The sequence below is a fragment of the Kryptolebias marmoratus genome, linkage group LG9 (assembly GCF_001649575.2).
Source record: "Kryptolebias marmoratus isolate JLee-2015 linkage group LG9, ASM164957v2, whole genome shotgun sequence".
Taxonomy (NCBI): Eukaryota; Metazoa; Chordata; class Actinopteri; order Cyprinodontiformes; family Rivulidae; genus Kryptolebias; species Kryptolebias marmoratus.
The window spans coordinates 23,655,849-23,725,587 of NC_051438.1; the positions used below are offsets into that span (position 1 = coordinate 23,655,849).

At 39.9% G+C, this 69,739-nt stretch overlaps 5 protein-coding genes and 2 long non-coding RNA genes across 10 annotated transcripts in view; 4 read left to right on the forward strand and 3 right to left on the reverse strand.

The window, feature by feature from the left end:
- Positions 1 to 4,699: 4,699 nt before the first annotated feature.
- Positions 4,700 to 10,367, forward strand: grxcr1a (glutaredoxin and cysteine rich domain containing 1 a). Its single transcript, XM_017408214.3, has 4 exons — positions 4,700 to 5,238; positions 7,246 to 7,485; positions 7,560 to 7,625; positions 9,344 to 10,367. Exons 1-4 carry the CDS (start codon positions 4,840 to 4,842, stop codon positions 9,521 to 9,523), a joined length of 885 nt encoding a protein of 294 aa, XP_017263703.1. The 5' UTR covers positions 4,700 to 4,839; the 3' UTR covers positions 9,524 to 10,367.
- Positions 10,368 to 12,800: 2,433 nt separating this feature from the next.
- slc30a9 (solute carrier family 30 member 9) lies at positions 12,801 to 21,693 on the reverse strand. Its single transcript, XM_017408031.3, has 18 exons — positions 21,555 to 21,693; positions 21,017 to 21,151; positions 20,724 to 20,912; positions 20,286 to 20,333; positions 20,078 to 20,177; positions 19,715 to 19,807; positions 19,505 to 19,587; positions 18,733 to 18,791; positions 18,223 to 18,290; positions 17,364 to 17,522; positions 16,971 to 17,106; positions 16,852 to 16,891; positions 16,696 to 16,767; positions 16,051 to 16,158; positions 15,726 to 15,891; positions 15,302 to 15,431; positions 14,180 to 14,293; positions 12,801 to 14,040 (listed from the first exon to the last, which is right to left on the reverse strand). Exons 2-18 carry the CDS (start codon positions 21,123 to 21,125, stop codon positions 13,996 to 13,998), a joined length of 1,719 nt encoding a protein of 572 aa, XP_017263520.1. The 5' UTR covers positions 21,126 to 21,151; positions 21,555 to 21,693; the 3' UTR covers positions 12,801 to 13,995.
- A 643-nt stretch (positions 21,694 to 22,336) lies between these two features.
- On the reverse strand, positions 22,337 to 27,718 carry gsr (glutathione reductase). 3 transcript variants are annotated; one of them, XM_025004177.2, is made up of 13 exons: positions 27,702 to 27,718; positions 26,944 to 27,115; positions 26,049 to 26,075; positions 25,859 to 25,947; positions 25,452 to 25,521; positions 25,168 to 25,315; positions 25,014 to 25,068; positions 24,837 to 24,936; positions 24,506 to 24,757; positions 24,082 to 24,193; positions 23,691 to 23,822; positions 23,443 to 23,576; positions 22,337 to 23,306 (listed from the first exon to the last, which is right to left on the reverse strand). In XM_025004177.2, the coding sequence occupies exons 2-13, from the start codon at positions 27,082 to 27,084 to the stop codon at positions 23,157 to 23,159; spliced, it is 1,410 nt and encodes a 469-aa protein (XP_024859945.1). In that variant the 5' UTR covers positions 27,085 to 27,115; positions 27,702 to 27,718; the 3' UTR covers positions 22,337 to 23,156. The 3 variants fall into 3 exon arrangements, with proteins under 3 accessions (XP_024859945.1, XP_017263497.1, XP_017263496.1); XM_017408008.3 differs by lacking the exon at positions 27,702 to 27,718 and adding an exon at positions 27,439 to 27,579; XM_017408007.3 differs by lacking the exon at positions 27,702 to 27,718 and having other exon boundaries at positions 26,944 to 27,350.
- A 105-nt stretch (positions 27,719 to 27,823) lies between these two features.
- LOC108231439 lies at positions 27,824 to 33,271 on the forward strand. The gene is made up of 2 exons (XM_017408513.3): positions 27,824 to 28,402; positions 28,607 to 33,271. The coding sequence occupies exon 2, from the start codon at positions 28,771 to 28,773 to the stop codon at positions 31,243 to 31,245; it is 2,475 nt and encodes an 824-aa protein (XP_017264002.1). The 5' UTR covers positions 27,824 to 28,402; positions 28,607 to 28,770; the 3' UTR covers positions 31,246 to 33,271.
- Positions 33,272 to 34,036: 765 nt separating this feature from the next.
- Positions 34,037 to 46,031, reverse strand: LOC108231271 (cytokine-dependent hematopoietic cell linker). 2 transcript variants are annotated; one of them, XM_017408201.3, is made up of 16 exons: positions 45,391 to 46,031; positions 39,708 to 39,852; positions 38,823 to 38,875; positions 38,680 to 38,728; positions 37,241 to 37,291; positions 37,113 to 37,147; positions 37,009 to 37,019; positions 36,845 to 36,925; positions 36,610 to 36,634; positions 35,627 to 35,651; positions 35,462 to 35,546; positions 35,354 to 35,370; positions 35,178 to 35,281; positions 35,028 to 35,105; positions 34,583 to 34,738; positions 34,037 to 34,506 (listed from the first exon to the last, which is right to left on the reverse strand). In XM_017408201.3, exons 2-16 carry the CDS (start codon positions 39,805 to 39,807, stop codon positions 34,354 to 34,356), a joined length of 1,023 nt encoding a protein of 340 aa, XP_017263690.1. In that variant the 5' UTR covers positions 39,808 to 39,852; positions 45,391 to 46,031; the 3' UTR covers positions 34,037 to 34,353. The 2 variants fall into 2 exon arrangements, with proteins under 2 accessions (XP_017263690.1, XP_017263691.1); XM_017408202.3 differs by lacking the exon at positions 45,391 to 46,031 and adding an exon at positions 40,663 to 41,964.
- LOC119617329 lies at positions 36,852 to 49,605 on the forward strand. The gene is made up of 3 exons (XR_005233564.1): positions 36,852 to 36,949; positions 46,916 to 46,967; positions 49,488 to 49,605. It is a non-coding gene; the product is annotated as an uncharacterized LOC119617329 (long non-coding RNA).
- A 17,129-nt stretch (positions 49,606 to 66,734) lies between these two features.
- The window catches only part of LOC119617353, an 18,768-nt gene continuing 15,763 nt past the window's right edge, over positions 66,735 to 69,739 (forward strand). Inside the window, exon 1 of the long non-coding RNA XR_005233593.1 lies at positions 66,735 to 67,008. This is a non-coding gene — a long non-coding RNA (uncharacterized LOC119617353). The remainder of the gene's footprint in view (positions 67,009 to 69,739) is intronic.

A 69,739-nucleotide genomic window follows, 5' to 3' on the forward strand; every position in this document is an offset into this window, starting at 1 on the left:
TTTAAAAATGGATTTTATTGATTAAATTATTCACTGAATGTGAACCTACAACTGATTACCTTTTGGAGTAAATCCATTTCAAGATGGCTGCCGCAGCTAATCGACATTAACTAACACAAAATATGGCTAAAACTGTCAATTTCACAGCTATTGAGCTGCAATTTGGTGTGGTAGTAGCTGAGAGTCATTCACACCACCTACTCCCAGTGTGATATGTCACTTGAGATGGCTGTAACTCTATCCCTTCACATTGATTGAACCATAAAAATCAGCATATGGTGTGCATTTCTTAGTAGAAAGCTAGGCCTTTAATTTAAATCTGAAGTCACTGAGGTTTGTTTGTGCAAAGCTGAAATGATTAGTTCTTTTATGTGCTGTGATTCTTCAAAGCTAAGTAAAAACAGCTTAACAACCAACCACAGGGTTGTGATTCTGTATTGTTTGCCTGAGTTTATCAAACCTGTAGCTTAAAACTCCTTCTGGTTCAGTTTGCAGATTTTTCACTTGGATAACTGTTGTAGATTCAGTTCAGGAATCATTGCTCTCTAAGGACTGATCAGTGTGAGACGTTGGATGCAGCTCCATCTTTCATTTCTCGCCTGCAGCTCCTGAGGGAGTGGCTGTGACATTTAGCAGTAATTGAATTGCATTCTGCCCTCTTGTGGATGTTGATCTGTTGTCAGGGGAGGGCTGCTCATAAACACATAAGTGACTGCAGATCCATTAGACCACACCCTCACCACAACACTCAATACATGCACCTCATCCAGTCAAAACTGCACAAAGATGCAGGTTCTTCTAAAAATATCTTTAATACTTCTTTCCATGAAACATTTTTGTAACTGCAAAAAAATAAAATAAAATACTGCAGCAAGTTCTTGAAAGCTCAAAATTAAAACCATTTATCATTTGATTTTTGCCTCTCTTTTACAGCTGAGCCCAGCAGTGGAATTAAAAAGCTTTGCAGTATTAAGCCATGCAAACTGCTTTTTAAATACCATTTGAGGTGGCAGTCGAGGCCACATTCTCACCACTCATGAGCAGGGCTGCCAGATGAGCTCTTCAGGTTGCTTTAAATGCATTAAAGTGAGATAAAATGGCTGCCTGACTAAACATGGCAGGAGTGCATTTCATTAAACTCTGGATGAGAATGTCCCCTTTCTGTCTCCAGGAGGCCAAACGAGACAAAAGCTTGTCTCAGAATCTAACATGTTTCATCTGTGTTCACGCTGAAGTCCTTTTAGTCAAAGAAATCTGCAGAAATTGTTTTCACTGCAGTTGGATTTTCAGATGCAGAGAGGTTGGGCGGGGATTAAACTGCTCTTTAATTATATGTGAAAAAAGTAATTAAAATGTAAATTATACGTAAAGACCGTGACTGATTTATTTAAGTTCTAAAAGCGGTGTATTAAACTGGAAAATGAAATAAGTGACACTGACAACCTAATTTAAAATGCAGGAACTCAATTCCACATGAAGATTTAAACAGTGCTATATACTGTAAAATTATGACAAATATTAGAATAGTAATACATTTATATGTTCATTTCCCTCTCATCTACTTGAATGTACGAGCCCATTTCAAAAAAAAGCTTGGACAATGTGTAAAATGTAGATAAAAACAGAATATTTTGATTTCTAAACCTCATAAACTCATATTTTATTCCTACTGGAACATAGGAAAACCTCAAATGTTTAAACTTAGAAACTGCACCATATTTTAGAAGAAAAAAGTTTTATTTCATAGCAGCAACACGTCTCAAAAGGTTGTGACAGGACCATGTGTCCCACTCTGAAGCGTCCTCTCTTCTGTAGCAACAATCTGTGAACATTTAGGAACAGAGGAGAGCAGCTGCTGGAGGTTTTTTGGGGGAATATTGTCCCATTTTTGTCTGATGTAGGATTCTGGCTGTTCAACAGTCCTGCGTCTTTGCTGGATTTTTCCTTCAATGATGCATCAAATGTTTTGACTTGGTGAAAGGTCTGGACTGCAGGCAGGTCAGTTCAGCACCCGGACTCTTCTACACTGAAGGTCTGCTGTTGTAATGGATGCAGTTGGGGTTTACCATTGTCTTGCAGAAATATGCTGACAATGATATTGATTGCCTGGATTGGAGCACATGTTGTTTTAAAACGTGTATACTTGATAGTGCCTTCCCAGATGTGTAAGCTGCCTATGCAATATACGCTAATGCACCCCCATACCATCAGAGAGGCAGGCTTTTGAACTGTGGGCTGATAACAGACTGGATGGTCCCTCTCCTCTTTAGTACAGAGGATGTGACATCTGTGGTTTACCAGAAGAATTTTAAATTTTGATTTATCTGACCACAGACCAGTTTTCTGTTTTGCCTCAGTCCATTTTAAATGAGCTTTTACTCAAAGAAGATGACAAGGTGTCTGGATGGTGTTTACATCTGGCTTGATAGAGCTTTAACCAGCAACTGTGGATGGCACAGTGAAATGTTTTTATATACAATGATTTGTAGAAGTGTTCCTGAGAACACATAACAAAATTTGTATTTTGTTTGTCCTTTTCTGTAGTTTGTTCGTCCGCTTTGACCACTACAATGTGAAACACGCACACATAACGTCCATTATTCAGAGAAACTCTAGTCCGGAGGTGACATTTCCCCTCAGCTGCAGCGGTTTGTCTGCAGGAGGTGTTACTGTGGTCTGTTAGCTCGACCACAGTCAGCTCGCTCTCATTAATCATATTTAAAAGCGACAACATGTTCATATTTCAGTCTATATTTAAAGGTGTGCTAAGCAGAATATTTCCTGAAGGAAGAAATCATGAAGACTGATGCTAAAGTAAAACCTCTCAGTCATGGTTTCCAGCCCACTGAAAATGTGGGTGGGTGCTCTCATCTGCAGAGACACATCTATCTGCTTTAATGTTCAGAACATTTCGGGGCTAGCTGAGGTTCTGTAGGCACCCGTGTACTGAGGGATGATACAAGTGTAGTGATCAGGTCAGGGTCTGGTCTATTTGTGTTTTCTTTGCAGATATCTCTTCTGATGAAAAATGTACAAAAAGTACCAAAGCTTAATAAACTACAGCCCGTTTTCTGCCATTTGATCTGAAGTTTTTCGGAGTTGTTTTTGTGACAACATCGCAGGCTTCATGACATGTTGGGCTGTTTGGACCCAAACTGAACAAATAAAGGAGCTGATAACACACAGGTGGCAACAATGAAAGCAGGGCAGACGATCATGAGAAGTAAAACAAAACAATGAAGAAATAGAAAAGTCTTGACAGGGTGCATCAGTGTTTCTGCTGTAGGAGTCAGTCTGGGTCAATTAGGCTCAATATGACCCAGAACCGCAAACCTATATTTTTACCTCAAGATGTCACTAAATCTTCCTCTAATGATAGTTTATTGTGTTTGTGTGTGTGTGTGTCTGCAGCTTTACCTTACAGGCCAGGCAGCAGCCGTTAAAAAGAGATGGGGCCCGTCCTGGCTGGGTGATCTCATGTGATGTCTTCAGGAGCTGCTTCGTCACCTGTTACCTGCCTGAGCCGTCTCTGTAGACACTCCCTTTGTATCACTGTGACACTTTACACTGTCTGATCATTTCTGAGCCCCCTCAGGGAACACCTGCACTCACTCTTTGGCTGTTTGAGGAATATCCCCTTACCTCAGGACAGCCCATCATCCTTCTGCCTGTACAGCATGACATGTAACAAGATGATGATTTATAGGTCGCTTTGTCTCCCTTCGCAGGAATATATGTTGGAGCTTAAAGTTACTTCTTTTTTTAAAATCTCTGCCTGCTTGCTAAAGAAATTTTACTTGAACTCTTAAATTCTAACTTAAAAATTAGACAACGATGTGGAATAGGTCCTGACTATATCACTGATGGGAAAAACATTATGATGTGGCCACAAATTGATAAAATCCTGACTTATAGAAAGAGCTAAAGTGACTGAAAATATATTAAATGTTAAACTTACTGCCCATAGTTGTTTACCTACTCTGACTAGGGCTAGCCTAATGTAGACTAATGTTACTCAAGCTTTCTGTGCTTTCTGTTGGATTCAGCCGAGAGCTTTGTTTACATTAAGTGTGGACCTGCATTTTGGAATTACAAATCAATATATCTGGAAAACTACTGGAGAAAACTTTAAACTGGAACCATTTCATATAGTTAAGGATGGCCTTTTTCACATATGATTTCATAAATTTGCAGCGAGAACCTTTAATCACTTGTAGATGCCAACCCAATGATTACTTTCTGAAAGTTTCATTAAACAAATAGTTTTTTTTAATTGGATAAAACCCGGTCACATACTGACTGTAATCCATTATGTAGAAACCATAAGTGTCTGTGTAAACTTGCCAATTCAGCATTTAAACAGTCAATCATCTGCAGAGTTTTAGATCAGTCTATCCAGAGGAGAGATATTTCAGTCTGAGCCAAAGAGGTGGAAATTTTATTCTGCTGCATGTGGTTAAAAGTGATCTTTTTTTCCTCTCAGGTCATTTATCACAGTTTGTATAGAAGAGGAAATGTTTATTAGTTTGATTAAATTGTATAAAGTCCTTCTGTTAACGTCTTCCGTCAAAGCTTCAGTGAAAACTCTGTAAAGTGTGATGAATAATTCAAAGGATGATATCATTTTACCTGAGATAAGCCTGTTTGGTTGCCATGGTAGAAATGCATGTATTATTTACTGGTTGTGTCAGTGTGACTGGAAGGCAGCTTACAGTCGTTTTTAGATCTCTCTGTACAGTTGGGGATTAAACCTGGTAGTAATCCATGAGAAACCAAACGGAGTGTCTGAGCTGAGTGTTTACCTCCGAATGAGAGGAGGAATGAAGCAGAGGGTCTGCGATGGAGGGGACAGAGCCGACAGCAGGACAGGAGAGGCCACAGAGGCGGGTGAGGTTCCGCGTGGCTTCGGGGAACAGCGGCCGGGTGCTGAAGGAGATGTTCAAGGATGAGGGGCCCTCGGACTCCTTGGATTCAGACTGCACCAGCAGCTCGGACGCAGAGCGGGCCAGCACCCCCTCCACGACGGGAGATATTCACGGACACCTGTTTGGATACCTGGGCTCCGAGCTGGACGACAGCGGGAGCGAGCCCGATGAACTGCTCATGTACGCGGGGGCCACCAAGGACTGGATGTTCACCACCAAGAGGGTCAACATCCTGAGTAAAAACGGGACAGTTAGAGGGGTCAGACACAAAGTCAGCGCAGGTCAGGCGCTCTTTGAAAACCTTCCTAATGCTGTAAGTACCTGAACTCCGGTCTAACCTGTCGCCTTTAATCACTTCATTGGCTGAATGGTTTCAGGACAGTTCCCCGTCTGACAGAAGCTACATGCAGGTGTGGGACGAGAACAAAAGCTCACAACAGAGGTCACGGAACAATTAAAGATTAATGATGCATTTCATTAAGCATTTCAGGAGAAACTCATCAGGTTAATGAATTCAGCACTGCTTTCTAGTGTCCTTGCACTGACTGCGGCCGAAGCAACTGACAGCAAACCTGATGTAAAAAGTCAGAAACAACTGGAAATATATACGATTCCACCGATTTATCAAACTAAAACTCCTCAGCATGTTGAAGGGAGATTATCTGCCTTGTAAAGTGGAGACTAAATGCTTATCAAGGCTGAATGCATCATTCCCAATTCAAAGGAAAAGTCTGTTTCTGTTAATCAAAAGTAATGCATTAAAATTTTAATTTTAAACTATTTGTTTTACATTGCTGAACCTCATTATCGCCTGCTGCTGAAAGGTGGGCAAAAATAAGAGAAAGATATAAAAAGATAAACTCAATACAGTTTTACAAAAATAAAAAAATTAAAATGGGCAAGTTTCAGTGAGAAGGATAGCTGGTCTGTCAGCACTGATCAGAAATCATAAAGTTTTTAACTTTTGAGAGTCCTGCTCCAAACTGCTCATTTAAATGAAAACTGGAAAACAGTTATGGACTGAAAATACATTCTTATCTTTGAAAAAATTTAAAGAAAATCTAGCACTAGTCTTGTAAATTGTAATGGTTTGAAAATGGCCTCTTAACTCTCAAAAGTATTACCCAATGTGAGTTTATTTTAATGTAATCTGGCACAAGTCACAGTAAATTATTTGATGAATCGTTCTTGATGTTTACTGGAAATAAAATCTGGAAACAGTGTTCCTCATCTGAAAATTGTTGTTGAGATTTGACCTTTTGTTTGAAGGTTTGCTGAGGGGTTTAATCAGCTGTAACAAAAAAGTACTTTAAAAAGTATCCAAAACCTGAAATATTTTGGAAAATTCAGCAAATTCATATTAAAGCGTGGCAATGTATTCTTAATTTGCCTCCAAAATACAATCAGTCTTCACAAACAGCCATCAGTTATTACATCTGAATATTTTTTTTGTTTAACTTCGTGACATGTTTTGAATTTAGTTTAAATATCCCAGCCTGATGTTTTAAATTCCCTTTTTTCTTCGTAAATCTGCATTTTATTTGTATCTGTCTCCATCTTATGACTGCCTGAGTGACAACAAAAAAGACAAAACAAACAAAAAAATTAAAATATGCAGCTGCTATCTGCATCTGCATCTATCTATCTATCTATCTATCTATCTATCTATCTATCTATCTATCTATCTATCTATCTATCTATCTATCTATCTATCTATCTATCTATCTATCTATCTATCTATCTATCTATCTATCTATCTATCTATCTATCTATCTATCTATCTATCTATCTATCTATCTATCAGCAACAATAAGAGATGTCACAAGTAGAATATCTGTAAAACTGACTGAATTATAGTCATTTTTGTGATTTTGTTTTAAGTAAAAGCAACATTTTAAACACAGATCTTACAGAATCTGTTAGCACTCAGAATATATGTTGGCCCACGACTAACACACTGAATTTTAGGTTACTATCTGTAAAATTGATGGATTTATAGCTGTTTTGTGTGTGTGTGTTTTGAGGTGAGTTGGCTGGGGCAGCCATCTTGAATCACGGTAGTCAGTTGAAGTGGTAGATCCATTGATCACTGCATGCAAGTTTGAAAAAAAAAAAATACAATCCAGTGGTTCATGAGATATTTTGGTAACAGACACAGGCAAACACATTGGTGTCTGTCTTTGCTTTCAGCAGCAGGTGATAACTGTAGTGGAGGAATCAGTGTGTAATCAACCTGCAGGTTCTGATGACAGTCAGACGCTGACAGACGGTTCATGATTATCCCCAGAGAACAACTCAGTCTCTCTTTTCTTCCTCACAGATGGGGTTATCTGTGGAGTTTGGGCGGATCGTGATCTTCACCACCAGTTTCCGTGTGGTGAGGACGACGTTTGAGCGCTGCGAGCTGGTCAGAAAGATCTTCCAGAACCACAGGGTGAGGTTTGTGGAGAAGAACATCGCCCTGGACAACGAGTACGGGAAGGAGCTGGAGGAGCGGTGCAAACGTGTGGGTGAACCTCCCTCACTGCCAGTCGTCTTCATTGACGGACACTACCTCGGGGTCAGTCCCACTTACTCTGTTCTGCTGAAGTCACATGGCAGTATCTTGGTTCTGACAGCCCACTTGTTCTGCAGGGTGCTGAGAAGATACTTGGCATGAATGAATCAGGAGAGCTGCAAGATCTTCTGACAAAAATTGAGGTTGGTTTAGTTTCTAGTGACCACCTTAAAAATGATGTAATGAGCCAGAGAAAAGACATTTTGGTGAAAAAGCAGAGTGAATGCTGAGTGGTGGATGAGTGCTGATGTTTGCTGAAGAAGCTGAAACTGAGTTGTAAAAGTTAAAAAAGTAGAACACGAGCTGAAACACTAGCTAATAGCACTAGCTCAAAGCAGCAAAAAGTTAAGTAAAAGCTAAAGTTGCAAAATGTTAGTTAAAAATAGCAAAGGACTGGGGAAAAGCTAAAAGTAGCAGAATGGCGGCTAAAAACAACAAGTAGTATGAAAAGTCAAAAATAGCCGCAGTAAACTGAAACAGAACAATGTTTTTGAAGGAACTGAGGAGATATAAATGTATGTATGTATAAATGTATTTCTGTAGGGAACAGGTTTGTAAATAAAGTCAAACATTCTGAAAATGATAAATGTTTCAAAAACAAAAGTCAGAGAACCCAGCTCCTGAATGAGCTGAATGTTTTAATATATAAATGGCTAAAATAGCACAAATTATGCAGTTAGATCGAAGAAAAAAAAAAAACGTACAAAAAACAAAGAAAGAAAAACAACAGTGTTAGTGCTGACTCAGCATTATTAATTTTAGTCAGAACAGATGGATTTCCTGAGCATCAGTTCCAGTCAACCCTCTGGGTTTATCCACACAGATGGTAAATAATTTAAATGTTTTCATTGTTCAGTCTGAGCTTTGTGACTTAATAAAGCACAGAGAGGTTGTTATCATGAAAAATTTAGTGTTTTTATTTGTTCAAAACCATTGAGACGAGCCGTCTGGCTTGTCATGTCATCAGTGAAACCTGAGCAAACTGCACCAATAATCTGCCAGCTGTAATGGAGGTGGTGGAGGAGGTGGAGGTGGAGGTACTGATTCATTTGTTCAGAGCAAACGACTCTGAGGCACAAACTCTGATTGTAAAAAGTGTTTTTGTTCCAAACTGAACTGCAGCAGCATCATTCACAAACAAGCAGTGACCTTTTCTCTTGTTTTGGGTTTATTTGAATTTAAGTCTCCTCCCTAAAAAAACCCATAAAAATAAAAGAAATAAAAATGAAAAATTTAAGACAAATCAGTCTGATGACATTTAAGTCATACATTGTTCCTGTGGGACGTTTAAAAATGTGCAGCTCTGAAAGGTCAGACATTCAGTAATCAGTCCAGGTCGTATGCTCTCAAAATATTTAGAAAATAATTGTGTGACATTTTGGAAAATGCACTCATTTATTTCTGTCATGGATGTTATCAGTTGTTGAAATGTAAAACTAAAGCCAGGGGGAAAAAACTTCTCTAAATAGTTTGGTAACAAGCAGAAAAGTTCAGAGTCTAACATCTGTACAAGTTTTAACCTCTTTTTTTGTTTGTTTAATGGGTTTTTATAAACCAAAAGTAAAAATAAACCCATTTACTGTACATTAATGGGACAAAAATAGCAGCCAGATTGTTCTATTTTGGTTAAATTAACATAAAAGTAACCAACCTGTCAGTCAAGTATGAAAGAGTTGGAACATTCTGTAAAATACAAATATAGAAAAGAGGAAATACCTCAAAGTATTTAGGGGGTTGTAATGACAAAACAGAGATATTTTAGTTCTTAAAAAGCACATCATTTGAATTTGTCCCCAACAAAGTTAAGATGTAGAAAACATTCTTGATTCACACCTAAATGCTAATTTGATCTCGTTCTTAGAGGGTACAGCAGCCCCAGACGTGCCAGACCTGTGGAGGCTTCGCCTTCATCCCGTGCCCGATGTGCCATGGCAGCAAGATGTCTGTGTTTCGGAACTGCTTCACGGATTCCTTCAAAGCCCTCAAATGCACTTCCTGCAATGAAAACGGCCTGCAGCCCTGTGCAAGCTGCAGCCAGTGAGGATGTTAAGTGCCTGGACCGAACATCCTTCCTTCCTCTTCAGGATTACTGGTCCTGAAACCTGACCTGGACTGAAACACAGGCACAGCAGGAACCCTTCTCCATGGCCATTGTAGTAAAGATAATTGGAATTTCCTAATAAAATCTGTGAACTTGTTGATTTGTGCTGTAATATTGATGTTAATGTGTTGTCTTGTCTCACAGATGACGAAGTCTCTCGGTACAGTCTGTCCACAGAAGGGTTGTGAACTAGTTTACCCTCCGGGAAATCTAAGCTTGTAAGTAAGGAGGCTGCCTAATTCACGAGTCTTTCGTCACTAATCCCGTATCAGACCCAGTTTGGGACAACAGACACCCAGGACAAACAGTGAAAGTCAGGGCTCAGTTTTCAGACAGCAGAAAGTCACAAACTGGAACTTTGCTCACAGCGACGCACAAAAATGTATCCAAAAAATACACGATCAACTTATAGTACTATGTATTCAATAGCATTGAAGATACTTAATACCATCAGAAAAGCATCTGATAGGCTCCACAATGTTTCTGCAGCATGTCAAAAGAGCTGTTTTGCTCCAGGTTTAGGATCTGAGTTATCTTTGAACTGACACTTCTGTCTCTGGGACACTCGCTGTGAGAATCTGCAAAACCCTCAACAAAAATATGAGCTGGAAAGTATGAAACTGAAACCAAACCATGGCCAAAATCAGACTTTTATTATTGTTTTACATGCAGTATTCACAATCAGACCATCATCACGTCATTAGGACTGATTTGTATTTCATAACTGTTCAGGAAAACTCAAATACCTTTCTCAGCCCGTTATCATCAAGATTAAAAACATGATTTTTGCAACATAATTTTGATTGATATCTCATATAAAATATGATACATCAGTCAAAATTAAAAGACAGCATCTATTATTATGACATGTATTAAGACATGTTTATGTTAAGTCATGATTATGAAATGATAATTTGAGATAAATCTTTTATTTAAATATTTTTCCTCAATGGATGAATAAAGAATCCATCTGTTATTTTGAGTCGGTTCTTAGTGAAAACTATAAAGTTATGAGAAAGTGAGTTATACAAATCATAATTATGAGATACTTACAGTGGCTTAGCAAGCTAAAATGAGGAGATGGCAGTTTATACTATCTCAGAATTATGACTTAATATTTAATATTTATGACTAAGTATGCTAGCTCATGTTTGTGATTTAGCAGTTGCACTTATAATCTCATACTTATAGAGTGTAATCTCTAAATGATGTCTTAGTTAACTGACTTAGTATCCTATAATTATGATTTAGCATCTCATAATTATGCATCATCTCCAAATTATGACTTGTTGGATTTTATCATAAAGACTTAGCATTTCATAATGGTAACTATCTAGAAGTTATGACTTAGTATCTCATATTTATGACTTAGTACACAAGCTCATGTTTGTGATTTCGCAATTGTACTTATAATCTCATAATTAAAGGGTGCAAATCTCCAAATTATGGCTTAGTTAACTTAGTATCTCATAAATATAACTCAATATCCTACAGATATGATTTGGCACTTCATAATTATGCATCATCTCCAAGTTATGACTTGGCACCTCATGATTAGGACTCAGTAGACTATCTCATATTTATGACCTGACATCTTCACTTACCATCTAATAATGATGAGATACCATCTCAAAATTATGACTTATTGGATTTTATCATGAAGACTTAGCATTTCATGACAATGATCTTGAAGTTATGACCTAGTATCTCATATCTTAGCAAAAAACATATATAGTATGACTTAGAATTTCCAAATATGATATTATGAGATGCTAATATCTCATACTTAGATACAATATTAGTCCTAATTTTGAGATAATATCTCAGAGTGGCAGAAATAATCATCTAAATGAAGGAGTTATTACTTTTTCTCCCAGAGTTAAATATAATTTATCCCAGATTGGGATTTTCTCTGGAGAAACAAAACATTTTAGCTCTCCTGACAGTGGAAACCAAACGACGTGTCCTCGTGCAGCCAACGTTTCCCGCCGTTCCGGTGGTGCTCATCTGGCGGGTGACGTCATGGCCTCCTCGTGGCTCAGTCCCTCGGCTGTCATAGCCCTGTACAATGCTGCTTGAACATGATGAGAGACAAGGCAGCACCGTAAAGAGGCTGAAAGTCGAGAGCAGGGAGGGAGGAAGACTTCACTCATCTTCATCAGAGGAAGCTGCTGCACCCGCGACTCGAGCCACCATCCTCTTCATCATCTTCATCANGGGGGGGGGGGGGACAGAGGAAACAGCCGGTCAGATTTATTAATGACATCGTGTAAAAATAAAAGGTGGTTTTATCTGCTGGCTTTAACAGAACCGGGCTCTGATGGAGGGAGGCGGGCTGAGAGCGCCCCCACCTGGGCGCTGATGGAGATGAGAAGACAAGAGACACAGAGGGAGGAAAAAAAAAAAAACACCAAATGCATCGACAATATGATCCAAATGGTTTATTAAATCTGCGAAGAATGAATGAAAGCAGCAGACACAGATGTGTTTGCATTTCTTTGTAATAAAAAAAGCGATGAGCCACATCAGTCTGACAGGATTGATTGTCTTCTTTTTTTTAAAGAATCAATGTGAATAATAACAATAATCTGCTCGGAGGAGACAGGATGGGCAGTGGCACACACTGACCTGGGAATGGCACGACGAGACATGACACGGATGATGCGCGCAACACCCAAAGACCTGAACACAACATGAACGGCTTTAAAAACCTGCAGAGTGGGGGGCTGGGGACGGTCCGCACTGTGTCCTGCTCTCCAAGCTCGACGAAAATAGAAAAAAAAATTTAAAAAGCAGAAAAAAATTTAGATGGTTTCTGTGGAGTAGTGGAGCGTGGTCCGGCCGCGGAGCTGTGCGTAATGTTTTGAATGGTCGGTCAATGCGCAGACTGGTTGGAAATGACTGTTTTTATTGACGTCAGCGTACAGCCTGGTCCCCCCCCCCCCACACACACACACAACCCATTCCTCCTCTCTCACATCCTCCACAACTGCACCATCTAATGGTTTTACATTTCAGTCAACCATCTGAGCTTCAAACAGGAAACAGCTCTCCAGTTTAAGAAAAAAAAATCTGAAATCATCCCACCTGCAAAAATCTTAACATCCAAAAAAAAAACCCCCACACACCTTGAGTTCACACCTGACAGGTTTACAAAGGTCACACAGTTTACATGACACCTTTAAGTCCATCACACACACAAAATAAAGCGACATGATTTAATAAATTATTCCAAATTTATTCCAAGTCCTTCAGAAGTCGCAACATGAGGTGACATATTTCACTTCATAAAATATATATTTCAATCCTCTGGCCCACCTCCTTGAACCGGAGCTGCAACTGCATGCAGACCCAAAAAAACCAAAAACAAAAAGCACGCTCACTCTGCATGTTTTACACAGAACATTCAGCACTAAACACAGAGATGTTGATAGTTTACCACATGAAGATTTACGTCTGCTGGAGCAGCTCTTTTATTCGTTCGATGAGTTTCGTCATGAAAAACCTGGACTTTATGTTCAGTAGAAAAGGAGAGAGAGACTTCTTCCTCCTCCTCAGGGCTTCGATTTAGGAACAACAGTCATCTGCTGATCAGCTGAAAACCTCCAGACACCCAGAGACCTCAGAGCTGAACAGCAAACTTTACAGCTGTCATAAAGAAAAGTAAAAACAAAAGTCTATAATGTCATTTTTAGCTAAATCTGGTGCTTTAAACCCATATCATCTCCATCAGTCTATTTCTTTAACTTGTTTTCATGAATTATTACAATAAGACGACAAATTATTGTAAATATAAATGTTTTTAATTGCTTCTTTTGTCTATATTAGTTAACTCTTCATCTCTAATATCTAATAAGAAGCTTTAATAACACAATTTAACTTGTGTATTTTTCTGTAATAGTAGTAAAAAATCCACCATCGTTGCAGCCTGGAGCCATCTTTCTTAAGTTTTTAACGTTTACAAAAGCACTAACGTTGTCTAGTCGTTAAATAAATCTTGTTTAAATATGTTTCCTCCGCTCTACTGAAGGAAACCCCATCACTGCGGTTCAAGCAGAACTTTAAAGTAAAGCACAAAGTCTGGGAAATGATCCTGGTCCTCTTCAGATACGAAACCAGACACACAACTGGAGGAATGTGAGCAGAAGCGAAAACACACCGAGGATCCCACACTTCCTCCTGAAATTCAAGGAAACTCGTAACAATCCAGCTGTTTCCCAGAACCAGTCAAACTTCAGTGGATCTCTGGTGGGATCATCTCTCCGTCCCGTTCGGGCGTGTTTTTGTTTCCGGACTAAGACTTGACAAGTTGTTCTGGGTTGTTTGTGGTGGTCAGAGTAAGAGGGAGGGATTGGCCGTCGTTTCTTCTTCTAATGTTCTTCTAGGAGCTGCAGGATGATTCCTCAGAGCTACTACAGAATCTCCAGGTCTACATGACGAACCTCCGGGTTACGTTGCTGCGAAGACAAGAAACAGTCACTAAATCTTACTTCAGGTGTCTTTTAAATACTTTTCTTTTTACCATCTATTCATTACATTCTGCTCAGCAGTAAAAACAAGTTTCTTGGTTTTAAAAAATAAAGACTTTGATCCCACCTTGAGTTCCTTCTCCAAGCGGTCCACCTCGGCTCCCAGCGTATCGATGATGTTCTCCCCGTGTTTCAGCATGAAGTTCTCCAGCTCTTCAGGTGTTCTCACCTGCTGAATTTCCTGCAGACGCAATCAAAACACACACATACTGGACATCAGCCACTTCCAAAACGTATCTTACAAAGGTTTGCAACCCTCTAGATCACGTGTCAAACTGTTCAGATGTCTTCATGCTGGTTTAAATAAAAGACTTGTGGACATGCTGCTGGAGGACTTGATGAATTGGTGAAGAGGTAATTAAACCATTTGAATCAGGTGCGTTGGAGCAGAAAAACCTAAAACTTCCAGGACAGCAGCCCTCGAGGCCTGGAGTCTGACACCCCTGCTCTAGATTTAATGTATCTATGTTGCCTTCGATCTCTTCATGTATTCATTCTGCTCTGGAAACAACAATTATGGTGCCGTTTCCTTCATACAGCAAGATTTCTCCAGACTCTGTCGTCAGCAGACTTAAATTGTTTTTCCAAGGCTAAGATATTGTTTTAAAAACATCTGTAGTGTAGTCAACTTATGACGGTGTGAATAAAAAAGAACAACTAATACATGTACCATATGTGGGCATTTTTAAAAACACGGTTTGCCTCACTCAGTTCTTAAAGAATCAAAATCCATCAGGACAACACCATTTACAAAATAAACACATTTCTTTAAGGCTCAACGATTCAATACATAATCCAGTGAAGGTCAGACCTGAGTCAAAACAGAGGAAACCACCTGGGAAGAGTTATTCCCTTTTTTTTCTGAAGAAATCCATAAAACTTTATTTAAAAAGCTTCTAAAACCAGAACTTTTTATAGCAAAACTTAAAGCTGCTCTCCAAAATAAAAGCAGGTAAAAATCTAAATAAAATGCTTCAGCACAGGCAACTAAAATGTATTATTGTTCACATATTTGACTTCAACATAAGTAGACAGAGTGATGAGATGTTTAAACTGTCTGTGTGTCACAATGACAATAAAAAAAGGAACAGGGTACAGTTTGAATCAAAAGTAAATAAAATAAGAAAAGAAAAAGGATTGTATTTTGAGAATACAGAGATGTACAGTAAATTAAAAAGTAAAAACTTACATTAAGGATTAGGTCAATGTCTTGTTTTTCCAGATAAGACCTCGTCACCACCCGGCCGTCAAAGTCAACCTCAGCCTTGAAGCGAACTTTACTCAGACCCATATCCGTGGCCTTCACATCGTGGATGGCTCTGCTCACAGAAAAATAAAGCCTTGGTACGAAATCTCCCCAAAACATCACTTCTACGCAGGATTTCTGCTGCATGAAGTGTTCAATACGTGACGGAGGAGATAAAGTGAACAAAAACTCTGGATGATTGTTCACAGTTTAACACGGACAGTTTCCTTTTAAAGAACCAAACACGAGGAATACATTTTACTGCTCTCTGTCTCTTAAATCTATTAAGTTAAGGAAATAATCAGCAGATAAAAACCATTATCAAATTGGCTGTCAGGAAGGTTGTTGTGTTTGTCTTCTTGCTGACCTTACAGCTGGATCGTTCTCCAGGAACTCTGTAAGCTTCTGCACACGCTCCGCCTGTATGGAGCGTCCCAGCAGCGCCTCGGTGTTGGTGTAGATCAGGAAGGCTGAGACAGTGCCCAGCAGCGTGCCCACGCCGAGAGAGCCCAGACTGTCATAGTACGGGTTACCTGAAACCACCAACAAACTGTGATGTGGAAGAGCCAGCACTGAAATGAGTCTCACTAACATGAGATGAGATTGTCCTGCTAGAAGTGTGCTCTACCAGGTGTAAGAGAAGTGCAGACAGGGCTGGAAGGACTCAGGAGAACAAACAGATCTTTGTTTACCTGTGAGTGAGGTGAGCCCCATGCAGCCAGCAGCCAAAATGACTCCAAACACGGCAGCAGCATCTTCCAGCAGCACCACGTTGGTGCTGGGGTCTCGACTCTGCATTACTGCACAAAACCATACAGGACATCAAATCAGCTTGTTTTAGGTGACTCTGTTTGCAAACAGTGACGTTAGTATTAGGGATGGGGTTTTTGAATTTGTCAGGTAATTTTCCCTTTTTGTATTAATATTCAACAACATTTATATTTATTCATTTTCACCGGTCCAATGAATCAATGTGGACGCTCTAATCCTTTCAAAATAAAACACAATGACTGTAAGAGGCAGGGACGCTTCGAGCTGTTTCTCTTATTTATTTTCCTTCAGGAGGTGGGAGGCAGTACCACCTCCCTTTTCCAGCACACCGACTGGAAAAGCCTTGTTAGGAAACATCATGGCGTGTTTTTACCAGGTACCAGTGTTAAAAAAATACAAACCAAAAGACATTCCTGATGGTTTCATAGCTAACATAAGGTTTTGTTTTACTACCATGATGGAAGGTGTATTTACTGTGGTATAGAGTCCACGCAGTTTATCACAAACACTTTATTACTTGAACAATATGTTAACACGTCCTTGTGGCAGATTTCAGCTGCACATACCATATTCATAAAACGATATCCCTTGCTGGCGGGCGCTCTTCTTGATCTCATTAATTGCAACTAGTAAGGTGGCTGAGAAGGAAAAACAAAAGGATGTTTCAACTCAAAACGTCAAATCTCAGCTGAAATGTTCAAAGTTTATGATGTGGAACCAACCTCCTTCAGACACCAGCGAGCCCGCCAAAATACAATAAGCCTGGAAGAGTCAAACCTACACGTTGGTATTTTATAATAATATATTCTGATAAAACAACAAGAGCGGTGCAAACACTTACCCACAGCAAAGACTCAATGGGCTCCGGGTGCAGCAATCCCATAATACCGTGATACCAGGAGAGACCTGCTCCCATCATAAAAATACCTACTCCACTGATCAGAGAGGCGATGTAGCGCATATTGGTAAAACCATAACTGAGAAGAGCAAGAGTCAACATTCAGGTTAATCATATTTACATGTACGCACTCTGTGTGGTCCTAAACATTTATATTTAAAGGGAAAAAGTAGGGTAACTATCACAAACCTCCCAAAGGTTTTTATTTAACCATAATTATTCTGCATCAACAGGTTTACGTTTGCAAATCTGCGTGGTAACTGGTTTAAGTTCATTATTTCCGCCTTTTGGTGACCGGGTGGGCCTAAAAGCAGCACAGCCGGGCGTGGTGCTTACGGGTGAATGGCGTCCGGGTTGCGAACAGACTGGCTGATTCCCAGCGCGAGCAGGGCCTGGTTGCAGGTGTCAGCCAGGGAGTGGATGGCCTCTGAGAACATGCTGGCTGATCCAGTGTAGACCCAAGCCAGAAGCTTGAAGAAGAAATTCAACCCATTGCTGAAGACGAGAAGAAAACACACAACGGAATCAAGAGCTGGAAACTGAAAGTGATGCTTCAAACCAGTTTTACACTCTGATGAAAGGTTTGCTGAACTTGTTGAATCCTGTGAGTTCGTGTGTTCATGTGACTCCACACGTCCTCTAACACAATCACCCTAATCTAACGGCCAACATGTGACACCGAGTTCCCATTCCCCACCCACCGCATTCCTTTTAAAAACTCGAGTGTCTCTGAGGTGGTGTCAAACCGAGTGCAGGGAAAAACCTTTAGAGAATCTGACAAAGAACAGCGCATTGGTAACGTCTTCAGACAACTTTCCTTTTGTTATATTTAAGTTTGTTGTTAAACTGAATATTTTTGTACAGATTTATCTACATACGGTTTTGTGCAGCAACAAAAACAGCTGGAAAACATCAGTAACCAGCTGTTCTTCTCTTTAGAGATGATCTGCTGTTTTTCCTTTGTTCAGTAAATCTACTTTGGGACAAGTTTACTGGAGTCAAACTGTAGGAAGGTCAGAGTGAACGCTTATACAAGTAGGGCATGATTTCTGACATCCTTACGGACACTTAAACGTGAGACCTTACTGTGAACAGACACTTTTAGTTCCTGTGTGTCTAATTATGAGACAAATTCATGGTAAAAACCACACAAACTGTAGAAACGAGGGAGTTCGAGAAGAGTGGGAAAACTTACATGCAAATGGCAACCATGACCACCTTCCCTGGACCCTGAAGAAATGTTGTTCTCTTGCCTGATCGTGGCTTCATGAAACAAAAATATTATAATCAGTAAATAAGGCACCACTTATCAGCAGATAAACACAGCTTGTCAGTCATTTTGGTGGATAATGGTTTCACAGTAGTTACATCGATTTAGACATTTCATACTGTTTATATTTAAAGTTTCTGCCCTGCTTTCACTAATAATGCTCTCTGGATGGATGTTCTGGCAAAACAAGCCAGCAGAGTACAGAATATACCATGACATACCAGACAGGTGAAGTACAGTCCTGCCACTAAAATAACAGCATCGTACAGTAAAGAGAGGGGACCGCATGAATGTAATTGTCATACAGTTGCTGTGACCCCTGTAACGGAGACAAAGGTCACACAAACACAACCAGCTGCGGTGATGGAAATGTTTTTCTTCACATGAGGCAGAGAATAAGTCGGGTTATCACAGAGCAGCGGCAGACCTTCTCACCTTAGTGTTTCCCCAAAAGTCTTTGTATTCTTTCAACAGCTGCTGGTTCCGAAAAATATCTGCCAGTCAGAAGACAAATGGTACAAGTTTTACTATTTCTTAGCAAGTTAATTCACCACAACACACACAAAAAAAAGAGCTAAAATAACAGCTAGAAGACAAATCTGTACTTGAAGATGTTACACAAAAAAGAGAACTTAAACAACTGTCAAATTTAACTTATTTTTATTTTATTTGTAGTTTAAACTTCTGTTAAGGAAAATAATTAAAGAAAACAGAGTTTCGCTCAGCCAGAGGGAGGGAGCAAATAAAGAACCAAAAATATATGTTATATGGATTTTACTCAAAGTTTAACTGCCTTATTGCCTCCAGAATGAAGCTGTTGTACAGTAAGTTGTTTCATCTTCATTGCCATAGTTACTGAGCTGGTTGTAATAACTTTAGCAGTACTGTCATGTATCAGTAAAGTAAAGAACCAAGGACTGAGCACACATCCATGAGGGATCCCTGTGTTCAGTTTGATGGGGTGTAATGCCAGCATGTACTGCTGACTGTCTGTTGACACTTGGTATTATGATTAACAAAACATGGTAAATGTTTAAGTTTAAATCTTTAACTGTTTTTAGTTCAATGTTAAATAATAAGACTAAATGTAAAAAATGCAGCAAGATGTTGATTAATTTCGCTAAATGACACCATTGTTCTCCAGAGGACATTATTGCTTTTTATGTCCAATAAAAAGCAAAACCAAGGAGTGAAATGAAAATCTTACTCTCTTGGTATTCCCGCTCCACCTCTTTTCGGAGATTCCTCTCTCGGCCCAGAGCTTCGTGGCTCCCCCATACATCTAGTGCTCTAAAGTGCGGACAGAAAATGGGCTCGATTACCAGACAAAAGAGAAAATAGGTATCTGAGTGGCGGTTTAAAGAATAACTTGTTCAGAGACAAACTGTGATGTGAAGTAGAAGAGTTTAACACTAACTTGGCCTCAACGTCTGAACGCAAAAACACAGTGAAAGCCTCTGTGTCGTCATGAGGGCTGCGCCTTCGGATCTTACGGAGCTGCTCCAAATCACTGTGAGTGTGGAGAGAGGGAGAGAGAGGGGGGGGGGCGGAAGGCAAAGACACGTGAATAAAGCCGAGTTTAGCAGTGACAGAAAGTTTTCAGAGGAGCTAATTAGAACAGCATGCTTACTTATTAACCCACAAAAATCTGCCCTGTAGTTAAATCCAGGAACGCAGACAGACTCTTTACTCAGTCTGCTCAGCATCCAGCATATAAAGATAAATGTTTTTACATCATAAAAAAAAAACAAAATGTGAAACAAAGAGAAAGAGGAGTTACCTTGGCTTGAGGCAAAACTCATTCATGGCTCTGACTGCAGTGATGAAGTTGTTCTGAGTGTATTTGGCTCCATATTCCCTTTTCTTGAGGACAGCTCGGACTGTGTGGAACAAAAGCAGATTTATTCAGAAAAGGTAACAATCTAATGACCAAAACAACAAAAAAAAACAGTTTATATATTAGGAAAATAATCCAAACCACTAGTTACCTTTGACTTGAATTGTCTCAGCTTTCGTCAGGCCTTGAGGCGGTTTACCTAAGATGGCAAAGATTTTAATTTAATCAGCGCTACCTAAATTTAGAGGAACTTTTCAGGGATAAACTTTTACAAAAACTATTAAATTCTCGTCATATATATATTTTAAGTGTTCAAGTTCTAGGTTTTGTTATATGTTTTTAATTGAGTTAAGTAACTCTGTTACAGTTTTGCTACATAGAAAACACTTATTGGCCCAAAATAATATTTAACAAAGAAATTGTGTTGTATGCCTGGCATTGGCTGCCCTCATTTGTAAAGATCGGTATGGGCCATAGGAAAAAATAAAATGGTGGACCACTATGTGATGCGGTCAATCTTAAAGTGGATCAATGAAACCCCTGCAGTTCACATCCAACTACCACAGGACATGGAAACATTCAGGTTTACCTGGGGTGACTTTAGCTGCACTCGACCCAACCTTTTCTGATGGAGGAGAGCGGCCCGGCTGTGGTTTTGGGGGATCATCTTTACTGTTGCCAGAAGAAGAGCAGTACTGGACATTACCCAAGCCCAAGGAGGCAACCCGGGAGTCTGGAAGGCTGAGCCATAAGCTGTGCATGCCTCCGCTCTGGCAACCTGTGCACCACAGTGTTTTAACAGCTCGCCTCTCGTACAGATCAGGTTTAAGGTGAGATCAGAGCAGAGATTAACAGTCAGAGCTCCCAGAGGAGCCAGCTCACCGTGACACGGCTGCGGGAACCTGAAGGACCGATGGGACAGATGGGATCTGTGCTGCAGGGACACTCTGCAGAAGACTTGCCATGGTCTGTGGGCCAGGCTGGGGAACATCCTCGATGCTGAAGTGCAGAAATGTGCTGGGCAGAATCACAAACGTTCCGGTCACTTTCGAGTTATCATACCACTAGTCAACTTAACCTCCTCCCTGTCTCCTGACAGATTAACGCTGGCAAATATCCTCTCAGGTTCAGACAGTATTATCAGTCAGAAACGTTAGCATGGATTAAAAACAAACATGCATCTGAAACACAGATGACATGTATGTCAAACTAAGGGAAACTACTAAAATGACTGTCACTCGATCGGTCAAAACCGCTTGACTAAAGCCGACTCCGTCCCACAAAACCAGTTGAATGACAAGCCAGACATTCAGCTAACTACTAGCATGTTAAGCTAACGCTAAGTGCTTCATAAAATGTAAATTTACATAAAAGTAGCTACTAGGTGCAATTAGATCAAGTTGCTGTGACACATAAATACCTTTTTACGGTGATTCTGATTGTTCATAATCGGTGCCCATTCTGAAAATCTACAGTAAAGTGCTCATAACACCGCCGCTAATTCTACAAACACAGACCCACGTGACCCGTTACGTCAAAGTGACGCAAACTCTTCTTCTTAAAAATGGAGTTTATTAGCGGTCGTGAGCCAACTTAAAGTCTCATTATCGCCACCTACTGGTCTGCAGTCAGGATCAGTACGTAAACAGGACAAAATGTAAACAGAAATGAGATTATATTCCATATTTTAGTCTTCTTTAAATATTTAAAGGTCATCTGATTTAATGTCTTCACGTTTACTAATCCCAATAATGTAGGATATGTAATATGAAAAGGCTGGAACTATATATATATATATATATATATATATATATATATATATATACACAATGTCTATTTTTTACTTTTGAAAGAGCCATAGTTTGTTGTTATTTCAGGGTGGTATTGATCACTAGTTCTCCAGTCTTTTAAAGTTTGTCTTTGAATGAGAACTAAGTGACAAATACAAAAAATAAAACATTCATCTGAAAATTAATAGGAACTAGAATAAAAAAAGCAAAAACAAAAACAACCACAGCCAAAAAAACAAGTGGCTCCTTAAAAATATATTTTCTTTGCACAATATTTTACATTGAAATCTATCAATTTAAACTTAAAATTTCACTATATTTAAATTTTCTTAAATGTTATGTAAATAGCATATAAAATGGCAAGTGTTATCAAGATTGTTTGTCTCAAGAGATTATATAAAGAATCAAGTGATTACCTCTTTGTGTTTTTAATAATTTACTTCATATTTCATAAGAAGATAAAATTTTGCATGAAAAATAGGAAACATCAAGAAAATATAAAAGTTAAAAACCATGTATGATTACACCAGAAACCTCTGCAAGGATACAACATTCATACAATGTGCAACTGAACAGAAGTCACCTATTAGGTTACAGCTGGATTATAGTTAGATTTTTATTAGCAACTAAAAAAAGCTTCATCACTGCTCATCAAACCAGTAAAGGGTTTGTTTATTTAACATGTGAGATTGTTAGAATGTATTTTGAAGTTCCTTAAGTCGGATCAGGTATTCATCTCCCCCTGCTTAAATAAAAGAAGTGCTTCAGTCTTTGCCCAACCCAGATCAGTTAGAACCACACAAAGAGAAGGGCTATTTGACACTGAAGCAACAAGAGGAGCTGACACCAAATATGCAGACAATGATCCCAGTGCTTCAGAAGAAATTGGCTCTTTTAGAGCAGTACAGTAGAAATGCATCATGACTCTGTGTGTAGTGTTTTAAGGTTTGACAAATGACTAACAAGTCAAACACACTGTCTACAGTCTCTTAATCATCGTACCTGCAGAGGTTTTACTAAACTGAATTCAGAGTTTTCAACCAGCATTCAAGACCTACATTACAATTCCAGAGGGCCAAATTTCAGTCAATTAAAATAAAAAAGTCAAAGCAAATGATCAAATAAGGTCCTTTAAAGGATAGAAAGTGTAAGTAGATTCATAAAGCAAGTCGTTGAGCCTGGAGGAGCGACTCAGTCCTGATGAAACCAAGATGGCAGGAGTCGAGTTTGCATCAACGCATCGTAACAAACTCCTCAGATGAGGTCGGGTGAATGGCAACAGTGTTGTCAAAGTCTGCTTTGGTGGCACCCATTTTGATGGCCACGGCGAATCCCTGCAGCATCTCGTCGCAGCCGAGGCCCTGCATGTGCAAGCCCACCACCTGGGAACACCACCCAGTCCGGGTTTTTAAAATGATCCCAAACACTTTGTGCATGACAGATTTAAAAACGTAAGGAAATATATATATATATATATATAAATAAACGTTTTGTTTTAATGGAACAGATGGCTCCTACCTTCTCCTCTTTGCCCACACACACCAGCTTCATGATGCACTGGCTCCTCCTACTCGTGATGGCGTGATACATCGGAGTGAAGGAGGTTTTGTAGATCTTTACATTCTCCTTTCCATTGGTTTTAATGGCTTCATCTGTGGAATAAACACAGGACTTCGAGTCAGACTGTTAATGGTGCTAAACTTCCACGAGATAAAAGTTAATTCCAGTAGTTGTGTGCTGGAGTAGTTTCTGACAGGAGAACTCACCCTCTGTGAGGCCCACAGTACCAATGGGTGGATGGCTGAACACCACCGTCGGGATGCTGGAATAATCCATCTTGGAGTCCTTCTTGCCCTCAAACAGTCTGTGTGCCAACTTCCTGCCTGCAGCAATGGCCACTGCCCCCAAAAAGTGACACAAGTTAGCTTTAATTAACAATAACTGTGCTCCCAAAACCCACCAAGTTTTAGATATTATAAAAAAAGCTTCTGCTAAAATGTCTCCTTGTTCTTACAGTAAATTTATTCTGAGAAGTTTAGGATTTTATTCAACTTTAGAATTCTGTAATGTGAAAAGTCATTTCTGTTACAGATGAGAGGAGTGCCTACTGTAATAAAACATCTCGTAAGAAGAAAGCGATCTGCGTTTTTCTCCTACCAGGCGTGAGGAGAGCTTTGCCACAAACATCCCCCAGACCATAGATCCCCGACCGGGTCGTGTTCTGGAATTCGTCCACAATAATGTGGCCTCTTTCATCAACGTCCACGCCCTGAAAGGCAGAAAGGCAAACCGTTACGAAGCTATTAATTATAAATGAAACATAAAGATGTACAGCGGTCAGGAGAACAGGATCAAACTGTAAAACTGATGAAGACGAGAGGACTCCTGTATTTTCCAGAGGCTGATGGAAACCTTGACTGTGGCTGTTTCTGTTTGTCTTTAAAGCAACATTAATTAAATCTGAGTAAATGTTTAACTACATTAAAGCACTAATTCTAGATAAGGATTATTTGTCTCCCTTGTCTCTCGAGCTGCAACCAGTTCAGACTGAGCTGATGGTGCTGATGGTGCGGACGCTTACCAAGCTGCCGATGTTCAGCCCGGACGTGTTGGGCTTCCTGCCGATGGCCCACAGGAGGCAGTCCACTCCCTCTATGGTGCCGACCTTCTCGTCGTTCTTCTTCTCCGGGTCTTTGGTGACGATGGTGACCTCCAGGCCTCTGTCCGTTTTACTCACACACTTCACCTGAGAGTTCTTCCACAGATCGACGCCGTTGTTCTGCAGCTCCTTGGTGCAGTTCGTGCTGATGAGTGAGTCGAAGCTCCTCAAAACCTACAACACGGACACACGAAGACACGCCGCTCAATGACAGCACGACGCTGAGAGGATTATCTGCCGTTTGGTGTCTTACTCCTGACTGGCGAATAATCAGGGATGTTTTGGAGCCCAGGGTGGCAAGAATCCCAGCCATTTCCACGGCGATGTAACCCGCACCCACAACCACACTGCGCCTGCAGGAAAACAGCTTTTAATTTCCTTGTGGTATTAAAAAAACCCCACAAAAAAAATAAAGATGTAAAAAGCTTACTTTGGGAGGGTTTCCAGCTCAAAAAAGCCATCACTAGTGATGCCCAGACTGGCTCCTAAAATTGTAAATAATAATTTGCACACATCAGTAAAAAAATATAAATTTAATTCAAAGATTTTTCGGCTCAAAGTGAAACGTCAGCATGACGAGTTACCTGGAACTTCGTCATCACTCATGACAGAAGGCTGCCCTCCGGTGGCGATGAGGATGTGAGGCGCCGTGAACCTTCTTCCGTTGACCTCCACGGTGGGCTCAGGCTCATCTGTGAACCTGGCATAACCTTGAATGGTTTGGATTTTAGCCTGGAAACGAGCAGACATCGTTACTTTTCACCTTGACTGTTTCCACACCTCCATGTTGTTTGAAAAATAAATAAATAAAATTAAATCCCCCCTTGACCAAGTCAAAAGATTCAAACTAACGGGGGCTGAAACCTACCTTGTCCAGATTGTTGCGATAAATCTGATTTAGACGAGAAATGTAAGCGTCTCTTTTGGCCTTTAGAATTCTGCAAACACAAAATAAAGATCAAAACATTTCCTCTGTGACGAATCACTCAAAAAGATTTGTCTTATATGATCGTTTAGAGAACCCTGAAGCTTCTTCAGAGTATTTCAGAACACTGTTTAATTTTTCACTGTCACTAATTCAAGCTTGAGTGAAAATAAAAAATGAAGTAGGCGTGTTTTTGCTGAATCACTCCCGCTCTGAAGCTTATCTTTAACGGCCATCAGCTGTGTGCAAAAGTAAAGAAACAAAAGGAGCAACGGTTGGAAATGAACATCACTTTGTTTCAGGATCTTCAGGTTTTTAAAGAGCTCCTTGTAGCTGAAACAGATACTTACTCCCAGCTGAACTTAACGTTTTCAGCATCAAAGCCGTAATCTCCGTGATCGTGCAGATACTCGGCATGAACGGCTGCGTTCCACATGACCTGCAGAAATATGAGAAGAACATGTGACCGTTTTTAAATAAACTCTTCGGGGGTCTTAGTTGCTACAGGAATAATAATAAAATAAAATAAAAACACACTACCTTCTTTGGAACACATCCAACATTGACCTGAGGACAAACATGAAGCATATCGTAAAATCAGTTAAATCTTATAAAGACACCATCTTGTATAAAAGAAATGTTTAAACATTAAATGAAAACGTCTCTAACTCTGCGTCGCAGCATTAAACGAATCTGAAGAGGAGGAGAGGAAGGGTTCACAGACTCTTCTGTAAATACAGGAAGCAAACAGTCTGACCGGTTGATGAGAAATCCTTTTTTTTCTAAACTATTTGTTTCAACAGTCTGTGAAATATTCAGTAATTTCCTCGTTTAAAACCAAAAACAGGAAGTGAATCGTTTTGATGCAATCAAAGAGTTTAGGAGGTCTGAATGAAATCTGCAGCAAAAAGAAAATAGATTTTACCACAAGCCAGAAGGTGTGTTATCACTGACTTCAGCTCGTTTATGATGCATATCGCCAGGGAGTTAAATTAATATCTGTTTGGGTCAAACCCTGCAAATAAAGTTGTCCCGTCTCACAGGACACTCTGCTCAGAGTATGTGTTATGGATGACCCTCAGCTACCACCACACCAAACCTCAGCTCAGTGTCTGCAAAGCTGACTGAGTTACAGCCATTTGTGTGTGCGCTGATATCGACTAGCTGCGGCGGCCATCTTGATGTGGAGTTGGTTCCAAAAGTTAATCAGCTGTAGACGCACAACCAGTGGTTAATGTCTGAAAGTTTCATAAAAATCCGCCCCGTGGTTCATGAGATATTTTGCTAACAGACGCCACAGCTGTTAGAGCAGATCTCGCGTTAGCTCTCGGAGCCCAATCTGGGGACGACGCTCAGCCACCACCAGTCCATGTTCGAGCTGAAGCCTGTAGTTGCTGTAGCCGTGGCTGTGTCGGTGCTTCCGGGTCGTACTCACGCAGGTACCTCCGAGTTTGTGGCTCTCGATCACGGCGGTGTTCGCCCTGAGCTCCGCCGCCCGTCGAGCCCCGGCCAGACCCCCGGAGCCGCCGCCGATCACCAGGAAGTCGAAGCGGGTCGTCTCCGAGCCCGAGGCCATGGTGCTGCCGCGGCGGACAACAGCTCCGTGTCTGAGAAAGGACGAGAAAGGCTGGAGTCGGAGAGCGAAGCGAGCCGTCGGCGCTGTGCTCCGGGTTAGCCGGGTTAATGTTGCCATAACCAGGAAGTCGGTGCAGACCGACCGGTTATCGGGGGAATGGGAGGGTCAAGTGAAAGCCACTGCTGCGTCATTGTGAATCGCAACAATAGTGTGTAAATCCCAGAAACAGTGTTTTACAATAGTCGGAGTGACCCTCACATCACAGCAGGAGCTGTGGGGCTACAACAACACATCACACCTGCAGCAAACATCTAATTAAATCTGGATTTAGAAATCATTATCGGCATTACCCACCTCCGTAAAGACACTGCTGCTAGTAACTTGCAGGTTATTTTAAGCAACATGTTGCCCTTTTTTTAATTTTTCTGATATTTCAATTCAGCGTACTCTCGGCGCCGTGTGTTTTTTACCTCCTCCTGCCTCGTCAAATCTGAGTCAGTCTGTAAATGTTTACAAATGTGACCGTTATGGATAACTTCCACGGCGCCTAACGTGTTTTGCCGAGAGAGTTACGTTGTTTTTCCCTGTAAGCGTATGATAAATACATGGTAAATTACCACAGAGAAGATGGGATGTCGGCGTAACGTTGCTTCGAGAATAGCTCCAACGCTGCGCCCTGTTTGTCCGTTGTCAAGATGAACAGCATGTCGGAAGAGATTTCCGGTTAGAGCTTTCAAAGTAAGAGCCACTGTCGCAGAACTCCAAGTGTCACTCCAAGACACTCCAAGTGTCAGAGTCAGTATAAATAGTTTTTATCTTTCTTTCTTTTTTTACTCATTCAAAAGAAAGATTTGGTTGGTATGCAAATGCAGTTCTTACATAATTTATTTCATAAGAATGAGTGAAGTAATTCCAAGTTGTTTTTGTTTATTTTAAATTTAGGCATGTTTTGATTATGTACTTTTATTTTGGAAACAAGAACAGCCGTTTTCCGGAAGTGAACGTGCACGCTAGCTGTAGGCTGCTAATGACAAGCTAACTCAAAGCGGGTCTGTTTGCAGCGTTGAAAAGCGTTAAAATCCCCCCCAGATAAGGTATTTTCGTTGCCTCCGTCCTGTTGAAAATGACGTAACAGGCCATATGCGGTTTATTTCACGCGTTTTTGACACGTTTGAGAAATGTAATTGGTTTATAAACATTGGAAAATGCGGACCGTCGTCTCCGAGACCCTTCTGCTTCTTGGGCCTTTTCATCGCATTCAAAGGAAGGCAGCTCGGCAGGGCAGCCGGGAGATGCAAATATAACTAACTACATTCAGGTCGGCTAACCTATTTATTTTCCTTTGTGGTTTGTTAATCAGTGATTTTTGAGATAAGTGACTGCAGGAAAATAAATCGCTCAGGTCTGTGTGTGAGGGGGAGGGGCTTTATTATGAGCCTCTTCATGCCAGCACTGAGCTCTGAAAGCTTTACTCACTGTGATCTAGCTCTTGAAGCCTTTTCTTTTCATCTTCTTCACACAGGCAGGGAGAGACCTCATTTATAAACCCACAGCGGTGTGAGCGTGAGGTCACCTGTGGACCAACCCCTGGATTACATCAGCTGAAGATGGATGTTTACTTCATGGTATAGCTGCATCTTTGGGATCTCTGTGAGAGCTGCTGCCAGATGACCAGGGGACCCCGCCATGAAGCCTGTCAGCTATCAGAGCGTGCCGTCATCTGTGAACGGTGGCCATCCAAATCTGGCGGTGGAGCATCTATTAAATACCCCGAAAGTGATGTACTGTGAGAAATGTGGATTTGCTTCTATGAACGCAGCAGAGTTCAAGAAGCACATGGTCGAGCACGCGGAGACGAGGTTTTATTGCTTCTATTGCAATAATGTGTCATTCAGCGAGGCGGAGTTAAACGAGCACATGAAACAGCACACCTCAAAGTACCCGTTCAAATGCCCCCACTGTGGACAGGGCTACATGAGACGGTTGTGTCTTGTGAAGCACATTGACCGCTTGCATAGTAAAAACATCAGTCAAGGACCTGCTAAGCTTGGCGTGACAAAAAGTCCACTTGTTCCCGTCTCCACTGCCTTAACAAGTGCACCCACTGCTGATCCGTCTCCCCCCCGACCTGTAGTCCGGGTGACTGTACCCACCCCCATTGCACCTGCTGTCAGACTGGGAAAGGACGAACAGAGAGGGAAAACACTGGACATAAATGTACCCAATGCCACTAATGGTAATGTCGAACGTCTGTCTCATCTGAATGGACTCATTCAGCACAACAGGGCTCTAACAGTTTCTCTGCCGGAGGAAGTAAGCATCCCTGCTGGCTGCTTGGTGGAGCTTGTTGAGGTGAAAACTGTCAATGGGACTAAGGAGCTAAAACTGAGGCTCATCTCTCAACAAGAAAATGAGTCTATGATAAAAGACACAAAAGCAGCCGTTCCACAGAATGCTGCTCTGGGAAAGCTGCTACCCTCCGCTTTACCTCATGCTAACACAGTGAGGTCTTCGAGTATGGACATGTGTACAATCAACAGGAAACAGACTGAGACAAAGATGGCAAATGTGGAGCGTCCTCCTGCTGTGCCAGTGAAGATTTCTAACAATCTGCCAAATGTAGCAAACAAAGAAAAGCGTGCTTTGAAACGAGCGTCGCCTGAAATAATTAACTTGGAGTGCAACGCAGTCAACCCAAACAAGGTTTTCAAAAACGTCCTCGGTCCTATAAGGGAAGGAAATGGTGTGATCCGAGTTACGCAGGCAGCACCTGTGACCCATAATGCTGCTTCTCCCGCGGTCTTCTCCGGCAGAGTCGGGAGAGGGTTGAGTGCCGCTGTTCATCCGCCCAGCATGGGCATGAATGTACCGCCGAGAGTGGGGGATGAGAGAAAAAACCCAGCTGCAGAACACCCCAAGACTATCCCACAGAGGAGGCCGTCTGAGACGAGCAATATTCAAGAAGCACCAGGAGCTGTGAAGCTGGAACCAGACCTGATCTGCCTCAAGACCATCGCTGCCCCAAAAGAAGTGAAAGGAGTGGTGTGCTTAAACCAGCAAAGCACGCAGTCTTTTAATTCCCTGAAAGGTCCTGTTACTACAGCTGCCCAAGTGAGACCACCAGCCATTTTGGTCAATAAAGGTAATGTGGCAAATCAGACTTTTCCACCACTCAGAACTCTAATTAACCCCATATCAATAAAAGCACCCATCCTTTCTAATCATACAAATTCAAAACTATCTGCTGCTTGTACCCAGGGGCTCCGGTTTAATGAAGGCAAAACAAAAGTAGCAAAAGTAGGAGAGGTGTTAAAACCTGAGAGTTTTCCTGTCATCTCCTCTGTGTTTTCACTAAGTGAGCAGCCAGAGGAAGGCCAAGGCTCCATTCAGCCGCTGGTCATGGCTCTGAGAGGCATAGTGATGGATAAAAAACACAGTTCTGAAGCTGCAACTCAGGATCAACTCAAGATTACAGTAAAAAATGACACCGAGCAAAGATGCAAGGCGGCGGTGTCATCAGAGCCCTCCATTCAAAATGGACCCTTCGCTCATGACTCGTTAGTGACGCGGCAGACCGGCGAGTCTGTGAAAGTGGAAAAGCAGGATAGCCTGCCATCATCTGCGTTGACTCAAAATGACGTCCATGTCAAGGAGGAGAAAAGTGCCGCTGGAACAAAAGAGGGCAGCAACTGCAGTCAAGCTGCTGCTCCAAAATCTTCCACGCGGGATAAATCTGAAATGGCTCCACAGGTCGAGGCAGCTGCAACCGTAGATCCTCTGCCAGAAACAGACAAAAACGAGAAGTTCTTGACTATCTCTCTGAGGCGGGTGCAGGTGGGCGTGTGGAAAAAAAGCAAGAAAGGACTGAAACTTCGATATAAGCCGCGGGTTCCCATCGGCAGCCTCGGTGATTGTTCAGTTTTTTACCCCATGCCGCTGAAGGAGGACCAGCTGGTGAAACGGCCCGGTCCCAACCAGCCGGTGGTGGTGCTCAACCATCCGAAGCCTCGGGTTTCTGTACAGAGGGCGAGCGCGGACTCTTACCCAGGCGTGGGAGCCTCAGAAACGGTTCCTAAGTGCCAAATTTTGAAAATGAGGCTGAGCAAAGTGATGGGACAGAAGTACGAGGTGATTGGATGTACAGTTCGAGTTTTTCCATGATTGTAGAGTTCGTCTGTAAACACGAGTGTACATTTGGAAGAAGATAATTATTATCACAAACCATCAAAACTTACAAAATATTAAGGTGAATATTTTCTTAAAGGGATCAGAAGATTAAAAAAATATGGACATTGTTGTATATGTATTATATGGAATATTCAAGTGCAATGTGGTTTGCTTTAATTCACAGGTCTTTGTCATTGTAGATTTCATAATATTACACAGAGTTTAAGTGCTGGCTCAGGAGGCCGAGAAACAACAGATCTGACTAAAGTATTAATGCATGTATTTGGTTTAAAACGATTAACCTTTAAGTTGTGTCACAAAGATTCATGTTGGACATACGCAGAGCAGAACACAATTTGGTTAGCACACTAAGCAACGCCGACAGAGCTCTGTACGATATCTTTTATCCGTGCCCCCCCCCCCCACACACACACACACACCATTCAGCGTAAAGGTTAACGAGGCTAAACATTATTTACACAACATATCAAATCAAGAGGAAACAAAAAGTTGGCATTCAGTTATCTTTTTAAAATAATCTGGTCACTGATGGCGATTTATTAGTTTCTGCTTCACTGTGCTGTCAGATTTCTTTCACTTCACAGGCATCTGCGGCATCTCGCTTTACGGGTTTTTATCCAAAAAGACAACATTTCAACCTTAATGGTCTCGTAGTTGTCCAAACTGCCTTTGTGCAAATACTGAAGACTCCACCCTTCACCAAACAAAACAAAAACAAGAAGATGTTTGTAGCAGTCGATTTTTATAGTGTTGCACTCAGACACTCTCTGAAAACACCAATTTTATGATATTTATTCAGATACTAAGTTGTATTTTCAGGCACTGGTGAGTCCCCTGAATGAAATGATGACTGGAAGGTGGGAAAGGTGGGGTTTGGAGACACATGTTGTTGTTTTTTAAATTAATATCCCATTCGGTTATTTAAGCCTTACTGAGTGTAGTTTCTGAACTTAATTTCTGAAGTTATTTGTCATCTAAAGTATGAAGAGACAATTCCCAGCTGTATTTTAAACTTGAGTGTTATGGGATGTATCTGGCGTGGTACTGGTATTTTCTGCTTTGCTGTCCGTTCTTGGTGATATGAGCGTTCTGGACGTTGATGAGAGGTGAAGGGGTGCGTCAGAAATGAAGCTGCGAGGCGACGGGTGAGGAGAAACACGTGAAGTCTGAGTGACGGAGTTTCTGGGAGGAGGAGGAAGTTAAACTGAAAGGCTGATTTTTGCTTGAAGCTAGAAAGTTCACAGTCCTAATCACATTACATTTTTGTTTTAATTTGCAGTCTCGTGTGGATTACTGTAAATGTTTCGTCACTCATTGAACTGAAATGCGTTTTTAGTCGACAGGTATTTTGCAACGAATGTCTCTGACTTTTCCCTGAAGGCGTTTTGTTTGTCCTGAAGTCGTCCCGTCGCTCGGTATTTTCCGTTCTGAACCCACAGCAGAGTGGAGCCTAAAGAACCACAGACTGGGTTGTCGCTGTATTTTTCTGCCACGCTGACGTGGTGATTACTGAGCATTCGAAAGCTGTTGTATATTTTCCAGAAGATTTACGTGATGTTCCCATTTGACCCGGTACTCTGCAGATCTCCCTCTCTCTTCTCATGGAATTCACATGAAGACACCTGTGTGTTCTTGTTTGTAATATAATCATGGAAAAGGTGCTAGGCCTATGATTGAAATTGTAGGTTTTAGTTGCCCACAGTCTTTGTTTATGTACTCCTTTTGGTCAAGTTCAGATTTTATTGTAAATAAACCAATAAATATAACACATAAGTCCTTTACACTGCAGTATCTGAAGCTGCTGTGCAGTATGTTACATACTTTAAAGTGTCTCAACAGTTTACCTTGCCTTTAAGCCACTGCTTATTTCTGCAAGTCATCTTGTCTGTAATGTTTTTTGGTTTTATTACAGCCTCAGTGTTTATTATTGTGTTTCATGCTTTTATAACAATTGTGTAACTCAATGTTTTCTATTAAAACCAAGATAAATACACCCATATTCTCTCTCTCTCTCTGTTTTATTTTAGCTGAAGTCCTCGTGTTACATCACGTTTTAATTCTCGTTACTTCACATAGATAGCAAACAGGTTTTAGAAGCTCTTAAACCCTTAATAGAGTTGAGTCATGTAATCGACAGGAGAAAATATCGCTCGTAGGCTACATGAGCCACTGAGGGTGGCGTCAAAACCAACGCAGCTAAATGGACCTACATGTTCAAAGAGACTCAAATAAAGTAAATCTGAATTAAATTATTCTCAACAGCTTCAGCTTTTCTTTATTTCAAAGATGTAAAGTGGACAAACGGCCACGAAGCGTCTCTGATCAGAGGGAATAAAGGCTTCTTCTCACCTCCGTCATGAGAGCTGAGCCCAAACAGGCGCCACTTTTATCTCCTTGATCTACAAGCTTTCTGCTCTGTGACTCTCCAGACCTTTCTTATCTTTATTACTGCAACAAAAAACCCCACACATGACCCTCAGGAATGAGGCCACAGCTAACCCAGAACCAGAGAAACAACCCAGTTATTGGCTCTGAGATAAAGATCAAAAACAAAAACATTCAGTCCCATCAACTGTTTGTTCCCATGGAAATAATTGTGTAAAATTAAGTTAAAATTCTAATAATCTACTAAAATCAAGAGGTAGTGTACCTGCAGAGGTTTGCACACTATTAATATTTACATTTCTGCAACATCTAGAGATAATGTTAATCTTTCCAAAATTTCCTTTTAAATTTCTTGACCAATAAATTAATCAGCAAAACATTTTAAGCGTCTTTGTAATTAATCAGAAGTTTATTTGTATATATTATTCATGAAGTCAAAAACAATTGGTTTTGCTTCACAATCTATATAGGAAATAATAATAAAAAAAAACATTTTCATCTTGAATATTTATCAAGTCATGCTTTAAAATCCACGTATTTTATTAGATTCTGGAGCACGATCCAGTGATAGTAAACAAAAACCTGTCAGACATATCGAATTAATAGCTACTTTTCAATATGCTCAGAATTATTGTGGATATTTTTTTGCTAAACATGAAGGTTTCAACAAAGTGTCTTTGCTGGAAGGCACAAATTTCACCGGAGAAGATGCTCAACGTCCCTTTTTGTTAATGGACATGTCAGCACGCAGTTTTCTGGGTATTTGGTGACAGCCACGTTCCTCCCACTGATGAGTGTTATTGGAAATAAGGAGTGGAACTTGATGATCTCTGCCACAGAATCGAACATCTGAGGAGAAACGAGATGGGAGTTATGACAGACTTAGAGCCTGGGAGGGGAACTAACGGCCTCCTGGACCACTCACATCGTTTGAGCGTTGTCCTGTTCCCAGCGCGTACTTCCTGGTGGCCTCAACAAACCGGATTTTTACGTTATAAACTTTCTTCTCATGATAAACAGCCAGAACCAAGGGTTCACTGTTGGTGTTAATGGAGCAGTCTCGGACTAAAAATGCCCCATCCTAAAACAGGATAAGGACAAAAAGAGGACAGCTTTTAACATATTGTTTAGTTTAACACTTTGATTATAACTGTTATACTTGTTGTTGTCTGGGGAAATACCGCATGTTCCTGTCAGGTTATAGTAGAAAAATTATTGTTTTTTCTTTGATCTTATTCAGTTGTTTCCTCTGCTTCCAGGTTTTCTGCTAAGCTCACTATGCCCTTATTGGACTTTTACATTTTAAAATGAATGAAATGTTTTTTTAGATGTGGTCAATAACATTTTGAACTGGAATGACGGTGCGGTACCTTGTTCACCAGGTGTAAGGCGTGTTCGGCGTCTGTTCGGTTACACGCCCCAACGTACCAGTCCTCCTCACAGTAGGTCTGCGATGAAGTCAGCGATCAGTCAGTGACCCGGTCAACAACGCTCGTTCTTTGATTAATTTATTTCGGTACCAGTATGTTTCCATTCGGCTTCTCCACTGGAACAAAATCGCTCTGGTCAAGGTCTTCTTTGGTTCGAGGCCACTCGTGGTGATGGCGTCGTGACGGCACCCTTTCTTTAAGTAGATGTTAAGTCTGACTTATTTTCTCCAAAGCTGGATGAAGATGATGACTTCTGACATACTTACCTAAACTTTGGTGTGCCCTAAATAAAAACAAAAACAACAAAAAGCTCACCTAAGTCTCATGTTTCATGATGTAACCGTCCTGAAGAACCCGAGGAAGGAAAGTCGCACCTGTTGTCTAAGTCATGAGTCTCCAAATCCAACGAATGTCTCTGATGGGTTAGTTGACCTGAAACACTTTTAGCGGTTTGTTGACCTGAGAACATATTTAACCTGATTAAAACTGTAACATTTGTCATCCAAATGCTTAAAAGGTTCAACGAAATCTAATCTTACCTATTAAATGTAAACTGGAGTCTCCCTAGGAGGAAAAAAAGAAAAGACACACACACACACACACATATATATATATAGCATAAATTACTGTGCAGAAATTAGAGCCATCTTTAATTTCTCCATATTTTGTTTCAAATGAATAAAAAGTTCTTGTATTTTTCTTGAACAACATTTCTTTGGGCTTTCTGAAGGTTCTTTAGCTTCTTAATAACGACCCAGGAATCGGAATCAGCCAAACACAGAGATAATAATAATATTTATTAAAGGATCAGTTTTAAATCATTGTTGCTAGCAGCCTCTTCAGATGACACATTTCCTGTCTGATTGTTTTTGTTGAGTCAGTAAAGAGGCTAAACCTAATGCCCTTTGGAAGATATTAAATACTTTTGTCCCCAGAGGAGGTGATTGTTTAAAGAGCTATTAACTGAAAACTTGGTGTACAGGAGAGGGGTGATGGATTTCAGGTCCCGTGTCAGAGGTTTTATTGTCTTATTTTTTTAGGGACATCTTTTTCAGGTGTTAATCTGCTGTAGATACTCGTAGACCTGCTTCTTCTTTCTTTTTCCTTCCTTTGTCTAGTTAAGATGCACTTCACATTAAGGTCAGATATGCCTGTCAAACTGTGTTATCTTTGGCATTTTCAAAGATTACCAAACAAATTATTATCTTTTTTTTTTTTGCAACAAACTGCAAAGTGCCTGAAAAAGCAATTTTAAAGCGTATTCTTAGCCATGTTGTTTTTTTTAAAGCCTTCTGAAAATGTTCAAGTGCAAAGACTGCACTGATACTTGGTGTAAAAGTAACCTTTGAAAAGGCCTAGAGCGCTTGATCAAGGCCACTTGATAAGATTTTAGAAGCGTCTTGCTTCCTGGAAACATAATTCAAAGAAATGAGGGTTGGTTCGAGACTTTCTGCGCAGCACTGAAGTTATTTATAGGAACACTAGCGATGGCTGACATTTTCCTGCATGTTTGCCCACTTACCTTTTTAGTTGTCCTCAGCTGTGGGCTGAAAATGAAAGAACACATGACAGGATTGAAAGGTTGACTGCAGAAAGCCTTGAGCCCTCTCTGTAATTATTTTCTCAACCAGCAGATGGCAGTGCTGCTACATCGTCCACAGTGCAGCTTCTGCAGCTCACTGTTTGCACTGGGCTTTGTTCACATACAGCCAAGTCAAAAAGCTCCCACTGAGAGTAAATACTGAAAATATACTCACTCTTTCCTGCCGGGCTCATGCACAGCCAGGTCACTGATGTTTCTGGACAACTCCAAGACAAAAGGTAACGGTAAATTACACCTGGCAGAGCAAAAACTCAATTAGGTAAGTCCTTTTATAACGCAAAGTTAGTGAGTACCTTTGGAAGTAATTTAAAATGTTACCTGTTTGACTCCTGTGACATAAGAAAATGAGAAAGGGGGTATTAAATAAGAGGTCATCAACACAATTTAATGACATTTAAAAAGTAAATGGTACAGGTGTTTACATCATCTTCTGGCTCCAAAGGCGGGCGCCTCCTTTCTGTAAATACAAACAGGAATATTTACAATAAAGCTGTAGGACAAAGAGACAAAAAAAAAGGTTTAAACTGTTTACTGTTTACAGCCTTATCACCTAATTTGATCTTTCGTCGGTTCGGCTTTAGGTCTCTGTTTACAGCGGGCCCTGCGTTTCAGAAGCAGGAAGAAATGTGAGAAAAATGATCTGATAGGTAAGAGAAGGTCTGCACAGTTTGTTCTCAGCAAACCCACAGAAAATTTACTGTTCTGATTGTTAGTTGACAGATTATTTTACACTAGAGGCTTATAAGAGCATTTACTAAAACAATGAAGAGTGGAAACTAGCTGACTAATGCACAGCTACTACAACACCATCATTTGATGTGTTTTAAATAATTAAAGAGATAAATCTTTTACAACCAGCTTGAACCAAGAAACAACAATTAATTGATTTGGACTATTTTGTCTGTTCACATCGACAAGCAATAAATCCAACCTTAATTTATCTTCTAATTCTCCTTATATATGAAGCAACAGATATCAGTATCTGTGGCTTGTATATTCACCAGTTTGTTTATTACAGTTATCAGATAGTTTCCTGAAAATGAAGATTGCACCATTTAGCTTTGCAGTAAAACTCATTTGGAGTGTAAATAAGTCCGTGTAAATGTAGGCAACAGTTGTGTTTATCACCCCGCTCAGTTTCAGTTCGTTTCAGTGTGTTGGTGTTGCAACAGCTCGCCACAAAATTAGTCTCTGGGTGATTTACTCACAGGCCACTTCATTAAATGTACCTGTTCAATTGCTTGTTAACTCAAAAAAGCTAATCAGCCAATCAGATGGTAGAAACTCAAAGCATTTCGGCATCTAGATGACCCGCTGGAGTTCAAACCGGGCAGCAGAATGAGAAAGAAATGGGATTAAGTGACTTTGAACGTGGAGCAGTCATTCGTGGCAGACAGACTGCTTTGAGTGTTTCAAAAACTGCTGATCCACTGGGTTTTTCCTCACACAATCATCTCTAGGGTTTACAGAGACTCGTCAGACCAGCCAATGGCTTTCTAACCTTTTATGTGCCAGTTTTGGTGAGCCTGTGTGAATCGTAGCCTCAGTTTGTGGTTATTTTAGCTTCTGATACCTTTTTATCACCTTGAACCGGTCTGCCATTCTCCTCTGACATCAACAAGGCATTTCCATCCTCACAACTTGTGCTCATTGGATATTTTCTCTGTTTTGGATCATTCTCTGTGAACCCTAGAGATGGTGGCTGGTGAAAATCCCAGTAGATAAGCAGTTTCTGAACTATTCAGACCAAAAACCACGACACATTCAAAGTAACTTAAATCCCATTTGTTCTGGTAGCTGGTGAGGGTACATAAAATATAAAAATCAACAGAAACCCAAAAAACAAGCCAAGTCCATGCAGTTCAACATAACTGAATTAAGAAAAGGCTTTTTGAAGTTACATTACTACTGTCATTTAAATATTTACCATAGATTTGATTTAGGTTTCTTTCATTTGTGTTTACCATAATAAAAAAATCTCAAGCTTACCTGCGATGTGTGGCATGTCTCGAGGGAGAAATCTAGGAGGGACTCTATGCTGATTGGTAGAAGAACAGAGCAACATAGAGGGCATGAGCAGTGGGGTGGTACAGGTGAAGCTTCATTTATGGAACAGCAAAAAGACAGCTTACAGTGGAGACAGCTGGAAGGCTCTGGTTGGAGGATGACCAGGGACGGTCCCTGTCTGGAAAGCAAATGGAACAGTGATTGTGCAGTAATGGTGGAAGTTTGAGCTGTTTTAGTGTTAGCTCACAGTTTAAACTCTCTCTCTCTGTATCGTTCTCATAACTCGGTCAGGGTCAGATCAGCAGAAGGAGAATACACCAGGTTTGAGCATTCAGAGCCACGTTCAGTCCCTGTCTGTGGCTCCATCAGCGCAGGATTGTACAGTGTGTGTTCGTGGGTAATTGTAATCTCCTGCAGCCTGACTCAGCCAACAAATGGCCCAGGAGACACACCAGCAGATCCTGCTCGCTCAGCAGGAGCTCTCACTCAGAGCCACGCTGCTTTCAGTCTCGACACATATTTAGTGAAGCTGTTTATTCTTTTTTGGCTTTCTTCAGCTTCATCCTAATTATACTCACCAGAGCATACTCAGCCCCAATGTGTCAGCTAAAGTGCAAAATACTACTTTAAAGAAAGTTGGAACAAGTGATGGACTCAGCTGTTCATGTTTATAGGCTGTTCTTTTTATATTTTTACTATTTATTTAAAAAATAATGACAGTAATGTAGATGAGTTGAGTTGCATTAAATGATTCAGTCCTAAAGAAAATGTTGAAACTTTTGTTTGTTTCAGAACTCATAATAATTTATCTTCAAAAGGCTAAGCTTCCTTTTGGCAAGTAAAAAAAGATGGCAGCAATATTTATGACACTGCTAAAAGTACACTTTTGAATTGACTGAAAAAGCCTTACGATAAATTAAGCTTTAGCTGGGGATAAACAGAACCAATCAAATTTCTGCAACAGGAAGTGAAATCTATATGACAGAGAAGATGTGTGTCAGTGTTTCTACCTGCGTACTCCCTGTCATCGTTTATGGGCCTGGCAGGAAGTATGCGCACACTGTGCACCTCCTCATGGTCATCCACCTCGTCGTACTCGGGCTCATTCATGTTGGCAACGTTACCACATTTCTTCTAGTTTTCCAAGAAGCGATCCTGCAGAAAGAAAAGAGCGCATCTTCTTTAGACGGCACTAAATGTGTGTCCAGAAAGAGTTTATCACATCAGACGTTTGCTTCTCCTTCCTCTTCATCTCATCCAGTTTCCAGTGTGGCATTTAAGCTTTTTGTCTTTGATTTTACATGTTTACTTACCGAACACAAAAAAGTGACAACAGTATTCAAACTTTTACTGTTGATCTCAGAAAAAAGTCACTGTGGCAAAAAGTTAAACTAGACAAGTTGAAATTTTACAGATACTGAGCTGAACTGTTGTGTGTCAGCAGCTGAGAGTCATTCCGACACAAAACAGGTCACATGCTATTTTTACTTAAAACTAACCTCGTTGAGCGACATTCAGCACAAAGCTACTATTTTTACCCTGCACACTGACGCACTTAGAGCTTCTTTTTAAAAACAATGAGTCACACAGAAATCCGTTTTAGACTTACATTTATAATATATTTTCAGCATTTATTATTCAAACAGAGAGCTGTAATAATTTGTTACAATATATGATTTGGTTTTATTCCCTCGGGCTGAATAAATTAAATAATAAAATAAGATAATAAGTAAAGATGCTGACACTAAATATAATGTGTCGTACATTAATTTGACCAGAATTAAAAGCTGTAATTTACAGAGTAAATACACATCCATGTGATCTTAGAGGTGTTTTTCTTTTCCTTTACAGTACAATAATAATGATTAAGCAGAATTGTAGTTTCTGAGCTCAGAGACTCCCAAAGCTTCCCCCAGATGGTTTGTGTGAAACCAGCGTAGAAACACTGAGAGCGCCATAACTCACCATTATCTCTGTGAACTCATGGCAGTTCCTTTTTTCTGCAGCTAACTAGGAAATGGAAAAACATCATTAGCTGTGTGTTTTTTTTCCCGTTATTAAAGAATGTGTGTTTCCACCCCAGTTTGCTCGTGGATTTGTCTTCCTGAGCAGCTCGACACGTTGAAGAACGAGGTCTTCATGCAGCAGAAACCCCTGCTGCTTTCACCATTCACCCCTTCACTTTTCACGTTAAAGGCAACTCTGAATAAAAACTCTCATTTTTATCATACAGAATCTATACCAGTTTATTGTCAAACTACTTTTTCCCAGAGAAAAGAATAAAATGACAGATTTTATATTTTAATTTAAAAACACGGCTTGTAAACAAATGGGAAAGAGGCTGATGCACAGCTATAAAATAAAAACCTTCTCTTTATACTTTTTATATTTCTGACATCCTGCTGAGCATCGAGGAAGAGTTATTATAATTTCTTTAAACGTGTTTCTATGTTTAGAAACTCGTCTCTGCATCAGCTGCTTCTTATAAAAATTACTGCTTAAATGTAAGATTCATTTTTAGAAGAGTTTTTGAGATTTAATTTTGTTTCTTTTAAAGCTTTGAGCTTCTGAATTCAGCACGCTTTCTGCTTGTTTTGCTGCCGTGATGCTGGTGTCCCACAATCAGTCTCTTTTGATGGCAACAGATTTAAATCCTCAGCGAGACGTTTCTCTTTAACTAATCACCAGACTTGTGTCTCTCTTCATGATGTAGACAACAAAACGAGGCGTACTTAGTGTTGGAATGTGATTCCACCTAACATCAGTTAATGTAGACATTAGTTTGAACATAACAAGATGCTTTAAGCTGTTATTTTTAGGATTTATGTTTCTTGTTTTAGTCGTGTACGTTCCTCACGCCACACCAGAACACATGCTGAAAACATCACTTATGTTCAGACCATATGAGCTTTATTTTTAAAGAACTTTAAACAACCATTGCACCAAAGAACAATAAAGGAAACGTAACTACAGTCACAGGACTTTATAGACTAAAATAAATAAAAACAGCTTCAAAATAAAAACAAATAAACTAGAAAAACTGCATTTTTTGCATAATTGCAGGATGAATGCTGAGCACTGAATGACTTTGCTGAAATTTACAGAAGAAGCTGAAACTGAGTTTTTAACCCTCCTGAAGCCCTCGTAAAGTTGGGTCCATCTAGCCCGAAGGCCACAAGAGGGTTAAAGCTAAAAGAAGCAAAGCAGTAGCTAAAAGCTAAAAGTAGCAAAAGACAACAAAACAGAGCAAGTTTCCTGCAGCAGATTCCAAAGAGAACAAAGTTTCTGAAAGAACTGGAGAGATTTTAATGTATTTAAGTAGGGAAAGTATTTGTAAATAAAGTTACATGTTTTAAAAAGTACAAGAGTTTAAAAAGAGAAACATTTTAGAACCCATCTCCTGAATGAGCTGAACGTTTTCACATATGAGTGACTAAAAAAGCACAAAATATGCCAAAGTAGGTGGACCAGAGAAACTGTAAAAAAACAAACAGGAAAACAATGGTGTTACAGACAGGAGGGGACAGACAGGAGGGGACAGATGGATGGCAGTAAAGTGAGGCTAAAAGCAGGAGATGTGCTCATTTTGTCCAGTATAGAAGGCATATTTAAATGTCTTCCTGGGATAAATGTCTCCGAATCATCAGCTAAACAACAACAACAAGATTATCCAGGTTTTCCTGTTAGATGCCGTATTCATATAATAGAAAACACTTTTTGGAAACACGTTTGTTTTAAAAACCTGAGTGACTTTTCGATAAAAAGCTGAGCAGAACAAACATTTTGCTTTTCAGAATCAAAAGTAAATCTCTGAGAACAGGAATTTGTTCTGAACTCTTGATCTTAAAAAAAAAAAAAAACATTCAGTAAATAGTTGGCCTCGTGACAGAAAACCCATATTTTCAAATCTGACTTTAAAATGTGGAAACGTCTGACTTTGGGCCACTCAACCCCTCATTATTCTCCAACTCAAAAACTCAAATGTCACGTTGTTTAACCCTTCGTACCAAATGAACAGAAGCCTGTCAGAGTAGAGGAGGAAGAGGAGGAAAGGGTGAAGACTTCTTTGTCGCACATGGTGTAAGTTGAGCTTTTAAAAACACCGTGAGACGGACAAAGAGGAAGAAGAAGTTGCTCAGGATGAAAACCTGCTGCTCTCTGACTGACAGGTCCTGGTGTTTGGATCCATTTAGCTGTGAGGGGAAAATGAAACAGGAAGCAGGAAGAAAAACCGACCCAGAATAGAAGTTAGTGCATTTTAAGACGGCAGCAGTTATTACAGGCCACCGTGTCACACAGTCCCAGAGGAAGGCTCAGTCCCAGGACTGGGTTTGGCCCCGTGGTGCAGCACTCAGTGGAGCTGTTTGGCTGCTTTCTACAGCTTACTGACACACGGGGAGTGGGGCGGGATGAGGTGTGTGTGGAAAGGAAGGCGATTACATCTGAAGTTGAGCAGTTACTCTGGGAAATAAACTCCACGTCAAAGGGAACGGGTGGAGTGGATTTGCTGCATCTTTACCCACCGAACCTTTCAGGAGTTTGGGACCAAAACTTTGCTTTGGGCATCAAGAGCGAATCAAACGGGAAAAGTTATAAAAGTCACAGAAGACAAACACTGTTAAAAGGACCTGATGAGTCAATGTTGGTGCGGACATAAGTCTTGTGTTTTTAAGCAATTATGTTGATCTTTAATAGATTAAATGCTGCACAATCTTTTAAGTTTTTAGTCATAATATTTAGTGTTAGCGAAACTTAATACCCACATTTACCCAGGTTTCACAGCTATAACCATGATGTCAGCCTCACACTTTTTGCAAAGTGCTAAACAGGTTTGTCTGCTTCAGCCTCAGAAATATAAAATGATGCTTCTTGTTTGACACCTTTGAACGGACATCCACAGAGTGTGCAAATGTGTGTGAGGCGGACTAAAAACACACCAGTCGGGTAGAAGCACTCTACTGATGAGGCAAAGGTTCAGGAATAGATTCACAAAAGGAGCTTCTTCTCACAATATCTTGAAAAATGAATGTGTTCATTGAAGGAATGCATGTTGCCCAGGTTTTAAACTTAAGACCTTCTTATGTTGAGAAATGACAATTAGAGCTGTTTTGGTCAAACTTTAGGCCAAAAAATGATCTTAACCAATATTTTACATGATCCGTTAGCAGTTACCACACCAAATTTTATCTCAGTATCTGTAAAGATCACCGTGTTGGCTCAGTTAGCTGTGGCAGCCATCTTGAATCGGGTTGACGACAATGTTCATGCAATCATTTATTTCTGAAACTTTTATTTAAATCTATTCAGTTCATGAGTTACAAACGTTATCTCTGCTCCGTCGTTTTCACCGGCAGGCGATAATGAGGATAAAAACTCTGATGTCGTTGACGTTTTAAGGCCAGATTCAGCTCGGCAAAGACAGGATGGCCGTTTTTTTTCAGTCCCATGGTAAATGGTAAATGCCTTGCACTTATATAGCGCTTTATCTAGTCCAAGGACCCCAAAGCGCTACAGTCATTCACCCATTCATCCTCACACTGATGGCAGTAAGCTACATTGTAGCCACAGCTGCCCTGGGGCAGGCTGACGGAAGTGAGGCTGCCATCACACCGGCGCCACCGAGCCCTCTGACCACCACCAGTAGGCAAGGCGGGTGAAGTGTCTTGCCCAAGGACACAACGGCTGAGACAGCCGGAGCGGGGGCTCAAACCAGCAACCCTCCAATTACAGGACAAACCCCTACCTCCTGAGCCACTGCCGCCCCATCCCCTGTCTGTCCTCCCCCATACAGTTCCTGTAATTGTGTTGGATTTAGTTTTGTTTTACAGTATCTGTCTGCACACGTTTGCTGAGCTTCCAGCAGTAAGACAACTGGAATGTACTGTATGTTATCTGACTTCCATGTTGAAAGACTTAAACATACGGCGATAAATAAGTCTTTTCATCGGTCTGCAGCGCCGTGTTGAGCTGCCTGCAGAAAGGGTTTAAGGTTTGGCACATCAGTGTGTAAATTATTTAAAAAAAGGGTTTTGATTGTTTGAATACTGTGCGTTGATGTGGCAATAAAATATAGTTTCTAGTGTATAATTTTCTACAAAAGTGTTTTATTATGTGAAGGATCTGTGTTTGTGGTATTTGAGTGAAGTGTTTTGAAAAAAGGGAGTTCTGGTTTCCTAAATGCACTTAAGCCATCATTTAAAAACTGTAAAAAGACAACATTTTAAACCTGATAATTCCATGTTATTGTAGATATTTATATTCATATCTTATTGTCTTGTATTTTAAAGCCAATTGATTGGTCTTTAGTTTAAATCCTGCACAGGTTTTTAGTTACAGTAGCTGGTGGGTTAAGGTAAGGGTGGGTGTAAAATGTTTTTTTTTGGTTTCAAAGTGGAGCGTACAGTACGTTGGTGTTCTTATTTAATTTATATAAAAATCCTTTGCATCAAATTAAATTAAAATGTTTAGAGTAGCTGGAGGAGGCTTATTTTTAGAATTTTAATCAAGAGAAAATTCTCACCTTTAGCAGAAAATCTGAGCGTTCAAAGTGTCCCCTCACCAGGTTTAAACTTTCTGATCTATTTTTACCCCCGACGAGTGTTTCTCTGGTACATTCGTCTTCCTTTAACTTCTACGAATTCAGAAAAAACACAAAACCTTGTGAGATAAGAAAAAAAATTAAAAGTTACCTACTTATTTTTAGTCCTGAAGGCTTTTCTTCTTCTCCTTGGGTTGTATTTGTTGGCTGAAATAAATAGTCTGCAGTTTTTCTCCTCTCTCAGAAACATCCAGAAACACTCGGCTGGCTTCAGCTCTATCTGTCGAAGCTGAGCAGCCCACTGCAGTAACCTAAAACAGCTTCCTGTGTGGTGAACAACTAGCCTACATGTTGAGGTCTGTTTCAGACAATGAAAGGTGGTTTGTAGAGGACTTTGTCTTCCGCGTCTCTGACCTGATGTTACTGATCTTCATGTAAAAACAACAAAAAAAAAATGTTGCCAGTTCAGAGAATTAAGAAAATCTTTCTTCAGAATTACTGATAGTGGTAGATGTATTTATAACTTCTGTAGATCTGTTCTCCTGTCAGACGATGGTTTCACTTCTTGTGCGATATAATTTTCACCATCTTCACAAACCCTTAAACGTCTTTAAACAGCAACTATCAGCTCTATGAATGAGGGCTGAATGAATCTTTCACGACATGGAGTGTTTTTTGTTGATGTGAGCTGGAACATTCTGACATTTCAAGACCAAGTGCAAAAGGAAACAAGATGACATTTACTCTTTTCATTATCATCCGGCTACAAACACGAAGCTTAAACCAAATATAAATTTGTGCCGATATTTATTTAAAGCCTAACCTTTCAAAGTAATATTCCTCTTTGGTGCAATGCTTTCATTTCAGAGATTAAACAACTGATAATGAATCTTCCTGCAAAAAGAAAGAAACAAACAAAAGTGGCACACTGCTTTAGATTGCAACTTTAAAAGCAGATTTTAAGAACACAACGTGGTAGCTTTAAAAGCTAAAAGCTAAAAAAGACATATTTGGAAGAATTGTGTTTAGAATATATTATGCAGTTTAATCTGATCTGTTTCCCAGCAGGGCAGGCTGATAATCATCAGAGATAAAGTTATAAACATTCTTTTTAAAACATGGAGAAAAGTCTGAAAGGTAAATCAGGGATGAAGCTGTGGTGTTCAACATTACTCAGTGAAATGATCGCACACTTAAAGGCAAACTCTGGCTTATTTTAAAACCAGTAGTCCAGCTGTAGTCCAGTTTGGTCAAATCAAATCTGATCCTGCATTATACAATGTAAAAAATAAATAGATTGTTTTGCATCAGTTTTGCAAACTTGTTTAGTGGTTTATATGATATTTTGGTGACAGACAAACACACACACACACACACACACACACACACACACACCTACACACAAGCAAAAAACTATCATCTGCCTTTTTGCAACAGGCAATAAAAACCCTGTTATCCTTTATCCATATTCTTCACTTAAAGCTAACATGTGCACAGTATTTTTAGGGGGAGAGGGACTTAAGATAATTCCTGCAAAATAATAATAAATCAGTTTGAATCTAGTTTTGGGAGCTCGTTGCAGTCAGAGAAAAGTTTAAAACAGCTTTTTTTTTCATGATCTGCACATCACGCCCAGCTCTTTGGTCTTCGTGTTTAAACTGAGCGTCTTCCTGTCTGCAGGGTGTCGGCGCTCAGGCCTATTTCAAAGAGCGATGCAACACAAGCGCGCAAGGTCAGCCTCTCTCCTGTGGTTTCTTCTGCAATGGTATAGCCTGTCTTCCTGTGAAAGATTACCATCATGCCTCTCATATTCTCACTGATGCTTATCTCCTGAGCCGCAAACGCCATCTCCCTGAACATCTCCACCTCTTGGCCCCCAGTGACAGCTCCGTTGGCCAGTCAATCTGGCAGGCCATTCTGCGCCCCCACCCTCCATCCTCAGCCCACTGCTAAAAAATGAGTCTCTATTGTCCTGGACCTGTCAGAAAGAAATAAGATCCAGAGTCCCACTCCGGGGCGTCAGGCTGAAAAACCAGTGGAAGTTTTTTGAAGCCCGTAATGAGCAGTTTTTCAGACTGTTCACAGATTCACGTAACACAAATTTACTTAAAGACGTTTGGCTCCTAGCTGTGCAGGAAGGATGCATGCGATCAAACTGATAAACCACAGAGTTATGGTGTATCAGCAACCTTTACTCAGAAAAACCACAAAGTGACTGTGAGTTAATATGTTTTATAGAAGACTTACTGTATTTGTGCAAATTGATACAAACTTAAAACTGTACTTTCATTCCAAAATAAAGGTTTACCATAGATTTAGGTGGCTTTTTACACTCTTAGAAACATTACAGTCTCTGTCAAATAGTTATCAGTAGTTAGTTCCTTAGTAAAAGTGTAAAAGTCTTCTTTCAGGCCAAATAATGGTCTGTTTTTTATTGATTTTCAGGCTCATGAGACAACGTTTTCCTAAAAATTGGCATACTTATGTAAAAAAAACCTGCTACATTAACTAATATTAAACCTCAGTCTGTATCAAATGCATCAGTCCGCCTGATCAGCACGTCTGGTCAGTGCAAAAGTTTCCTCAACTCCCGGCGGGCTGATTCTTTCAGCTCCATCAGCAGAAACACCGTCTGTCTCCGCTCTGCACACAAACATGGACGCTGTTCGAGAAAATTAAAAAAAAATAATTTAAAATTAAAGAAAATTATTAAAAGGTTCTTGCTTGGCTAGCCTTAAGCCTAGCCTGGACAAAGAAAAAGTGTTTTAAATTGCATGGCAGTGTGCTAGCACACTAACATGCTAACATCTGTCGCCAGCTTTGAGTGTTGAAATAAAATCCCCTTCAAACCCTTCAACTTTTAGCCATGAACACAGGATAAAAGTTCATTTTTAAAACAGAAAAATCAGGAAGACAGAACTTGCAAACTCTTTTTTTGTTTCCTTTCCACACATAAATTATTAAAATCACTTAGACATAGCATTTTGGTATGCTCAAACAATCTTCCTTCAAATATACAATAAATAAAAGATGGCTGAGATTGTGCCATCCAGCTCGACAGATAAGCGAGCAGCGGAGGGCTGGCGCTCTCTCCCCCTCTCTGATGAGCATGTGATTCAGCAGTGTGAATAATTAAAGCTGGGAGCAGTGATAGGAATCTGTAGACGTCGGGCTCAGATAATACTTGAAGGATATCAGAGGCCTTTGGTGCGATGAGGTGGCGGCTGAGATGACATTAGTCACCCTCTGTGTGCCCCCGGCGGGCGTCAGGCCTCGGAGCTGAAGGTCAGGAGATGATGGATGGCCAGAGACCGGCGGTGACTCACGGCTGAAAGTTGACTAGAAAACGAATGTCCTGTACATGAAATATTATCCTCACGGAGGAAGAGACCTGATCTGATACTGCAGTAATGTGTCGTATGAATTTGTGAATACCAGCGGTTCATCGGGACAGCTAGAAAGTTAGCAGCACGAACAAAGACGGACAGAGGATTTCATTTTATTAGGAAACAAGTATTAAGTGTTCGTGTTGGTGTGCACCAAAAGACAGTATTCTACCACCGATCAGAGACTCCATGGAGCTGATCGTATGTTCGCATGACCTTTAACCCCCAATTTTTTATTTTCAGAATATCTGCAGATTAAGTTTGACCCCGAAGTTTATTGAGGAACATTTGAGAAAGATTGCACTCAACTGAATCACACAAACTGACTTCCTGAGGCTGAGCACATAATTTCCTAGAAATCATTCAGAGCCTCGATTGAATCTTTTTAAATGTTGTACAAAAAGTCAGGCTATAAGAGTCACTAAATGTGTTGTCTTGTTAAAAATGATTTCATATGTTAGCCTTCTTAAATCAGAACTTTCTTTAAAAGAATCAACAGAATTTGAAGTTTCAATGTTTTGCCTTTAGCTTATTTAAAATAAGAAGGTCCAGAAGCTGATCTGAGCTTCCTGAACGCTGCATTACACATCCAAAGCGTAAGTCACACATACGTTTCCTTTTCACATCGAGCAGATGGCGAACAGACGTACTTCCCTCATCAGTGTTTTATCGAGCCGTGGTGAGAAACGCTGATATGATCAGCTCATATTTTCTGTTAAAATAAAACGAGTGAACACACTTTTGTGCATTTCAGGAGCTGTAATTATGAGCAGCAAAACCCGGCCTTCTTCTTGCTGCAGTTTATTTTTATTTGTTTGTTTGTCTTTTCTCGTATAAATAAAGTTTGGAATTTGTGTTCGTTGCAGCGATCTTCACAGATTTAATTACCACCTCAGAGGTAGATGATTAAAAGCTGGTTTCACCTTGTGGAAGACTGGAGGAGGACTGTGATGACATCCTTCAGCTGCTGGTTGGACTACAAAACAAACATTGAGAAAAAAGGACCTACAAGACCTCACATCATACTCAGAAAATTAGGAATAAAACTGTCCTTAATGACTGATCTGATAGTGTTTGCTCATGTGATCCTTCAGATATTCTGCTGTTGGTCATTAAATAACCTTCCATCATGAACTGATCACCTGTATTGTCTTCTTTTTGTCCGATGCATTCGAGTGTGATTTCTTCTGTTTTTATTCCCTGCAGAAATGCCTATTTATAATCTGCAATCCTGCTTATTCGCAGTGTTTATTTTTTGTTGCAGTTATTTTCTTTTCTTAGCTTTTCTTTATCTTGTTTCCTCTCCCCGCAGTTGGTAGTCTTAACTGAGTCTGGTTCAGCTGGAGGTTTTCCAACTAAAAGAAAGTTTTCTTTTGTCTCTTTCTCCTTGTTGCTTGGTACTCGCTCTGCCTAAATTTCCGGACTCCTAATGGAAAGTGACCTGATATTACATATTTGTTGAAGAGCTGCACAACAAATTAAACTAAATTTAACCAAAACATCTGGTAACATTTTCAAAATGAACTCTATGCTAATTTATCAACAGGTGTCTCTAAAACCACAAGTTGATCCAACTAGACAGAAACAAAAAGACAGATACAAACTGATCAGGTGAATGCTTCGGAGCTCAAACTATAATAAAAGTAACAAAGTAGCTGTAGTAAACATAGTAAATATGCATCGTAGTAAACTTGTAATGTAGTAAACATCTAGAATAGTAAATGTGTAATGTAGTCAATGCAGTAAATATCTGGCGTAGTAAAAGTAAATGTTTAATGTACTAAACGACTAGAATAGTAAACTTGTAACACAGTAAATGTAGTAAACATCTAACATAGTAAACACAATAAATGAAGAAAATGTAGTAAAATATTTTTGTAGCTTTTCTTTCCAGAAGCTGTAGTTATAAAGTCTTAATTTACATAAATGACTTTAAAAAACAAAAGACGTCCACAGGGGCACTGCTGTCTGATGTGTTGATAAATATATATTTCCTTTTGATAAAGATAAAACGAATTAAAACAGAAATGATGCATTTTGCCAACACTAGAGTTGTCACATTGTCTTGACTTTGTGCTCTATGGACATGTAAAAAAAGTAGTTCAAATATTGAGCTCAAACACACACACACACACACACACACACTGTGTGTCTAAGAGCTAGACCTCCCAAATGAGCAACAGTGAAAGCTGGAATAATGCATGAGCAGCAGCAGCGCGGTCAAGTCTAATTAATGCAACCTCTCGACCACTGAATCCCGGCCCTTACTCTCTCTGCCAGCCCCGGTCCGGTCACATGTGTAATAGCCTGTTGGGAGGGCAGACATCAGTCTCCCGAAGCAGGCTAACGGTTCAGGGCTTCACCCTGACTGTGGCCTCCAATAAATGTGACTCTACATCATCCTGGACACAATCCATCCACATTAACTTCAAGCAGGAGGAGCTGATTTCATCCTCATTGCCCGCAGTGCCTGAGTCTGACAGCAACTCTGTTTATATAACGCACAAATCTTCTGTGCTGAGCCACAAGATCAAGTGGTTTAAGTGACACAACGGAGCAGAGAATGGGGAAAGTTAATTGACTGTGATGATTGTAATGATTTGATCCCAGCCTGAGTGTGAAAACCATAAGTAACCATCACAAACTGTGACTGTCCACAGCTGCAATTAGGCTAATTACTCTTAAATAATCTGCTTAAGATAATCGTACACCAGTGGGTTGGAAAACTGGTTATAATTGTCAGTTTTCATGAGTATTACTCATAATGTTAACATAATTACAGTATTACCTGAGTGAAGTGAAAGTGTTTTTATTAATTAAGGTTATTGGGAGCTACACAACAGACCAAGTTTCCATCCTTAAATCCTACATTTTACATTCTAGATTAAAAAAATAAAAATTACAGAATAAAACAGCAGAAAGTAGACAGATTCTTTCGTCACTGCATGATTACAAGCTCACTGTTAGGAACAAAAACAAAGCAAACAAAGAACTGAGCATTTATGGCAGAACATCAGTATCAGTAATTTAAGGTCATAAAGTTGAAAACTCATCATTTTTAATATTGTTACCCTGACAAAATTTTAATTAATTATTAATGTCTTCTCTTAAAATGTGTCTCAGGTCTTTATTTTTAACCTCAACATCCTTTTCCTATAACATTTACCTGAAGTGAGCTGTTTCTGCCGTTTAAAAGCAGATGTATTTTTTTCATCTGAGGTGTGATTTTCTTACATAACTTTGGCACCAAAGAGTGTCACGATCAGATCTCTTTATCTGCGTTTCTTTGTGGTTTTTTATAGTATATTCTGTAACATTTTCAGGCGGGGACACGTTGTATTCTGAAGGGGAAACGTGAAAGGAAACATGAACTCCTGCACCAAAGGTCTCATATGGCTGCTTCAATTATTTCAGCATGAAAACTTTCTTTAAAGCATAAGAAATTATGCATCAGAATATATGTTAAGTTTAAATTTAGAGCACCACATTATTCTTTTTGTAACCTGTAAATCCACTATGATAAGAAGAGTTTGCAAACATCTCTGCCTCTTTTTTTCCTACTTATAATGAGATGAATTTTTATTGTAGTCACCACTTGGTGGAGCCAGTAATCACACAACCTGCTCTGGTTTATACATATATTTAACAAAGCCTTATTAATATGAGACTATGATCTCAATGTGAAATAAAAATAAAAACATGTAAAATCAAGAAAAAAATGCAATAATTAAGTTTTTTTTATCTGGTGGAATCGCAAAATCCGCACACATTTGGCAAACACCCATCATAAACTGAAGCCTAAATTGGACATGTTAAAAGTTTTTCTTTTTGTTTACAAAAACCAACTAACCAAACAAACAAACAAACAAAAGCAACAGCTGCGAGTGGCTCGGTACTGAGAATATAATTTGTTGAAAATGTTATCATCTTCCAAATAAAACAAATCAGCGTTGAGGCGGAGCAGCTGGGGGGCTCCTTCTCCTACAGTAAAAGGATAAAATTATCTTTTAACTCCTCTGCAGTGACCAGATGAGACTTCGGTGAGTAACACGCACACACACACACACACACACACACACACACACACACACCGATAGCTGGTCTCAAAGATGGAGAGGCATCTTGTCAGTTCTGAAGCAGGTTTGGTATTTCAGGTCGACTGCTCCTAAATTGGAAAGGTTGCAGCGTTACAGTTACTTTGTCCCTTAAACCTCCCTTTGGAACAATTTACCCTCTCAGCCAAGGACGGGGAAAAAAAACAGCCATGACTGACCCGTCGGATTTTATTATCAAGTCACCGACTGTGACTCTTACTCTGATTTAAACGGTCTCTGTGAGCATTTTCTTTTAAAAAGATATCTTTTCAGATATTTTCTTTGATTTTTGTAAACCTGGTGTCACATTTTTTCAGCTGGAACAAAAAACACAAAACAAAATCATAAAATATGAGAAGCTGCAAAAACAGAAAGTGAGGAGCTTTATCAGGACAGGCGCACAGAACATCAGGAGTAAAAACCTGCGCTCACTGAAGAACTTACAGGGAACATATTTTGAGAGTTTAACTTTTGATGCACTCTCTGGGTGTCTGGAGTCGAAACTAATTCTAAAAACAAACTAAAATCACAGCTCTGTCACTTTTTTTTAGGCCTCGCCGGTTCAAAAATATCTCATTCTGTGAGTTGTTCAGATTCGCAGCAGAAAAGTATGTCGCTTCTCTAGAGTAGAAAAAAAAATCCCATGCTTCTCTCCTCCCAGACTTAACTTCAGCTGATGCTACACAGACTTCTCAGAAACAGGAAGTCCAAACTTTTTTTTAGATTTGACTTTTTGCTTTGCTATAAACTGCAATCAGAAGTTGGGGGAAAACAGAGTTAATAATGCCTCTAAATAGTTTTAAAACTTTTATCGTTTACTTACTTACTTACTCATTTTGAAATGGTCACTGAATGCACCATCAGCATGTTGCTCTGCAATTTTAGTTGCTCAGATCCTGAAAACTGAGTTTAAACTTGCTCTTTGTTGTCACATTAAGGTTTCTTCCTGTATAGAAAATGCAGCAGCATGACGACAGCTCAGCACTGGGCTGCAGGCGTCTCCAGATTCTGACGTTCAGAGATAAGTTAGAGCAGCTTCCTGAATCTTGTTGTACTGCCACAGTTTTATGTTTTATAAATACTAGATTAAAATAAATCAGCCTTTCTTGGAGGAATGCACATTAGTCCTTCATGCAGGTGTTTTACACTGAGGTCATTTTATGTTGAGAAATAATGGAGTTGTAGCCATCTTGGTCAAAGCTTGATAAGAACATCATGTCTGATCTCATGTGATATCGCAGTGTGTGTGGTAAATGTCAGATTTTAGCTCAATATGTATAAAACTGGGTTCTAGCCATTTTGAATCAGTTTGACTTCAAAGGTTAATCAGTTGTACATCCAATGATTACACTCTGCAAGTTTTATTAAAACTCAGCAGGTGGTTCATGAGATATTTTGCTGACAGCAGATACAAGAACACACATGCAGACATACAGACACAGAGAAAAAACATTATTATTATTGATGAAGTTCTGATTGATTTAAGGCAGAATTTAGGTTTTATAATGACTGTGTGGATGGATGAAGATAAAAATGTGTCAAATAATTACATAAAGTGAGGAACCAACGAAGAGTAAATATTTAGATCCACATCTATCTATTCTGGGAGTTCATGTTGCTAAGAGGTTTCTATCATTAGGTCCTACAGCTGCTAAGATACAGACAAGTTTCCAACAACGTCAAGTTTTCTTCGGATTCAGTGAACATTCAGAAGAAGTGCATTTTGTGAAAAATTGATCTGGTATTTCTCTCCAAAACTGTTAAAAAAAACTGATTGGAGTGTTTAGTTTTCCAACATCTGGTCTCCTGATAGCGTCGGCACATAAAAACCACATAAGGGAGAAGAAAAAACCTCTTCAGTGGAGCATCCCATTTCTGTTGCCCAGGTCTGTGTTTGTTCGTCTGTAGCGTTAGCAAAATATCTCATGAACCATGGGACGGTTTTTAAAGAAACTCTCAGAGAGTAATCACATCTACAACTGACTAATCTTTGGAGACAACCCTATTTAAGATGGCTGCCACAGCTAAACCAGGTTATCTAACACAAAAATGGCTTTAACTCACCTAATTTTTTACAAATATTAAGCTAGAACTTTGTGTGGTAGCTGAGAAACATCCATGAATATTAAAAGCATGTACAAACTTTTTTTTTATCTCTTGGCAAATAAAAAGGATTGTTTTGTTGAAATTTTGCTGCACATTGTGTTTCCTCTGTACACATTTACTGACAAATGTGATGCTACTTCCTTTGGTAACATTTTGGACACTCATACTGAGCAACAAGAAGCAGAACATAAAAAAAAAACTTTATAACTTTCCTTTAGCTTACCAAGAGAAAATAGCTTGTTCCCACTAAAAAAAACAATAATTGAACACTTTCAGAAGTAAGGTTATTTGTTATTTTTTGCTGAATAGTTAGAAATTTATTGCAGAGCAGTGTTGTGTACGCTCAAGATGGAGTTGTGTTTTTCCACTGCTCTTCATAATCAACATGTTTTCCATGAACCAATCCCGAAGCTCCCCGCGGTGTGTGTGTGAGACACACACCGCAGGAAACGGTGACTTTGCATCACCAGTAACTTAACACACCTCTGATAAGGCTGAATGGGATCAATAAACTGAAAAATGAGGCTGAATTTAGAGGAGGGAAAAAAAAAGACAAGACTCAGATAAAAGCTACTAAAGAACCGGAGTACTAAACTTGTTTTGTCTCCAGCGGAGTTAAAGCTCTTAAAACCAAAGAAGAAAGTTGAACCTGAGGGTTTGAGGCTCGGTTGTGACCAGTTCAAGAGGTCACAGTTAAAATGTAGGCCATGAAGTCTGGGTTCGGATAAAACTTACTATCCTGGCTTTGGATGGAAAATCCCGTTTAGATGAGAAGACAGAAGAGACTCAGTAACACTGTGAAGCTGAAAATGCCAGCAGCTTGGAGGTTTACTGCAGCAAGAACTAACTGATCACGTTCTGTCAGCAGCAACACAAGCATCCCCTCCCAGCTTCTGCAAAGTTCTCCCATGTCTCCTATCTTTATGCTGAAAAAACTGACTTGAGTAGATTAAAGTACTAGCCTTTTTTGAAGGATTGAATGACTCTCAACTACTACCACACCAGGGTTTAGCTCAATATCTGTCAAATTGACTGAGTTTCAGCCATTTTTGTGTTGGCTGAGGTTGATTAGCTGTAGCGTCCATCTTGAATTGGGTTGACTCCAAACGTTAACCACTCGTAGATGTTCGTCCAATAATTACTTTCTGTGAGTCAAGTCAAGTGGTTCGTGAGATATTTTGATAACAGACAGACAAGCGAACACACGCGAGAATGCATAGACACGCGCAAAACATTATTACCCGTGTCGCCCTCGGGTGATAAAAATTTCCATAACACAGACAGGATATAAAAGCCTACATAAGTTGTAAAAAGTTAGAAGTTTCCCAGAAATCTAGCTTGATTAATGTCTGTCTCAAAGCTATTTTGGTCGCACACGGCTCAGAGAGAATACAGGTTTGTTTCAGTGAGAAAAGGTAACGCCTCAGAGGCACCAAACAGCAAGATCGATCTCGATATAACTTCAAGCCACCTTTCTCTCCAGGGAAATGCTTTAAAGGAGGAGAAAAGCAGGAAGGAAATTCATGGACTGAGGTAGAAATGGAGGGTGATACTGAATGCACTCTGCACCATCTGAAACTGGTTCATTTAATAAAAAAAAGGCTAATTTGTGTATAAACTGATTTAACTGAATACTGTTTGTTTGTTTTTATATTTCTCTAAAAATACCCACCCATTTAAACAGATTGAAAGCTGTTAAATGTTTGCATATCGCAGTACGGCTCTGAAATTAATACTTTATGAGTTCCAGTCCTCCTGAGACTGCAGGAAAAGTGCAGCAACAGTGTGGCAATCACAGAAAAACACCGTCACTGTAACAATGCCTTCATACGCACATTGTGACACGTTTAAGGAGAGTTTCTGAAGCTGACTTCATCCTGAGATTTTCTTTGCAAATCCTTGTCCTACATTTAACAGCTTTCAGCCGAGCAACGAAACTATTACATCAAATCATTCTGCTCTGCGTCTTTGTCCTGCGCGCTTGTGTACGAGTAAAGAAACTTAACACAAAGAAACAATTCAGTCTTTCAGAAAGTATTCCGGCTCTTCCGAGGTGGAGGAGAAGATTACTACCATCCAGTGAAAAGCTACAATGATCAGGCAGGAAGTTTATCTTCAAACAAAGACTGGAAGTCAGAAAATCTTTTCAAACCTGGGAGCAGGATTGGACAGAAAACAGTCAGGTTTGTTGAACTGAGAGGAGTTCAGATTTGACTGCAGCAAACTTTCTGTAACTTTAGTGACTGATGTCCAGGAAGGGCTCAGAAAGGTCAGGTTTACTTTAAGAAAAGCTTTCATAGTTTATAAAATAAATGTAAGATGCTAATTTGATGGAAACAACCTGTTACTTGTGAAATTGTTTTTCTAAACCTTAAATTCAGCTGTTAATTAAAAGCCTTGTGATCCTTGCATGAATGCATATCACCCGCCGCCTGTCATACCAGACTTTAGACTAAGACCGTCTTAGATTGGGAAACAATGTAGTTGTAGCCATTTTGGTTACACCTTCAAAATTACAATATGAGAGCTTGCAAAATCTGTTAGTATTTAAAGCAGAATTTAACCACTGAATCAGCACACACCTGATTCAGTGGTTAAATTACCTCTTCATGTTCTGCAGAAGCCTGTTAATCACACATTGATTCAAATCAGGTGTGTTGGAGCAGAGAAACAAGTAAAACATGCAGGACGGTGGCCCTCAAGGACCAGGGTTGGAGAATACTGGTTTAAAGTATGTGTTGTGAATGACTCTCAGCTACTACCACCCCAAACTTTAGCTCAATATCGGTAAACTTGGCTGGGTTGTAGCCATATTTGTGTTTTTGAAGGTCAGCACTGCAAGTGATTGCAGAGACTTGTTCCTCCGGTGTGACATAAAAAAAGACGTTTTTATTGTGAGGACATTTGTTCTAAAATTAGCTTGTTTTGTCTCCAGTTGCTGCTTATTAAAACAGTCCCCGAAGAGTCTGCAAAGAACCTGAACTTACTGACATAAATCTGCCAAATTGGCACCTCTGTGCAGGTCTGGCATCAGTTTCCTTTTTATTTCAGTGTTTGAGGATGTGGATGAGTTGAGGTAGTCCAGGTCGTTGACTTTTATGTGAACAACGAGGATGTAGGCCTAAGACATTTAGACAGCAGTTCTATTTGGTTGATAGTGTGCTCTTTTTCTGCAGTTTATGTGAATTTACAGAATTTCAAGTATAAGTGGGTCTTTTTATCCCCCTCTGCTGAAGGTGAAGGCAGAGCAGCAATGTTTTTGCCCGTCTGTGTTTGTGTGTTCGTTTAGCAAAATATCTCATGACCCACCAGACGGATTTTAATGAAACTTTCAGGAAATAATCATTGTTTGAACGTCTGCAACTGATTAACTTTTGGAGTCACCTCAATTCAAAATGGCCTCCACAGCCAACTGACCTTAGAAAGCACAAAGATGGCTCTAACAATCAGTTTCATAGATATTGAGCTAAATCCTTTGTGGTAATAGCTGAGAGTCATCCCCATAATATACTCTGAGTGCCAATACATCTTATGAGAACTCACATGACATCATTTACAAGGTTGGATCAAAATGGCTACAACTATGTCCCGTCTCATTCTAGGATTATTTCAGTTTTCAAACTGTGGCATGAAAGGCATTTCCTCAAAGAATGCCAGGCCTTTAATTTCAGATGTAAATGCATGTTTTGAAAACTATCAGCTGAAGCTCTCAGGGATATGCTGATCAAAAACTTGTTGCACGCCGACTGCTGTCTGTACAAGTTCATTTGGAAACCTGTCAGGTGTAAAACCAGACATGTCTTGTCTGCTGTCTCCCTGTGAGCTCTCACACATTCCTGCAGTCAAAGGTGAAGTTTTCTATCCAGGCATGCGTCTGAAATGTAAGCAGTGCTGCAGCAGGTACAGTTGTTAAATTTGTCCCCCAAATAGCAGAAGGTTGCAGCGGTAAGAGCAAGAAAACTGTGGAGCTCTGCTCAGAAACAAAGAAACCACAAACCAGCTCTGCCTCTGCCCTGCTAATCCCCCCCCCCCCCCAGAATGGCGATGAATGTTTTTCTGCCTCCTTTTCTCAGAGCTGCGTATTAACAATTGCATTGCGCTGCAAATGGCATCTCCATGTATGGACTGACCTTCATTTCTCCACAGAGGGCACGCCAGTAAATCCATTTCTCCAGAGATGCGGTTCACTGAATAACAAATCACTGGGCAAGACGTGGCTTTCTCCTCTGTTAGGAAGCCTTTTGCCTTTTGCTTCCTTCGCAGGGAAAGTAACACCAGGAGTTTATTATGAAGAAACGGGGAGTTGACAAGTACACGATCAGTTGCCAGGGAACTACACCTCCAAACACATCAAGCCTAATCTATTTTTCTTTTTCTTCCCTTTGTTCTCTGATTCTCTGCTTATTACAGTCTGGTAAATTATACACATTACCTGTTCGAAAAGAAGAAGAAGAAGAAGAAAAAAAGCCCTGTATATAAATAAAAATGCAGTTTTCCCGTGTGTTCACACATGCACAAAACACAATGATATCAGTGACACCCTCGGCATCATCTGGGAAAAATGCAGAGTCCTATTTCTTTGCTGATATCACAGCTTCTTCACAGATTCCTGCATCTCATTTCTCTCCTCTGAACCAAATCTGCTGCAGAATATCGGCTACATGTCAAAATCTGTTCAGGCTCACATTCAGGTAGGACCTTATCTCACTTCATGACCAATGTAGCGTCATTTACACCTGGCAAACAAAATAGCGGCAGCACTGGCGAAGCCGATAAGAGCCTTTAGCCGTGCATTAAGGTGACAGCAGGCAGATTACAATTCAGTGATTTACCTTCCGTTTATTCCTGTGACCGAACAGAGACGATGCTGCCGTTCTCCTGCAGACAAACCTGGTTTGTCTGTTTGTTTTTTTATTGAATCATCTCCAGAACCTTTCCAGAAGATTTTCACACAACTTGGAAACATTTAACCTTCCAGTCCAAAAACAAAAAAGATTCACAAACTTTAAATTAACAATGTTCAATGTTTTTGTTTGTTTCATCTAATTTGTCTCAATTAGTTTAACAAAATCATACTGATTTGTTTTTTCTTTCACAATTATTGTGACTATGGATACTTCTAAAAGTGGGTCTGTAGTATAAAGCAGGAAAAAAATGGGGAATTTAAATTTCAGCAAATGATTTGTCCTGAAGCCTTCAGTTATATTACATCCTAATTGTTATAGTAAATAGGCTGCATTTGCAAAGTACTATTCCATCTTTATTGTAGAATCCATTTATCCTCCCCACTTGTACAAAAATTATTTATGGTGGCTGATTTTTTTAAAAAAAATCGCACCTCCTCTAAGTTGGTAAACTAGAGTCAAACAATAAGATTAGTCTTCTTCTCAAAGTATTCTTTAAAAATGATTGTGTGTTTTGTTTGTTTTCTCAATCCTGTTGCTTGTCTTGTTCAAATCATTTATTTGTGATTTGATTGTAATGAAATACAGAGAAACAGTAAAAACAAAAGCATTTGAAAAGGAAACAAATTAGGAACAAAATAATACAGGTAATAAAGTAAAATACATAAAAAGAAGCTTTTCTTTTACAGTACCGTATTCAAAAACACACAAATATTTTCCCTACATTTAAATATCTTCATTTCCTTGAAAAACATTGTTCTTTGAAATCTGCTTCAGAATAAAAGCTCTGTTTTGGTTTTCTTTTGCTACTTTTAGCTTTGAGCTAATGTTCTAGTTTTAACTTTAGCTAGCCTTTCCATACTTTTAGCTGATGTTCCGCTCCTTTTAGCTTTAACAACTCTGTTTCAGCTTCTTCGGCACATTTTGGCATTCAGCACTTAGCTGTCACCCTGCATTTTCACAGAAAATCCAATTTCTCTAGTCAGTTTTGGTTTGCTTCTCCTGAACAAAAAAAAGAAAACGCGTTCCTCGGCTGAGCGCAGAGAACAGCACTTGATGGCTTTAGTAGTACAAAATGTGCACCAACAACAACAAAAAAATAAAGAGTCTTTTTAAATCTTTAATTTCTACTACAGGAAACAGAAACATAGAAATTCACACCTGTGACCATCAGGGTCTTCTTCTGCTCACAGTTAAATATATTTTTAAGCTCCAACTTTTAGTTTTTGCACAGCAGCTTCTTGCTTGAGGCTTAATTTTCAGTTTGTGTTTTCGTCTGCCTCTCTAATGCTGGCATTCAGGGAGTGACAGGCAGTGTCTGGTTACCATGGTGACTGTAGTGAGCCACTGGCAGCAGCTTTTAACATTTCTTTTGACCTTGGTTATTATATAAAAATGTGGGCATTTTTCTTATGTTAGATTTTCACAAAGTTCTGTTGGAATTTCAGGCATTCACAGCATTTTTTCAGAAATTTTCTATTTTACATTCATTCTCTTTTTTTGTGAGATTCCTTTCAACCTGTGCTTTAAAATTACGACTCAACCATGTTTTATTTCTAAATATTTAAGCTTTTTCAGTGTCCGAGTGACGCCCCATCAGTTTCTTTTTGTTCAGGTGGACACAACATGATTCTCTTTTAAAGTGCCTTTCAAAAACCTGAAAAGTTTTGGCGCTTTGGGAATAAGAAGTGAAGGAGTATTGATTTGTAGGATGAGCACACATGGGGCACAGAGGTGCTAAGAGCCTTTTCAGAGTGTTTCCAGGCTCATTCTTCTTTACTCCTGCAGAAAATAAATAAATAAACTGTAGCATGCACTCAGTCTAACGGGGATGCCCACAGCCCAACCTGATAAGTGCATCTAACACACTCCCCCATGTAGGAGGCTGATTACACACACACACACGGATGGGTGAGAATGGGCTTCGTACCAGCTTATTAAATAAGTGGTGGTCCTGCATGGTGAAATGGAGCAGTGAGGAAGAGTTGCATGCACCGCCTCCTCTGCAGTGTTGGTGGACCGCCAGCATCACCATAAGCAGTCAGTCAATAGGCTGACTCAACAGTGTGTGAAATTAAGAGGGAAATAGAAGCAGACAGACATTAAGCCTCTCTCCCCACTTCCCCTCGCCCTCTCAGACGCCAGACAGCAGCTAATGCACGCCCCCCAGAGCCCCCACACACACTGCTATCACACAGCAGCAGCAACACCACTCCGCTGCTTGTCAACAGCTCCTCGAAAGACCTCCACAAGCTGCTCTGACCTCCTTTGACAGCATTAATGTAAACATCATACTGAGACAAAACTCACAAACGTCTGTTTCAGATTTAATAAAACCTGACGAGAGAGGAGAGAGAGAGGAAACGTCTTCACACGCCGCCACATGGCAGGAAGAAACTCTAAGCTGCTTCCTCAAGACGAGCTTTTGCCTGGCAGGCGTTTTCTGGAGACAAACAGGTGTTGTTTTTTGTCATAAAGACTCAAAGCTGCATTTCTGACACCTGAAAGAGAAACAAATATCAAAGTAATTGCATTTCAAATTCCCAGGTTTGAAATAGCTGTTACTGCTCTTATAGGAGCAGACATTTACTGTCAGATATCCGCTGGGAGGATGTTTAGAATAGCTACCATTTCTTCTTTTGCTTCCAGTTCCTTGATATGTTAATACAGGTCTTGTTTTTTTGTTTTACAAACAAAATCCTTTCTGCTGAGAGCCTCATTTTGTCAAAGCAGGGAGGAGTCACATTTCCATACGAAACGTCTGGGTTAGAATGAAACCACTATTAAGGAAATTTTGAGAAGTGGCCTGATGATAAAACAGGCAGTTGCCAAGGAAATATGCAAAACAGTTTCATTGACTGTGAGTTGAACTATGAGAACCACCTCGGAGATGGAGTCTTGAGGGTTTAAATGCATCCTGCTGACTGAGAGAAAAGACATTTGCTATTAGTTTAATGATATTAATAGATTGTTAGCAACAACAAGCTCAGCTTTACTTTATGATATGTTCATTATTATCAGCTCAACACAGACGTCACCTCCGGAAATGAACTACTTTTTGAATTATAATCATTGTTTTTGTTATGTGAAATGATAATAAATTCAAATTCAAATTCTGTTAGCGCAAGAGAATATTTGGAAAAGATTTTTGAAGTAATACTTAACCAAAAGTGTGACCTCCTGCAGAGCCAATTGAGCTTTCAGTGAAGTAATATTTTGTTGTTTTCTACAGTGTCAGAAATGTCAGAAACCTAAAAGACAAGCCGAAAAACGCACAAAGCTCCCTGTCAGATTTGTAAAAAAGTATTTTTTTTATTTAACAAAGATTAAAACTTCCCACACAGTTGTGTTTCCATGAATGTTTTTGTTGCACATTTTGATGCTGAACTTTAGATAAAGGTTAACAGAAACGGCAAAAAAAATCTCTTGCTTGAGGAAATGTGGGCATTTATAGATAAAACCGTTGATCAGAAGAGCTGAAGCACAAAAGAGGAAATTATAACATCAACTGCAAATTACTTCTGATTAAAAAAAACAACAAAAACAAACAAAATAGGAAACACATACCTAGTGCTTACCTGGTACCTATGGGGACTGGACTGTATTATGAAATGACTTACAGGGTGTGTACCTGATCTGTTCCCTATAATTGCCAGATAAATACCTTGTAAGCACCCAGTAAGTATCAGATATGTAGCCTGATAGGTACCCAGGTATTTACTATGTAAGTTCCCAGTAAAAAGCAGGTTAGTACCAAGGATGTACGAGCTATGTAATCAATATACCATTGTTGTGATTATATTTTCACATCATGTACACCAGTAACAGATACTTTGATGATATAAAACAAAATAATGAAATATTTGAAGGCGTTAACAGTGGGTTTTTAAAGCCTTAATAATTTTCCTTCAGTAGCACTTCTGCTTTTTGTTTTCTTTTTTTGTAATAACTGGTGTATTGCAACTGATTAACTTTGGGCTCAACCCAATCCAAGATGGCCACCACAGCTAACTGACCTTGCAACCACAAACAGCTCAGCCTATTTTACAGATGTTGAGCTAAAACAACAACACACTCTGAGCAGTGACACATCTCACAGCACATAACATCGTTTACAAGGTTTGACCAAAATGGCTGCAACTCCGTCATTAATCATTATAAGGTGCTTTTTAGAGTTTGACACAGCATACTTGATTGAAATTTACTTTGAGATGTAAACTTGGACATACTGTATTTTCACTCTTATAGAAACTCAAGCTCCATTAGAGGGAGCAACAATAAACAATAAACTAATGTAAAGTAGTGAGGAACAGATCATAGGAGCATTGTTAAAAATGCTCTGAAGTCCAGCTTTAGGTGTTTGTTATAATCATGATGTTATCTTAAAAGAAAAAAGTCTTAAAGGTCTGTTTCCATGGCCCTGCTAGTCAGTGGATGAGACTGAATTAGGACGTCTACACGACAGAGGTGAAAGCTGTCCTTTATGTCTCTGGAGTGTGTTTTACTTATCAAGTGTCTTTTCCTTCAACCTTTCCTGTTGCTCTCCATCTCGTCGTCTTACGAAAAGCAGCCGTCTGAAGACAAATTCCTGAGGCTCAGGGCAGAAAAAGAAGACAATGTCTGTGGAGACTCTTCAGATAGATATTGACCAAAGGGGGGAAAAGCTGATGGGATTTCATTGACCTATGGCAAACTGCAGCATGTTACACAACCAGATCAATGTTCTCCCTCCCTCCTCCCCCCGTTCGCCTCCCCCTGGGGGACTTTTAATGCTCAAACTTATTCTTGTTGAAGAATCGAGAGGCAGAGCAGCTTCTGAAAATGTTGACAGATGTTTGTGAGAGCACTCTGTGAGGCTGTTTCATCTGTGAGGATGGTGAGCCAAGGTCTCAGCTGCTTTTTGTAAATTCCTTCTTCGACTTCAGTTGGCATGAAGGAAATGGAGAGATTCTGCAACGCTGAAGATTCTGCATCGATGTTTCTTTTGATATTAGGCATTCACTGTGCTGATGTGCAACCTTTGTGTTCTGTGACCAAAATATGATTATGTTATATTATAGTTGAGTTTTACAAGGACGCGAATGGTGAATCAACATCCTCGACTTCTAACAGACACAACAAAGAGGATGTTTAAGTCAGATGCAGACTAAAATCTTTCTGGCTTAAATCTGCCAAGAGTTTTCAGTTTGTTCTTTGCTGATTAGCTATTTTATTGGCTTTGCTTCCACTGCGCTCCATATTCATTTCAGTCAGGATAGCATTCCCTCAGTTTGGCCTGTCACATTTATGGGTTTCGTCAGTAGCATGGGAGTTTAAGTTCTTTGCACTGTTGTGTAAATAAACGTCTGATGCAACATTGGAGTTGAGACCGTTTCTCTAAATCTGCAACATGCAAGTGGTAGCTTTTACAGAGAGATAATTTCCTCTCACCATGCTTCACTTATCGAAGCAAACACGATTGAATCCTGTGAGTGAAACAAGCGATGCTCCCTGTGGGAATCACATGCTTATCTGCAATTTATCATCATCTGTGACAAGATACACTGTCAGTATCTGCAATCTGCATGAATACGGTTTGTACAAAAGTCTGGGAAAATAACAGGGTTGTCTCGGGAAGACAAATCAGTTCATGCAGCTCAGAGTGAAATGTTGACTTTTTTTTTTAAGGAATGACAACACATTAATAACACTTCTGTTCCACTGGAAGATGTCAGCACGTTTCAGCTTAAGGAGCATTTCATCATGGATGAGTTTTAGAAAACAACCATTTTGCTCTTCTTGTTGACAGACAACAGGGAGATGCAGAAAGTCCAGTTTTAGATGCAAAGTAAGCAACAAAGCAAAGTCTGACAGATGTCATAAATGTTCACCTTTCACAGTTCAGATTTATCAGAATATATCTTTTCCCATGGCCACATATTTTCCACAAAACAACAAATGGTAAATGTTGGATTGAACTTCTGTTTTGCTCTTACCAAGAAAATGAAAACAGGTTTAGGTACGTTTGATTTTCCAGTTTAGATAAAGTTTAAATTTTTTATTTTTTTTTAAACTAATCATGTAAAAATTTGATTATGTTACAAAAACCTTTAAAACGGCTAAATGTAATTTCCAGTAGACACCTTACCACTAAAAAAAAAAAAAAAAAAAAAATTAGAGGCACAGCATTACTTGTGTAACGTTTATGGATGGTTGGAACCAGGAGGCAGGCCGACAAAGCAGACTGGACTGAAAGAATTTTATTTAAAAGAAAACGATGAGGTGGTAGCAAAACAAACAAAAACCTACTTAAACAGCGAATCACAGGGAGCACGAGGAGGGAGACAAGCAGCAGACTCGACTGTGGAAAGAACAAACATTTGAATATAAGGGCTGAGGCGTAGATCGACTGCAGCTGGAGACAGGTAATGGGAACCAGGTGAAGTGGGCGTGGCAGGCCGGCTGGAAAACTACTGAGCTGAGGGGCAGGGGGGGGACACAGAGGGCAAAGGAAGCAGAACCACAACACAAAAGACCCAAATCCTGACACCTTGAAGGAATGCATATTGCCCACCTTGTTTTGTCCCAGTTTTAGATATCTTATAGTGAGAAATTATGTTACAGCCAATTTAACTGAACCTTAAACATAAGATTATGTGTTTATGATATCTCATATAGATCTCCCATTATCTGTTAGCACTTGGAGTAAGTGTTGTGAATGAGTCTGAGCTTCTTCCACACCAAACTTTTACTCAGTGTCTGGAAAATTCACTAAGTTCAATAAGCTGTGGCTAAGCTTGAATTGGGTAAACAACAAATTGTAGATGTTGACAAGGCAGGACTTGACAGGATTCAGACTTGCAACACAGACGAAGTTTTAAGGATTTATTAAGAACAGACTAGGAGCAGGACCAGAGGCTTTGAACAGCGCACTCACGTGACCGTCTTGGATCGGGACCAGAACTAGTAAGTCCTCCTTAGCTTGATAGCTAGGTGCAGACAGGCTTGTCTGAAAGGGGCTGAGGCGAGAGGGAAAGTCCAGGTCCAGGCAGGTGATCGTTACCAGTGGGTCAGAGAGCAGAAGCCAAATCCAAAAAGGGAAAATCCAAAGGGCGAGGTCCAGAAAGGCAAAGCGAGGTCGGCAACCAGAAATCCGAGTCCGAAGCAGTATCCAAAAAGGGGCAGGCGAGAGACGTGGGTCGTGGGACAGGCAAGGGTCGAGATCAGGCATGGACATGGAAAGAATGCTGGACATCTACTGGCTGTGAGGCTTTCAATAATCTGGCAGTGAGAGACTGGGAGCTGTGAGTATTTAAGCATGGCAGAACAGGTGAAGCAGATGACTGTGATTGTGTGGGCATGGTAAAATGGACGTGGCTTGGAACTGGGATGAGTGGAAAGTTACTTGGCTGTGGCATGACTAGAGGCAAGAGGCGTGGCAGGAACAGATGGAGCTGTGACAGATGTACAGTTAATGATTGCTGTCACTGGTTTCATTAAAAATTGTCAACTGGTTCATAATACATTTTGCTAACACTACAGCTAAACAAACAGTCAGACATGAGCATGAAGATTATCGCCTTTGTTGGCGGGCGATAACAAGCACTGCGTCACACAGAATGAGCACAGACTTTAAATAGCTGTGTTTCAATTAGTGAAAGGGTTGTATTATCATTCTCCAGCTGAGAGGCAATACATCAGCCACACAGGTCATTGGATTTCAGGAGTTGCAGGTGAACGGATTTGGTCAATCATGGAGCAGCCAATTGATTTTCCTCTCTTTATTTGCAGAAGTTGGCGTGAGGCAGAGGGAAACTTCTCTCCCCGGGTCCACAGATTGAATGTAATTCTGTCTTTACCCAACAACAAGCACACTTACCATCTGTTTTCTATTTTCATGGGCTGACATTTGGGGGAATGAGATACCTCTGTGAAACGCCTGAGAGGGAGAGAGAGAAAAAAAACAAACTGTAAATAGTTTAGGGAAAAAATGTTGTTTTCCTTGTGAGGAGAATTGGAGGTGCAGTCTGAGGAGAGGATTAGGAGGAGGGATTTTTGAAGCATGCCAAATGTCAATTATAATCAAATTGGTGTTTATTTGTATTGAAGCTTTGAAAAAACAAACAAACAAACAAAAAAGACACTCAGCTGTCTTTTTGTAATCTTTGACATTCAGGAAAATTCAGGCTCAACATCAGTGATAAATGGATGAATTAAGAAACTTCTGACTTTGGGGGTTTCAAGGGGGTTCAGCCTTGGATCTTGGTAACAATAAACTGTAGAATATTAAAAGTTATAACAGGAATTAGGATAATTGCAACTGCTTGGGTGTGCATGTCTTCATTGTTCTGTCTCATATTGAAATGATCAGAATGTAATTGGTGGATATACGTCTACAACTGATTAACTCCTGGAGTCTTTATTTGTGTTGCTGCCATGGCTAATCAACCTTAGCAAACACAAAAATGGCTACAACTCAGATAATTTTATAGATATTGACCTGGTAGTAGCTGAGCATTATCCCCAATACATATTCCAAACGCTAAGAAATTGCACACCATTTTTGTTTCAAAAAATTCAAGGTGGCAAGTGACGTGTGTTCCTTCAAGAAATGCTTCTTTAATCAGAGAAACTGAATTTTCTGTAAAAATGCAGTGTGATTGTATTACTCATTTATATCTTACTGTGACTGAATAAAATTAATGTCTGATTGTTCAAAACCTTTTTAACCCACATGTATTAAACACTTGTATTTTCTAAACATGTTCTGGAGAAGTTAAATATGAAAAGGCAACGTTTAGTGTTATATGGTCCTAACTTAGGTCCCATAATGAGACTATAATCATATCAGTGAGAGTTGCTGTTTCATCCACTTACTGTCGTGGATCTTTTTTTCCACTCTTCTATCATTTCTGAACTATGGTTATAGATATGAAGACAAACGCAGGCATCACAAGGAGACACGCAAACACCTGGTTTCAATATGCGGCTGCCCTACTTGCTTTAATCAAACCAGAACACACACACAGAACATACAGGTATGCTGTAACCTGATAACATGGCTGATCCTCCATGTCAGTTAGGTTTGATTTGAACCATATGCAGTGCGCACACAGAAACCATTTGTTGCATTCATGAAGAACTAAGAGTGTTTTTTTATGTCAGCACAGAGAAGACGGTGTTGTCCCTGCAAGCAGAATAACTCTCATACGCATGCAAATAAGCTCAGCCGTGACGTAAAGTGCAAATGACACTTTTCCCAGTAACTGCACCCATTTGGAGCTATTTGAGTTTCGCTCTACAGGGAGTATCTGGAGCTCCAAGTTTTGGAACTCCTGCTTCGTATCAAGTTGCATATGGTTCACTGCTTTCTTTAGATGCAAATACACTTAATCCTGTGTGTTTGCATGCCAACTGGATAATATTCCCTATTTGCATGTAAACAGAAAAACACACCTAGAGAAACAGACCTAGAATTCCTTGATGGAATGCATGTCACCCGCCACCTTTCATGCCAGGGTTTTAGACGAAGATCCTCTTCTGTTGAGAAATTATGACGTTGTAGCCGTTTTGGTTAGACCTTTTCAGTGATGTCATGCATGATCTTATGCAATATTGTGAGATCTTGCAAAATGTGTTAGCACTCAGAGTATGTGTTGTATGTGATTCTCAACTACTACCACACCAAATTTGAACTCATTATCTTTACATTTTACTGAGTAATATCCATTCTAGTGTAAGCTAGTGTTGATTAGCTATGAAGGCCATCTTGAATTAGGCTGACTCCAAATGTTGTAGATGTTCATCCAATAATTACTGTCTAAAAGTTTCATTACAATCAGTCTTGTGGTTCATGAGATATTTTGCTAACAGACAGATGCAGTTGAGTCCAATTGGTAACAACAAAGTTTGACAAACATCTCATGCGACACACTGGTGCCCAAATTATGTTTTGCAAATCACTCTCAGCTACTACCACATCAAAGTTTTGGCCCAAAGTTTGTAAAATTAACTGAGTTACAGCCATATTTGTGT

Bases quoted from the DNA above. Each gene is read 5' to 3' on its own strand.
- grxcr1a (XM_017408214.3), top strand. From the start codon at position 4,840: ATGGAGGGGACAGAGCCGACAGCAGGACAGGAGAGGCCACAGAGGCGG. The intron at 5,239-7,245 runs GTAAGTACCTGA...TCTTCCTCACAG, and splicing joins TTGAAAACCTTCCTAATGCT to ATGGGGTTATCTGTGGAGTT. The intron at 7,486-7,559 runs GTCAGTCCCACT...CTTGTTCTGCAG, and splicing joins TTGACGGACACTACCTCGGG to GGTGCTGAGAAGATACTTGG.
- slc30a9 (XM_017408031.3), bottom strand. From the start codon at position 21,125: ATGTTCCCCAGCCTGGCCCACAGACCATGGCAAGTCTTCTGCAGAGTG. The intron at 19,808-20,077 runs GTAACTCCTCTT...CCACACTCACAG, and splicing joins GAGTTTTGCCTCAAGCCAAG to TGATTTGGAGCAGCTCCGTA. The intron at 16,768-16,851 runs GTTGGTTCCACA...TTTCCTTCTCAG, and splicing joins CTCGCTGGTGTCTGAAGGAG to CCACCTTACTAGTTGCAATT.
- gsr (XM_017408007.3), bottom strand. From the start codon at position 27,201: ATGGCAACATTAACCCGGCTAACCCGGAGCACAGCGCCGACGGCTCGC. The intron at 25,522-25,858 runs GTAAGTATCTGT...TTGTGTTTGCAG, and splicing joins AACGTTAAGTTCAGCTGGGA to AATTCTAAAGGCCAAAAGAG. The intron at 25,069-25,167 runs GTAACTCGTCAT...TTACAATTTTAG, and splicing joins GAGTGATGACGAAGTTCCAG to GAGCCAGTCTGGGCATCACT.
- LOC108231439 (XM_017408513.3), top strand. From the start codon at position 28,771: ATGAAGCCTGTCAGCTATCAGAGCGTGCCGTCATCTGTGAACGGTGGC.
- LOC108231271 (XM_017408201.3), bottom strand. From the start codon at position 39,807: ATGAATGAGCCCGAGTACGACGAGGTGGATGACCATGAGGAGGTGCAC. The intron at 37,292-38,679 runs GTAAGCTTGAGA...TCTGAAACGCAG, and splicing joins AGACATGCCACACATCGCAG to GGCCCGCTGTAAACAGAGAC. The intron at 35,106-35,177 runs GTACCGAAATAA...ACTTCATCGCAG, and splicing joins AGCCGAATGGAAACATACTG to ACCTACTGTGAGGAGGACTG.